A 69,357-nucleotide genomic window follows, 5' to 3' on the forward strand; every position below is an offset into this window, starting at 1 on the left:
GTACGCCCAAAATCAGACATTGTATCAAGCACAAGCGCCACAAATGCAACAGGCCTTGCAGCCACAGCAAGCACCATTGAACCCCCCCTGCTACAAGGGCATTCGCAGCACGCATCTATGCAGATACAGCAGAATGCAAACGCGGGACAGTTATTGACACCTACAGTAGGGGGTGTCACTGTGGTGGGAGAAAGTCCTTTCACAGGTACAGGGATATGCATGTATCCACAATAGGACAGCTCACAGTGCGACTTGATGTGTTCAGTACTATCAGTGACACCAGACCCCCAAGAGGAACCAAGGGTTGATGTGACGATAGGAGGCAAATCCTTTTCTTTTTTAGTAGACACAGGGGCTACTCGTTCATGTACACGAGATGGAAAATAACCAATGTCGGGAAATGCCATAAATGCTCAAGAATTCTCTGGAGCTATGAGTAGAGTTCCTTTCACTGACGAATTACAAGTCTCTACAGGAGAGTGTGACAAGTCTGTTACATTATTGTATTCACGGCAGACACCAGTTAAAATTCTAGGACGAAATTTAATGACAAAGCTTAATATGACGATTTCTTTTACTGATGAAGACATAGTGTGCTCTATTCCAGAGATACATTATATGAATGTGAGCAAATTTATATTGGCGTTTACACGGCAAATGGCTCTGCGAGGAATGCCATTGGAACCAGAAGTCTTTATGGGGTATGCATTTTGTTGACATGGCTACCCGCTTAGTGGGAAAGATTATGAGAATACCTGATGAATTCTTGTTCAGGCCACAGATACCTATGGACGAAGAGGGGGGACAGACTATTCCCCTAGAGTTAAATGCAGCCATAGTGCGAGGGGAAATGGCCATGCTCGAAGGAACAGATGATGAGGGCAGGCCATGTAGAAAAGTCATTGCCATTGGGGAAGGGTATAGACTGATTGACGTCACTGACAAAGACAAGTTTAGAGATCATCCATCAGATGATGAAGTAATATTAGAGAAGAGTATTACATATTGGATAGGATAGAGAAATTCAAGATCCCACTGCGAATGGTAATAGTCAGGCAGCGTCCAGTATTTTTTTATGGGGACTTGGAAAAAGTACCAAACTCTTTATGTACTACAGGCCCTTATGACATAGGTCTATTGAAGGGGGTAGGGAAGGTCAAGATAAAGTTGAAGCCAGAAGCAATGTTACCTCGAGCAAGACAGTATCCAATGTCTGGTGAGGCAGATGAGGGTATTTTTAAGACTATTTCAGCCCTGATGGAACAAGGTATTTTAGTGACGTCAGACTCACTGTGCAATATTGCGGTGTATCCTATCAAAAAATCAAAAGGAGGGTCTTGGAAATTCATACAAGGCATGAGACCGATTAACCAGATTGTAGAGGCAGAGTTTCCTTTAGTTCCTAATCTGGCGACAATATTATGCAGTATCCCAGCAGAAGCACGATATTTTACGGTGATTGACTTGAAAAATGCTTTTTTCTCAGTCCCGCTGCATAAGGACTCCCAAGACCTTACATCATTTACGTTTTGCCAAACTAGATGGAAAAGAACTTGTTTGCCCCAAGGGTACTGCAAGCCTCAATCGATCTTTAATAGGGACCTCCAGATGGACCCAGGCAATACTGATTTGAAAAGCGTTGTGATACAGTACGTAGATATTTTGGTTTGTAGCACGACAGAAGATGAGTGTAGACAAGACTCGATTCAGTTAATGACTATCCTGGCAGACAGGGGATATACGGTAGACAAAGAGAAGCTGCAATATTGTCAAGAAGTGCTGTATATAAGCCAGTTGATCGCACATGAAGGAAAGAGGGTCACGCCTGAGAGAGATGAGGTGATCAGGAAAACAGCTAAATCGCACATGGTAAAACACATGCAACAGTACTTGGGATTATACAACTGCGTTAGAGCCTGGTTGTTTGAAAATAGTTTGTACACAAGACCCCTTTTGCAGGCTCTAAAGAAAGCACAAGTGGATAAGGAAAAAATAGAATGGACTGACGAAATGGAGGAAGGGTTTGAAATTTACAATTATGACGAGGAGCTCTTTCTATTTTTGCACACAAATGGGCCAGTCATGACAGCAGTGCTTACACAGAGAACTACACTGCCCATGGGATATTAAAGTGGGATTCTGGATCCAGTTATGAAAGATCACTTTCCTTGTGAACAGTCGCTAAAGCAGCAACAATCGCAATTGAGAAGTCTACCAGTATTGTGATGGGATAGCATGCTTTGTTTGCTATTTTGAAAAAACCTAAGGGTACATTGACATCTAAGAGAGCTTCTGCGTATGAGGTGGTTATATCGAATCCAGCAATTAACATAGTCAGGTGTAAAATAGTGAACCCTGCCACATTTGTGGCTTAGCCTGTGGCAGAGGGTGAGCATGTGAATGATTTTGCAAACTACAAAGAATTCTACGATGACATCCTGCGCATAAAGGAAAATGCGTTAGCAGGGGGAGGGGGGGAGATTGTCTTTATTGATGGTTCTTCGAAAATCGATCAAACTAGTGGGGAAAGGCATTCTGGCTCAGCTATGGGGAGACACAGAGCAAATGGTGAATTTGAGGTTGTAGCAAGTGCAAGACTACTGTCTCACTTTTCAGCTAAAGCAGCAGAATTGGTGGCACTTATTGTCACGCTTGAGAAACACGCAGGGCAGGAAGTGACAGTGTACAGTGACTCTGCCTATGTGGTGTCAACCGCGCACGCAAGGCTAGCACATTGGAAAAGGAGGGGCTACCTCCGAGCGGATGGCACTCCAGTGCAACACGCAGCATTATTGTCCAGGTTTATTAAGGGACTACAACTCCCCTACAACTCCCAGTAGCCATTGCAATAGTTAAATGTGCAATACATACTAAGCGAACTGAATTTATCTCTCACAGGAACAAAGCCGCAGACATAGAAGTCAAAAGGGTTGCATATTCACCAAATCCTACAAGTTTTGATACTCCAGATGTAAAGGAGAAGGTAGTCACAATCATTATAATAAATTAAGGGTTTAATCATTTATCAAGAACACAGTTGATGGAAGTTCAGGGCAGTGCACTGCAGGAAGAGCAAGAGCTATGGAAATGAAGGGGGTGTTCTTTATCCCCCTCCGAAGCATTATGGTGGCAAAACAGCACTGGAAAGCCGGTGAAGCCAGTAACATTGTAGAAGGTAGCGCTTGAACGGCTGCACTACCCTGCGCATGTAACTAGAGAAAGCCTCACAGCAGCTATTGCGGAGGACTGGTTCGTACCAAACCTGTTAGAACACATTTCATTTTATGAAGTAAATTGCATCATATGTCAAAAGTTTACCACTGGGCATACACTGCGAACGATCAGAGGAGTGATTCTTTGACCAAACAGTCCTTTTCAGCATTTACATATCGATTATGTTGACATGCTGCAAGTATGTAGTGGATACAGGTATATGATAATGGTGGTGTGTCCCTTTTCCAGGTAGATCAAAGCCGATCGTTGTACGCACCCTGATGCCACTTGCACAGCAAAGTTTTTAGTCTGAGAAGTTTTTCCCAGATGGGGAGTGTGTGAGGTGCTGAGATCTGACAATGGGCACCATTTTGTTAATGAGGTATTTGAACAGATTAGCCTATTATTGAACATTAAGCTCAAGTTTTCTTCTGCTTATCACCCGCAAGCGAACCTCATTACGACCCTGGCGGAAAACCATGGTGCTATTAGCACCATGGTCCATGCCGGTAACTTACCGACTCCGCCATGGAGAAAGGGGGAATTACCACCCCATTACAAGGTTGGCGGGACGGTAATTCCCCCTTCCTCCATGGCCCTTCCCCATTCCCATTTTTGCCCCATAGGGCTCAATAGGAATGGGGAAGGTGGTAAGTACGGTGCCGCAAATTGCGGCACCATACTTAGCACCAAGGTCCCTTTGCGGGTCCCTACTTTAATGGCTGGTAAAACCAGCCGTTAAGGTCGGGTCCCGCATAGGGACCTCGTAATTAGGCGATAATGGGTTAACGGCGCTGCAGCCTTTTACGGCGCCGTTAACCCATTAGCGCCAGGGTCGTAATGAGGCCTAATATGTGAGAGACTGAACGGTCTCCTTAAAGAGAGAATTGCAAAACTCAAAATAACTCTGAAGAAGGGATGGCTGTATTGCCTGCCCCTTGCATTATATCCATTAAGCAATTAGCCTGGGTCGGACCAGCACCTCACACCCCATGAGCTAGTGACCGGGCGGCGAATGAGAACCCCTTTGTCTCCTCCATCGAGGAGCAGAAGTGATGCTCAAAAGACTGCAGAAATGTTAGGAAATTAGTTACGCGCTTATTTGACATGTATGACCGCTAGTATCTCTGTCATTTCAGATCAACTCAAACACCAGGGGGCCGGTCTCCGGACACAGATGACCACAGAAGACCATTCAGCAACCAGAGCTTCAGAACTACTACCTGTACCTAGAGTTTTTTTTATTGGAGATCCAGTCCTAATACGAAATTTCATGAGGAAGTGGCACGAGTCACACTTTAGTGGTCCCTACTTGGTGGAAAACATCACACCCTCATCATTAAATGTCCAAGGGAGACATGCTTGGATCCTTTTGAGCGACGTAAAGCCATACGCTGGTGAGACTGATGCACCCCCGACTATCGATCCAGAAGCAAGACAAGGAGTAGAAGTTCAGCATGTGCAGACCCGATCGATGACAAAGAAGAAGGACGCTAAGGTTGCTGATTAAATAAATGCAAGTGTGCATTTAGACTGTGGCTCACCCCGGACACTCTTTATAGATGTTATAGTAGGAGTGCAAACTCAGTTCTTGAGTCACAGGAATCTTTTGAATTGGACTTTAGAAAGTGTTGACGTACTATAAATACGCCAAACCTAGAGTTCGAATTTGATGACTAGAAACATGAGCAGTTTCCAGACTCGTTCCTCAGTGAGTTTCTGTTTGGTTAATTCAATGGTCCCGACATATTTCGATGTCCATAGGCTACTTCTTGCTGTTTTTGTTTTCATTCTTCGGGCTTATCCTGCTCTTGTTGGGCGCAGTGTTAATATATGCACTTTTCTGTATGATCCTAAAAATGGCCTTGCAATCAGGAGGCTGCTTGTGGCAATGGTTGAACAGATCCTGCAGTTACCTGACCATTTAACAGAGTTGCCTGATTAAAAAGGTTTTTTCCTTCCTTAAAGCAGTATACAGGCACAATGAGAAACGTCAAACATGGTATAGTTTTGGAAAGTGAGCAAACCCAAAGTCGTGTGAAGAATCGTAAATGATGGGGATTAATGTATTGGTGAATAATATATGCATGTTCAGCATTCATCATTGTTTTCCTGATTCTTTTAATCCATACTGTTTACTTCATTGGTCCAAGCAAGGTAGAAGTCCCTTTGATTCTTCCCACTCCAGTGACTCTCACAGAATTGTCTATTACTGAAAGACCAAGACCATTTGTGATTTTCCCCACACCCGTAGCTCGTGTGAGGTTGCCTATTTCTATGACAAGTGTACCGATTATCTCCACTGTAGGAAGGACCATAACTGATATACGTCTTGAGTATTATGCAAGCACTCACTTTGCGAGAGGGAGACACAGGAGAAGCATAAGGGAAGATGATCATGAATTAAATAATGATCTAGTCAGCACAGCGCACTTGGGTAATAACATGTGGAATTGAACCATGAAAAAGGTGGGGGAGAGAGCATCTAATGACAGTTGGTATGTTTGTGCTCTCATACCTTATCCTATGGGGACTTCTAAGATATTCATAGCTATAGAAGTAGCAGTCCAAAAAGCTCATTGCCTGACACCCATTGCACTCTGCCTTACAAGAGGTCAGTTCCAGGGCTGAACAGCATCCTTGGTATGGGTGACTGAGAAGACGGCTGCAAGAGAAGATGATGATGTGCACGATTTAAAGGAAAAGGGAAATCAGAAACAGAAATCAACGGATAAAATATGAACAGCCTGGAATAAATGGAGCAGGAATCAGAAGAGAAGAAAAAAAATGCTCAAATGTCAAGGAAAGAACCATGAAGAAATATGAAGATTCAAGGAGAGAGGTCAGCTGCAAATTCAGGGAAATGGTGCTGACTCCAGAAGGATGGGCAGAAGACCTGATTGTATGTAACGCATTAGCACTAACAGGATACTATGAACCAGTCATAGATACTGCCGAGAATGAATGCAAGCATCATTGGTAGAATATTGTGAAATTGCTGACTTGGGTCGATGATAAAGGAGGACCTTTACAGATAGTACCTTTAGCAAATGCAGAGCTTTTCTTCAGAAACAATGGCACAAGAAAGGTTGGAATGAATCGGCAGTGCGGATGAATTTTCGATGTACCAGGCACGAAGGATGGAACACTAGTGATAATGGATCACTACTGGGCCTGTGGATCCAGTGCATATATGAAGTTGCCCTAAGACTGGGGAGGGCTGTGTTCTATAGTTCTCATTCACGTTTCAGCATTGCTGATTCCAAAGAGTGACCTGAACATTGGAGAGTTCCCAAAAGCAGATGCTCACATGAGGAAGAGGGGATCAGTTGGATTTCTCAATTGAACAAAAAGGGAGAATTACTTTTCAGCTAAATCCATAGAAGACTTTGATTCTATTCCCTACGAACACAGGTTGTTCAGTCAAACTGCTGCAGTATTCACAACTATCTTTATGTCCGGGATCCAGATGTTGGCAAATATGAAGTGGTTGCAAATCAGCTGCTGGGAGATCCTGCAGATGATCAACACTAGCATAAAGGGATTCAACGCTATCAAGTAAGAATTGAGAGCCATAAGAATGATGACCCTCCAGAACAGATATGTCCTGGACATGATCGCAGCAATAAATGGAGGTGTTTGTGCCAAAATCAGGGAATCATGTTGCACATTCAAACCTTCTCACAATGGCGAGAATGGGACCTGGACAGAGGCCATAATGTTGCTAACAAACTTACAAACCAAGATGCAAGAGGAGACAGAAGATATTGCAGATGACAGCTGGTTGGTATCGATCATCTCATGGGTTCCACAATGGATGGCAAATATTTTCTAATTTCTTGGAGCACTGTTGGTAATGATCATGTTTGGATTCTGTGTGAACAGAATAATAATCATACAGTGCAAGAAGACAGCAAAGAAAGCAGTAGGAATGAAGATCATGATCAATGTCGAGTCTGGGTTTGGACCCAAGGAGCTGACAGATGAAGAAATCCAAAAATATACATAAGCAAGCATTCCAGCACCTGAGGGAACGAAGTTCCTGTATCCAAGGAATGAGAAGAAGTATGTGGAACGATGGATCTATTGCAGCCCGAATGGACAATGTAGCCACATGACTTAGAGTATTGATGAACATGTAAAATCAGCAGAATCTCTGAAAAGAGTAGTGTAGGTATGGACTCCAAAGAAGCACTTTTTCAGGAGAGGATGTCTAAATGTGGAAACAGGTGAAAGAGTGGTTGATGAATCAACCAGAGGGTGGAGTGTAGAGGAGGAACCAAATGCCTCTGCAGGAAATCGCTCCCCTATTTTGCCTATATGTTGGAAGCCGGAAATTGCCACATGCACAACGCCAGTAATGGTACCTATCACACGAAGAATCCTCGAAACAAGGTATTAATTGAGAAAGCCCCATATGATGTACCCGCAGAGAAATGATAGTCTCTTAAAGGAGGTCCCTGAAGAAGTGTAAAGATGAATGAAACTGGAGATTGGTGACATTACATGAAACAAAGATGACGCGCCAAGAAGAGATGCCAAGAGAAAAGGTGAATGGACTTTATAGAATCTGATGATGAAATAAAGAGTAGAGTAACATTTCATGTGCGGAATGAAGATTGCATGTGCAAAGAACACTGAAGAAAATATAAGTCGCTTTACAACTGTACAGATGCTGCAACGCAAGTAGACTAAGTAGCCATGAAGGCTGGCTATACGTAGTGAATAGATTTCAGGCAGTGCCACCAATATATATATATATGTGTATAGAATCTGGATGTTCTACTTCGCATGTTAGCAAACCAGAACCTCAGAAGTAAAAGGGCAGAAAGTGTGGCGCAGCAGAGAAAAGCAGCTGAAGGCTTGTCTGGCCCAGTGTCAAGGGTTGAGACAGCCAAGAAACAGTTTATCTATTCGAGAAGATACAGTGATTGTGAGTAGCGAGGCAAGCTCCTGTTGAGGTGCAATGGAAAAAAACTATGAGTGCCAAGTTTTATTCATTTAATAGTATTAAATGCAAAGAACGAGCTAACACACATTCCGTCACATGGGGTAGATGGAAATCGACTTTGGGCAAGCTACATCGAGACTGAAGATAAGCACCTGCTCACACTCCCTTCTATTCTCAGACGCAGTGATACTTTGCAAGGCCGAGTTTAAAGACAATTCGAATGGCAGACAGCAGGAGTGATGATGGATGATGGGCTAATTTGGTGGGGATGCATGGTCAAGTCCACCCACAAGTACCTGGGGTACAAGCTTGCGTGCTGCTAGCGAGTGGAATATTCCAGAAGGGTACAAGCATGCCAACCAATTATAGAGGGCCACGTGGTAAAGAGCCCTATAGTTTGAGAGCCAATGAATCATTGTGTATTTGATGACAATGAAGAATGCTTGCACTAATGGTGGACATAGTTGTCTACCTGACTATAGAGACCCAATCATAATCCTATCCCCCATAGAAAGTATACCTAGATGTTCCCCATAGACCAACCACAATCCCAGATATGTTTTCTTAGTTTGACACGTATTATGACATCAATGATGATGGGTTTTTGCTATAAAAGTGTATTTTTTCATGTAAAACATAGAGATATGCTCTGAGACGTCCGTTGGTGTCTGTTGTACTACCTGTTTTAGACAGTTGATATTAAAACAGCTATGTTTTGCCAACTTCCTGCGTCAGTCTTATTATTGGTGTAAGAGTAAATTCTGCATCCCTATCCATCCACTAAAGCGTTACCTCATTAAATGGGCCTAGAGGTACAGTAATTTGACCCATCTAAGGAACCCGTACCCCAGCCCATCAAGCTTCAGGGTGGCATATAGCCAATCCCACCGCACTGAATAAACCCCCTTTATCCCATCTAGTGATACCACAGCACAACAGTCCTTCCATAGTCATGTCCTATCTATCACTGCATGCAACTTTCTCAAGTTCCCAGCAGTAGATCTACCGGGGACATAACCTGTCTGGTCTGGATATTTGAATTTCCCAATCACTATTTTAAGCCTGTCCACAAGGATGGCTGTGAGGATCTTGCATTTCTGATTAATCATAGATATGGGCCAATATGGCTCACAATTTTTCATCGGTTTGCCTAGTTTTAGTATCAGGACAATTATGTATTACTTGGAGGTAACCTCCCAACTCATATGCATCTACAAAGGTTTATGATAACCTCCGGGCCATCTCCTCTATGAATTCCTTATAGAAATTGGCCAGTAGGCCATCTTCTCCTGGCATTTTCCCCATCAGTAATGCGCAAATCACCACTTGTATCTCTTCCACCGTAAGTGGCACACCCAAAGCCTGTGCCTGGGCCTGCTCCAAAGTGGGCAAATCTATCTGGGACAGCATCTCCTCTACTTCCTGTAGCTTATCTACCCCGTCTCTATACAAGAGGGGATACCTGCAACATAAACCCTAGTCCTTCAGGTAGAATACTTGACAAAAAGGGGGGAGTTGGACCAGTGGATCGGAGTGACACAATACACTATCTACGTTAATACAAATTTTATTAGATCAATCACAAATAACATCTATCTGTATGTTTCCATTGAAACAACATATTCATTTTTACAGGAAAAAAAGAACACAAATCCTTCACAACTCAGGCATCTAAACTCTCAATCCCTCATTCAATCTCAAGATTGTGGAAATTCAAAAAGAAAAAACCACCGTCCGGATCACCTGAATATTAAATGAAAATAGGTGTAGCCGAAAAAAGAAAAAAAGACAAAAGGGATTATTGATAGTGAGGATTCATGGTGCGCTGAGGAAGCTTCTCTACAAGAACAACCCACCCATTTGCCATCCATTAGGTGGGAGCCAGAGAAAAAGGGTGCATGACTGTTAAGAGAGGTGAATTGATCACACATGAACCTAAGTAAAATCGACAGAGTTGTTGAAATTGACCCAGTCTAATAGGTTATTGGGTTTCTTCATAAGGATTGATTCCACCACATCTATCTACATCCCCGGAGTTGGTACACAGTGATTTGATATGGCTTACTCCAGTCCATGAGAGAGGCAAGACACCCTGATTTAGCCTTACATCCTGAGGAAGGTCCTAGGAAGAAAAGGACGGTCATTGTTTGTCCAAAGTGACCGAAACACGTGTCGACGACCAAACGAACTGTTTGAAAATTATAAAACAAACAGTATATGATACTATGAATAAGGACAGGGTCAGAGAAAATAAATACTGAATAGTGATCTGTGAATCTTGGTGTATGATGAAATTTTTGTTACACCACATATAGTAGGCCATTTTTTAATTTTTTTTTATTTGATATGGATAATAAAATCATCCTTTCAAATATAACCAAAGTAAAACATTTAACAATTTTTCATTACAGGTTAGCATCATTTACATAAAGAAACAAAACATTTCATTTCACATAAAAGCACCAGTCAAAACAACTACAAACAAGGAGCAAAATACAAATATAAAATCTAATTAAGTTGGAGCTTCTCCAAAAAGCAACTCCCTTGTACTAGGAAAAATCGCCTCAAGAAAGCTAATGATTGATACTCGTGTAGCTAAATCCAGGAAATTACATATATTAGACCAAATTTCACTTGTAGACATAAATGCAAACTTAGACAGATTACATTTTTTAAAGTGAGCTGACCTTTGACCTGCTAGCATAGGACAGAATAAAATGCAATGTTCCAGGGTTTCATGCTGAGATTTGTCCATACAAAAATGACAGAAATCTGCACCTTTAGGAACAAGTTTGCGTCTGGCAAACATTTGTGTTGTCGGCCAGAGATTAAAGCGAAACCTTAAAAATTGATGGCGTATGTGTCAATTTGGGCACTTTAATAGATAGGGTTCAGGTATATTCAGAGCTTTTATATAGTAGGCCATTATGGTTTTATGTATGAAAGTTTGAATGAGGGATTGAGAGTTTAGATTCCTGAGTTGTGAAAGATTTGTGTTCTTTTTTTCCTGTAAAAATGAATATGTTGTTTTAAAGGAAACATACAGATAGATGTTATTTGTGATTGATCTAATAAAATTTGTATTAACGTAGATAGTGTAATGTGTCACTCCGATCCACTGGTCCAACCCCCCCCCCTTTTGTCAGGTTATCTACCCCATCCACGCGGGATAGATCTCGATAAAATCTATGTAATATGTTATTGATTTCTCTTTGCGACCTCCACAACACGCCACATTCATCCACTATCTCATTATCACCTTGTCCATGAAGCCGCTAGGAGTACCTTGCAAAACTGTATCCGCCTAACCTCTCCCATTGTTCTGTGCATTCCAGTTAGAGTGTGAGAAAGTTGCTCTCAACTGCGGCATTCAGTGGTTGTGTCTTTTCTAATTGCGTGATCCTCAACTCTATGTTCAATAAATCCTTTGTCAACTCCTGCTGTATCCCTCCCAGCTTGACGAGAGCCACTCCCTGCATCACGATCTTGAACGCATCCCACAGGACAGCCCTACTCCAAATGTTAATACAAAAGTACTCCTCTATGTGTTCGAACATATAGTCCCTAAAGGGTCCATCTTGAAGGGCTTCCACTCTGAGTTTCCTATGTTGGTACTGGGTAGGGGCCAAGATTCTCTATCCAATCGGCAAATAGTGCGGAGTGATCCGAAAGCGTCCTGCCATCATATGTGGTGCCCACAAATTCCTCACCCCTTTCAATGTTAGTAAAGAGATAGCCAATGCGTGTAGGAGTCCTGTGTAGGCCGCAGTAATATAAAAATTCCCTATCCTTACTGTGCAGCCACCTCCAAATATCTATTAACTCCAAGTTATCTAACAATCTCCCTAGAATTCTAGCTGGTAGAGCCAGCCTAATATATCTATCATCCCATCTATCCAGGGTTGGATTCAGTGTACAGTTAAAGTTACCTCCCCAGATCCACATGACCCCCCAAAAAGGAGCCTCTCTAGTATATAGGGAGAGAAAGAAGGAAGGCGCATCATGGTTAGGAGCATAAGTGTTGACGAGGCACACCTCTCTGTTGTCCATGTGACAGTGTGCCAGGACCATCTCCCCCTCCCTATCTGTTCGGGCTTCCACCATCCTAAAAGATACCGAGGGTGCCACCCAAATAAGAACTCCCCTTGCATAGGTGGAAAAGGTTGACCCGAAACCCCACTCCACCCCACCGACAAATGATGGTGGCCTGTTTCTCTGTTGTCAGGTGCATTTCCTGCAGCATAGCTGTTCCCACCTTGTTCCTACGCAAATATGTCACCACCCTATTATGCTTGGCATAGCTATTCAGCCCCCTCACATTGCAAGAGGCCACTCTCAACATTTTCACTATTTGGTTTTGCCCGTCCCTGTTTCACCTTTGGCAACCCCTTCTCTCTGTGAGCCTGTCCACCTCCCTATCTTGTAGCCCCCTTGAGAGGCCCCCCTCCATCCCGCCCCTCCGCTGCCTGGACTTCTGTAGTCATACCCCCTCCTGTGATACCTTAACAAGCTGTTTTGTAACCTAACATTCCACACAAAAACATAAATTAGTGGCTCACCAGTACCAAAACTGTTCAGGCCTAGCTGTCATTCACCCCACCCACCCAAGTGGGACGTGACAGATACTGGCCGCAGTAACTTAAAGTTACAAGAAAGACCCTATGGGACCTGCCAGTCAGGGTTTGGTCTGTCCGTTAAAATAGTAAATCCAGTGATTTGTGCTTTTCGATACAAGCTCCCAGTCCAAAAGCAAGAAAACAACCATGGATTCGTGCAAGGCAGTCAATGTATCTACATATCCAGCGGCGCTTCCTTCGGTTCCGGACGCAGCATCCTATATTTCATTATTGTTCCTTTTCTCCGTCATACGCACCATTGTGTTTAAGTCCATCCAGAGGTTCACCTCCTCTGGGGTACCAAAGAACAGGGCTTTGTATGGTGTAGTCCGGGTTGATCTCCAGTACTGCTGACACCTGCTGTATCTCTCCCCCTTCTCTGGAGAAAGGCAGAATCTTTTCCCTATCTTTAAAATTCAGGATCTTCGCTATGATCAGTCTTGGTGGTGCCCCTGGGGGAGGTTGCTTGGTCATTGATCTATAAGTTCTCTCCACCGTGAGTCCCTGTGTCAGGTCCCTGGGGGCGATCTCCTGGAGCAGCATGTTTTCCACATATGTGGTGGGGTCTCTGCCTTCTTCCCCTTCAGGCAGTCCCAGAATCCTGATCCCGCATCTTTGGCATGCTCTTCCAGCATACGCACTTTTTGCCGTGAGATCCTGTACCCTTGATTTTCACTCTTTTGTATCCATCGTCACTACTTCCACCTTTTTCTCTGTCTCACTCACCATGGCAGCCAAGGATCATACATCTTGTCTTAAGAGGCCAACATCGCACTTGACCTCATTGATCCGCGACTCTATTGAGGCCCCCAGAGATGCTATTGCTTCAAGAATCTGCTTGTCAGCTCCCTTCTGTTCCTGCATATCCCCATCCATAGGTTGCTCGTCAGTGTCCACTGGATCATTCTTCACCTCTTTCTTCCATAGTAATAGTTTTTGTCTGCTTCGGTTTTGTTGGAGTTCTCTCAATGTCCAACATGTATCTTAATAGGGACAGGCGTAAGGCTGCAAGTGGCTTCAAGTGTCCTCCAAGGTTGGGTACTCTCTGTAAAAAGAGACCTATACGAGCTTGCTCCTTGGATACTTGGATACTGCCTGTGGTCTCTTCAGAGCCTATTCAGGGAGCTATCCAATGTACTGCCATGCAACAGGGCTCTTCTCCTCCAGTGAATGGCACAGATGTTTCCGGGCCCTGTCCCGTGGCCACTAGCCACTCCGTACCCTGCCATAAGCAGCAGAGGAACGATCTGTCTGCCCGAGGCTTATGGGATCCTATGCAGAATCACTCCGTTAGCCCTGCTTCACCTCCATCAGCTGCCAGCTCTGCGTTGTACCCCATGACGGGCGCGGCAACGAGCCTTCGGGCCTTGATTTCTCAACCACCACCCTGGTTCTCAGTCCGAGTATTCCCATCTCTCCAAGCACTACCGCTGTCCTACTGCAGCGTCCTGGACACTTTGAGACTCTCACAGCACTACCTTATGCAGCCAATGGGGGCGGCCTCACCTCTTATCCAGTGCCAGTCACGCTGGCCACGGACTGCCGTGTACACTGTCTCCTCTCTTCTCTGCTGTCTTGGGCGCAGCAGGTATCTCTGGTGTTCCCGGGCAATACGAGCCTCTGCTTCCTCGGCTTTGGTATAGCTCACACACAAGTATTAGGATAAGAAAGAGGGACTTAGAGGCAATTAAAGTATTACTTACTGATAATCTTCGTACTCCACGCCCTACTCTTCCGCGGCACAGTACTTATGCCCCCCACACCCTTCTCTAGATGGAGGTTTTTTTATACTACTCTTGGTTATGTAACTAAGGGATTGTGGGATACTCAAGGTATTATACCTCCATGGAGGAGAGGGTGGGGTGAAAAGAACATAATAACAACTGGTCCCTGCCATGAGGAAGTACCTCAAAGTAAGCACTGTGACGAGAAAGGGTAAGGTTGGGGTCAATGGAGATTACAGGTAAGTGATCTGATCATTTGACCCACTGCTAGAAAGGGGAACGAGAGACATTTCACACAGCATTATGAGAAACGAGTGATATTTCACTCACTATTAGAAGGGGGAAGTATGGACATTTCGCCCACCATTTGGGGAAAAGAGGGACATTTCACACACTACTTAAAAGGTAAAAGAGCGCCCTTTCACCCACCCTTAGGAGACAAGAGGGGCATTTCTCCCACCGTTAAAAAAGGTGAAAAGAGTGGCATTTCATTCACCATTATAAAATGTAAACTAACCTGCTGCATTACCCACTTGCAGCCAGTCATTACACTTCTATTTACTGGAAAAACCAAAAAGAATGCAACAGGAAACCGCCCCCAGAGGCACGTAAACTCACGCACCTGTCTCCATTCTCACCATGCTGAATTCAGACAGATCTGCAACCCGGAAATGGTGAGTGCAGGCGCAGGACGCTTCCCTTATAATAAAGGAAGAGGCAGGGGCGGCGTCAGGGCCTTTCAATACTTTCAGTCGAAAGGGGCCTCGAGCCTCAAGGGGTGAGGGGCAGAAATTGCCCCCATGTTGCCAGTCAGCAGTCTGATAACACTGCAATACATTTCTATATTACTTTCGTTCTAGGGCATTACATGTGCACTTTGGAACGCTTGCCTTACAAGCTGCTTTTCCTGGAGTCCTTCTGGTCTCCACATCCCTCGGGGTATACAGAAGTGTCTTCACCTCGTTGCCTTATAAGACCGGTTTCTCCACATCAGTCACTTGCTGACAAAAAAGGATGTATAGCTTTTCAGAGGGCAGTTAGTGTCCCAGCTCGGCGACTATTAGCCCCTGGCTGTATTTCTTGTCTCCATTATAATGTATGAGCCCCACAGTGTCTCAGACTGTTTTTCGCTCTAAGCAAGGGGATGGGGGAGCATCAACCAGTATGTTGAAATGGGCTCCACCACATCTTCAGCCGGGCCTGAGAAGAGGCTAGCATGTGCCTTCTACTACTGTGTCCTCAAAACGAGCAGGAATTCAGAAAGTATTTCAAAATGTGTATGTATGTATGTATTTTTGAATTTATAGAGTGCATATCCACAAGGCAACCGGGCAAAAAAGATTGCATCTGGGCACAGATGTTAGAACAGCACGGAAACAGAAAGCCAGCATTGTCTACTATTTTAAGATGAAAAGGGGAGTTTTCAAATTTTTCTTAAAGTCCAGAGTCTACTCCATATACTTCTTGGTAAAGAAGACGACCGGGGGCTGGAGGCTTATTCTAGACCTGCAGCACCTCAACAAATAACTTAAGTCACAAAAATTCAAGATGGTCACTTTGCAGCATGTGGTCGGCCAACTAGAGGCAGTTGACTTCTTGTCGCTGGATCTGGAGGACGCATATTTTCACATCCCCATTCACGAGAAGCATCTGAAGTTCCTGCGCTTTGTGCTACAGGGAAGGCATTACCAGTTCAAGGCCCTTCCTTTCAGACTGAAGTCGGCGCCCAGGGTGTTCACGAAGTGCCTGGCACCAGTGGCAGCCCATCTGCGTCTATAAGGGATACATGTGCACCTGTACCTCAATGACTGGCTCATCCGCACCAAGTCCAGGGAAGTAGCCGTTGAACACACGGACAGGACCATCCGGCTGCTCGCGGATCTGGGGTTCTCCATGAACTATCCAAAGTACTGCTTTATTGCATCGCAGAACGCGCTGCTCCTGGGGGCCAGGCTCAACAGGGTTGCCTGCCTGGTGGTCACCTCAGAGGAAAGGGTAGCAGCCGTACTGGGCAAGGTGCAACGGCTGTTGATACTGAAGACCGCCATGGGGCGGACCATCAAGTCGCTGCTCAGCAAGATGTCTTCGTGCATTTACCTGATCCGACTCTGATCCGAATCTGCAGGTTGCGGGTGTGATCCCTTCAGGAATTCCTGGGCGCTAGTTGGATCCAGGTGTCCAGAAGCTTTGCAGGCAAGATGGTTCTTGATGAGGAGTTCCGTCGAGCGATAATGTGGTGGGGCGTATGCTCCAACATCGGTCAGGGGGAAGGGGCACAGACTTCAGAGCCCCACGCACCAGGAGACGGTCACCACAGACACTTCCCTGGAGGGCTGGGGAGCCTACACCAGATGTGGAAGGATGATGCATGGAGAAAGGTAACGTAGGTAGAACGAATGAAAGGAGCAGTGCATAAAATGGCTTGGAGTGCATAAGATGGCTTGGAGTGCATAAGATCGCTTGGAGTGCGTACAATGGCGTGACTTGTATGGAACGGTTTGGAGTGCATGGAACGTTTGAAAGAGCATTGAAAGGAATGGTTCTGAGTGCTTGAAACGGTCGTAATACATGGAACAGTTCGGAGTACATGGAACGGATGGAGTACATGGAACCATTGGAGTGGGGTCGATCTCAAGCACCTAAGGTAAACCACCATATCACATCTCCACGCTTACTCTCTTCTTAACACCACCACTCAACTAGAACACAGCGATACTATGACACCATTCGAGATAGCTGTTCTCATACCATCAATTGCCTCATACTCCCCATCACCCTAACTAAACACTGCTGGTTACACACCATCCAGCATAGGCGTTCTCCTCAGGCCTAAAGCAGCCAGAATCGGTCTGGATAACAACCTGCCAGAATGAACACATACTCATGATCTCTCAACCACCACACCTACCGCTAAGAAGCAGCTATCACACGAATGCCACACCAGCTGCACACATATCTGGTGCTCACACGCACCTTATGACTCTCTCTATTCTCTCTACTGACTTGAACTTCGGTTCCTGAGGGCGTTCAACCTACCAGCGCCTTCAGAACATTCCAATGGTACATAAGGCGCTATATAAATGCAAAGTAACATAACATAAGTAACATAACATAACTAAAAGTCCAACAAGGACTTGGTGTTGCAAAGTTCATGGGGTAGAGCATTCCACGCTCTTGGCCCTGCATAAGAGAAGCGCCTGTCGCCCCATGTCACAGAGTTTGAGTGGGGGACCACCAAAAGCTGTTGTTGTGATGATCGCAAACAGCGTTCTGAGTGATAAGCCGAGATCTTTGACACCAAATATCTCGGGGCGGTCCCTCGAATACACCTAAATACCAGGCAAAGGGTCTTAAACAACACCCTCTGTTGTACGGGCAACCAATGGAGGTCCCTCCAAGGTTGCGAAATGTGTGAACAGCGTGGCAATGAAAAGATCAACCTAACGGCTGAATTCTGTGCAACCTGCAAACGCTGGATTTGCTTCTTTTGAACTCCCTTTAAAAGAGTGGTTAGATTTGGGGGTGGTAAGAGGTGGAATGTGGCGGTCTATTGTCCAGGTGGTGCACAGAGTCGGATGGGTATGGAGTCATAAGAATGCTGATTTGGTCAGGAAAGTAGGTGGACCTTGTGATAGTGCAAGTGTGATCAGCGAAGCGTTCAATGTTTTGTGTAAACAGGAAGGAGCTTTAGTTAGTGTGAAGGTTAATTGTGGTTATTCAGACACACCGAGTGACACTTTTAGTAACCCTTGTGATCCAGCAGAGACAGCTTGTACCATTGGAGTTTGTGACTGTGTGCCAGTGACCATAAAGACTGAGGTCATCGACTGCTAGCAACCAACTATGCATTACAGTAGGCTGTTAGCGACCACAAAATGCATTAGGCCTGCAGTGATATAGGACAGCATTTACCCTCAGGCTCCAATGCTGTAGGAAGCATGATGCGGCATGGGGCAGTGGGTGCAATAATATGTGTGTTGAGTAAGGGTATCTCTGGCAGGCGGAGGATGGGTGTTTCGGGCACTAGGAGTAGTAGTGTCCCAGTCTTTGGCAATCTCCATCACGCTTCTGCCTGCCTCATGCTGCAATGCTGTCAGGGCCTTCTGCTCACCTTTCTCCCTGTGCACCTGCCACACATTGCCTACATCATCGCCATATTCGTAGTGGAGCCCTTAGCAGCACCCCCTAATTAGTGGTCTCTTCTGCCCCTTCTTGTAGTTTTCCTGAATATGATAAAGAGGAGCAGCATAGGGACCTTTCAGAAGTAGATCCCCAGGGCAGGCGTATCCCTAGGGAAGTGTTGGCCATAGCATTCCAGTATCTTCACCAGAATATGAATCTGCCTGTAGAAGAGATTGAGTCTATGGTTTTCTCCACTGTAGTGGTTTAGTTACTCCGTTTATAACTCACTTGTCCCTAACCTCTGCTATCCCAGTAGTTAAAGATGTAATACTTAAATAATGGAGACACCTAGATACGCCGCTGACACCTTGATCTGACTTCTATATGCCCTTTAGCCAGGGGAGAGGAAGATATTCCCCAGTCTGTCCAGCTAGGCGCTGTGTTAGCCAGTGCTTCCTTCTAGTAAGGCTGCTGTGTCTAAGCAGGGGGTTTCTTCCTTAGATGCCACAGACATGCGAGCTGATGGTGCTCTAAAGAGACCCTCCACATAAGGGGATTTCAAATTCAGAGCAGGCATGTATTCTTTCTAGACTGCCCACTCCATAGAGAAGGCTTTTAGGATTTCTGGGATGAAGGATGGTTTGGGCTGTTCCGAGCTTTCATGAAAGATGGAGATGTACGCTAATGTTCTGTGTAACTCATCCTCTGATGTGGCTCAGCCCTCTGCTTTGGTTTTTTGTACAGCAGCGAAAGGCAGGAGACACTGCTATGCAAAGGATTGGAAGATCTAGGGTTCTCAGGAAGCGAGTGTCCTTAAAGTATATTTATTTGGTCAATCGTCATTTGGTCCTCATTTAGAATCATGGTGCATTGCTCCTTTAAAATAACAAGCATGCTTAAGTCCTGATCACTAAGTCCAAGAGGACAACTCACCCAGGTTCCATCCCACTTACAGACAAGAAGACCTCTGTGTCAGGGTTTGTCTTTTCAATCGCCTCTTAGAGGCGGCTCCATCAGATTGTTCTCGAGGCCTGCTGGGAAGGATGAACCAGTGTCCTTGACTGTCTAGAGGTGTGTTCAGTTGGGGCACCCGCTGGACGAAGTATCCGGTTTATTTGGCCAGTAGACCCTTTCCATTTTAGATTTGTGGGTATTGAAGATTGTGGCTCAATGCTATGCTCTAGATCTGTCATCCCTTCCTCGAGACTCGGATGTTGCACTCGTCACTTTGCAAAAAGACCAAGTGAAGAAGATGGCCCTGCACAGGAGCCTTTACATTCTGCTGCACTGGAGCTCTATTGTTCCTGTTCCCCAAAAAGAACAAGGTCAGAAAGTTGATGTCCATGTCTTCCTAGCAGCCACCATGTCAGGAGCGATCAGACTAATCATCAATCTACAACAGGTCAACCATTTCATTGAGACTGTTCACTTCAGGGTGGCTATCCCCCAAAAGAAGACCCCTTTAACACTAACACCAGCTTTCCTGATTTCCATATGTTTGAAGGCTGTCATTGGATGTTTCACAGAGTTCTAGTTCCAGGATCTGCATTTGGGACTGACATCTACCCTAAGAGTTTTCACAAAATATTATCTCCTTAATGGTGGTTCTTCACATGTCCTTCGGTACTTAAAGTGAATTACCTGATTCCTCTGTCTGCTTCGATAAAAGAAGAGAGAACATGAGAATAGACTGCAAATTGTTGGGAGATGAGAATGTCCTCATGAATTGGTAGACATCGGCCCACCCCTCTCCTGTATCTAAGGTTCATAAGAGAATTGAGAGGCAGCAATTTTACTCTGAGTAATAAGGGCAAAAACATTGAGATGCCAGACATGGTTCGCCTAATCTAATGTTGTTTACTGGCAATATGGTTACAGGCAGTCTTATCCTAATCAGCACTCAATCCTTTTCAGGTGCCTACAGCTTCATTGTTCCCTAGGCAGGGATCCATCTGGGTCCCCTGTGATGCCATCTTCTAAGGTTCTGGCACCTGAGTTTGCAGCAGTATGGGGATCGTATCCCATTGTCTACCAAGATCAGTAAGGTGGCTGGATCTTTCAATCATACAGGATGCGACTCTTCTCTTTATACCCACCTCTCTGGTACTAAATACAGATCAAAACATTTTTGGTTGGGGAGCCATGATGGGTCATCAGATGTGCTAGAGCATGTCAAAGTATTTGGCCTCCCCGATTATCAACTGAGTTTTGAGCTGAGGCAGGTCCTTTGTCCTCGTCTGCTGTCCATATCAACTATAAGGACAGCTCAGTGGCAGAACAACTAAGCAAGGTGCTTCCTACTTCCCAAACACACTGTCTAGTTCGGGAAGTGTTTGCAGAGGTATGCAACAGATGTGCTGTGCCCACCATGGGCTTTTTTTTACAGGCCAGTTTGAGGAAGAGGAGATATGAGCGGTGTATGCCTTTCCTCTAACCTCAGAGATCTAACCAGAGCGAGGCAGCAGGGCTTCCCTGTGGTGGTTAGAGGATATCCTGGTTCCCTCTCCTCAGGTTGATGGTAATTTGTCAGAAATTGTTGCTCTCAATTTCACTGAGCTTCCACCAAACACCACTGCTCTCATTATACCTGCCAATGCCTAGGAATATCAGTGTGAATGCTGCGAGGGCAGGTCTACAGAGGTTGGCATTGTTAAAGGGATGGGCGAATTCTATCCAGACTTCTCATCACCCATCCACCCAAAGGGCTCATTTTCACCACCTGGCTTTAGTCCTGGCCTGCAGCATTAAGAGAGTTTTTTTTATTTTATTGGGACTGTATGTCTGCTTAGGCCCTTCAGTGTTTGCAAGTGGGCTTTGATTTGTTCATTCCTCCCGCCACATTCATGGCACAGGGCCAGCCTGTCTTTCATGGGGAGGACCTCCTACCAGGGATATCTCTGTGGAACCTCTTACTCCTCAGAAGTTCCTCTTTAACCCTTTTTTTCTGGCACCCTAAATGCAGTGCCAGCTCGTGATTGTTTTACTTGTATGGGAGTAACATTTTCCAAAGAGTTTTATGATGCCTGTGCCCACAATATTACAAATGTACAACACATGGCATTGTGTCTGTCAGTATTGCCACAGTAGGAAGACATTGGTCTGCTCAGCGTTTCAATATGTTCCAGCATTATCTGCAAGAACACACTCATGTTGGCTGTGCTTAATAATGCCAATGTTGCCACCCAGGAATATTTTCATTCAATATATGCAAGTATTGCCATTGCAAGGACATACTCATGTTGGCTGTGCCCAGAAATGTAGATATTGCTACGCTGATATTTTCAAGCATGCTGTACCAATATATGTTAGTATTTCAACTGTAAGAACAAAGTCCTGATGGTTGTGCCTAATAAGGGAAATATGTCTACCCTTAGAAGATGTTTTTTTGCTGGCTGTGCTAATATATGTCATTATTGTTACAGTGAGAACACACTCATGTAGGCTCTGTCCAATAATGCCAATATTGGCATTGTAAGGAGACATTGCCATGCTGACAGTCACAATTTGCCAATGTTGCCGCTTTAAGAACACACGTGTTGGCTGTGCCTATGTCCACTCTAATAAGATGTGTTCATGCTGGCCAGGCATCCATACATCAGTATTGCCACTGTAGGAACACACTCCTGTTGGCTGTGCAAAATAATGCAAAAACTGCCAGTTTAACAAGACATGTTCATGCTGGCAGTGCTAACATGTGTCATTTAACACTGTAGGCACACTCATGTTTGGTGATGCCTAATAATGCCAATATTACTACTGCAAGAAGACATTATGTTATCTTTGCCATTATATGCCAGTATTGCCACTCATGATGAAGTCCCCAATAATGCCATATTGCCACTGTCAGAACACACTCATGTTGCAGAGTGCAATAATGCCATACTGCCATGATAAGAAGACTTTTCATGTTGGCTATGCCTGCATGTGCCATCATGACCACGTGTCACATTGTCCTGCAGGAAGTACCCATAATACGCTAGGATTCCCAACACCTACCAGGCCCAACTCCCCTCCCCATTCACCCTCATTTCCTCTCTCCTCCCTCACCCATGCAAGCATCAGCACCCTCCTCAGTCTGCACACACATCACAAAAACATTGTATTCACGCATGTGCATTCACACATTCACATGTGCACATAAGCACACAGTAACATTCACACACAGTAACACTCACACACATTTTCACAAATACATATCGATACCAGGGAACTACAACCACAGAAGAGGCAGGGTCCCCATTATCCGCTAGGCTTCCATTATTTTGCAGGAGAGAGGTTGTGTGCACTGTGAAAACGCTAAGTCCAATGTTGGTGAGAAAAGAGGAAAACCAGGCGAGAGACCAGCTGCCATTTTTCCTCCACACCCAGGCCAGACCAGAAATACTCCTCTGAGATTGCCTGGAGCATGGGATGGCTGACACGGACATGGCAGAGTTGAGAGAAGGCAAGAAAACGATATCTGCCAAACGTAAAACACAGCTGACGAGTGAGCAAGGAAAAGGAAGGAGGAATGTTAACCACTACCTCCAGATGATACACCTGAAAAGTGAGCCAGAAAACTCCAAAGAGTAAAAATGCAGCCGACGGGAGAGAGAGAGGCCTGAACCGCCTTGTAGAGAAGCTGAACAGAGTGTCAATGATGGAGAAACAGCTACACACTGGAAAATTATGTTTAAAGTCCCAGTGGAAAGTTAAGGAAGCACACATTGAGAAACTGCTGCATAGTGGCATGTAGATTCAAAATGCCCAGAATGAACTGTCAGGGGCACCCGTTGAGAAAATGCTGCTTACTAGACATTGAGTCAAAGTTCCCAGAGTAAACTAAAGGTGGCACTCATTAAGAATCAACTACATATTTGTACAGACTCAAAACTCCCAAAACGAACTGTGAGATGCACACTTTGCATAGCAAGACACTGAATAAAGTTTCCAGACCAAAGAAACTATATGCTGAAAAATTATGGCGATCCAGGACAGTAATTCTGTGTTTTGAAGAATGCACTGAAGAAGGTACATGCTGAGAAACCACAGCATCTTGGGACCCGTAGCAAACTGAAAGAATCATTGGTGGAGAATCCATTGCCGGTTGAGATAGCAACGGCAAACCCCCCACCCCAGCGGATTAGGAGAAACAGTGTTTGGGAATCTCATGTCTGCTGGGATATTGGAGGAAGGAGACTTAACAATCTAAGTGGACTTCGCCACTGCGCCACTGCTCATTGCAAAGACCTGCTGATGAAACAGGCTTTTGAGAAGCGTACCACCTATGCAGATGGTCTCAAGAAGAAATATGTATTCCTTACAGCCAGGAAGGAGGACTCCTCTAGAGGGTTACAATCAATACTGAAGGAGATGGGCAACCTGAGAAACAGTTTCACCAAACTGTGATAGATGTGGACCACGCACTTCTGAGAGTGGCATACTTGAGAATAGTAAAATCCCAAGGTCATACCCATGGTCTGTTACACTAGTCTGTGGTATATGACATGATGACTGCTCAGGCAGCAGGCTCGGGGCTGTATCCTCAACGGGGACCCTTCATAATGAAAGCCACCCTAACCTAGAAGTGTCTTCAGGTCCACCAACGTATCCTTAATGTAGAATTGTCCACTCATGACCCTTTGCCTTCAGTACTGCTCTTTTGTCTCACTGCTCACTGGCACTAACATGTTGGCTGAAAGAGCCCCTGCCCGCTCTTCAGTGCTGTGTGGTGACCTTACTGTGGTATGAAGTGCTGTACAAGCAAAGAGCGGACCACAGTCTTATGTGGTACAATTGTGTAAGACAGCCGCTGGTGCAGGAACCCTGAGCTGCACAGCAACTTCACTAACTAAGTATCACACCTCCTGCCCGTCTTCTGAGTGTCACGATTGTAACATAATCTAGAACGTGTCCACAGAGTCACAGCGGCCCGTTCTACTCTATTGTTTTTTAACTACGTTCACTTTCCACAGTTTATTCTAGACCAGGCCTCATTTTAGCTCCCAGATTGGCAGTCCAGAAGTACTTTTCTAAAGTTTGTCCCATGAAAAATGTAAAAAGTAATCCCAGGTCAAAAAGACACCATGATTTTACTTGGTGGCAGGCGCATACCTCGTTCATATAGACCATCGGTTTGATGCCAAACACACTTAGGACATGCCATCCTTTCTACAGTATAGATGCAACCAAACTAAGACAAAACATTCCTTTTCTCCCTTCTACGTCACCCACCTCTGTATCCGTGGCATGTCACCCGCTTTCCCGCCATCTTATATTCGTCCTACTCCTTTTCCTTCACAGACCAAGGCCTGGATGCAAGGTAGGGGCACAACACGCCTGCTACCAACCAGGTACTCTGAGTCCGCTACGCGCCCTTTGGTGGAGGTTGCAGAGAAGTGGGGTCTGCAGTGCAAACTATACGCAGACGACACCCAGATCGTGACAGATCACCATAGGGAAGTAAATGAGGGTGAATTGGTAAAAGAGTGCTTAGGTGCAGTTCAGCGCTGGATGCAAGGTGGCTGTTTATGTCTGAACGGAGGAAAGACTGAAGTTCTCCCCCTAGCCTGCTCTGCTGAATACCCACTTCCATTTTCTTGGCCTTCTAGCTTTGGGTCTCCCCCAGTCCCGGTGACAGTAACCAGGGATCTTGTTGTACTTTTCGATAATAAACTCTATTTTGTGCCAACAATTAATGCAGTTGTAAACAACACACATTTTCGCCTTTATAATATCACTCGATGCAATAAAATATTAGACAAAGGTCAATTTAAGATCATGATTCAGGCAATGGTAATTTCTAGATTATATTTCTGCCGCTCAATCTATCTAGGAATTTCAAAAATATAATTTTGGACTTACTGCACAAAAACACCCAGACTCGCCTGTAGTGGAAAAGGTTGCTTTAATGTGACAGGCCAAAGCTCACAAATAACCGCTAACCTGGCTCCCTGGCCTTACAAACTAGCGCAAAATGTTTTAACAACCAAACAAATGTAATAATTAAACACTTTCAATTCCCCCCAACAATTAAATAATTTAATTATTTCCACTTCCTCCCTACCTATCGCTTGGTCTCTACCGTCTACCCGGGGCCATGCCCCTCCATTTTCAATACCTGTTCCCCCGGGGTAGCCCGTTTGTGCAAACAGCACCACCCCCATCTTTTCCAGCGCTATTCCCCCATTGTGCTTCACTCCCCCCTCATCTAACGGGGCAATGCCCCCGGCACCAGAAAATCCCTCCCCTGAGGTGTTCTTTCTGTCCCACCCATCCTTACTTACCTCTACGTCAAATTTGTATGATGTCTTGGACCGCCCACGACACCCCCTAATTCACTAACTATTCCCATAAACCGATAGATGCTCCCTCCTATTAAACGCAATCCTCACACAGCTGTGTCCTTGAGCACCAGCGCTCGTCCCCCCCACTGCCCCAACAACATACCCAGCTACCTGTAAAACTTCCTCTTAGACCTACCCTCTGCCCCTTCAAATACCGTCCCCCTGGAACCATCCTTGGTGACAACTTTGTCCAACCACCTTCCCTTGAGCCCCCACTCCTAAAAATCAGCTATTTCCCCTGTTATTTCTATCGCAAGCTACTCCTCATTAATTTACTTGGCCATACCTCCTGCGTGTCCTATACATTTCTCCTAAACCCCATGACACTCCCTTCCCCCCGCCAACATGGGCAGCAAATAGACCCCTCTAATCCCCTTATCTAATAAAACACTGTCATGCCTGCATCCTCAGTTGCGTCCACACAATCCGATCTCTCTCCCCACCTACCCCGCCCCAATAACCATTCGCTGGCCGCAATTCCACGTCTACGGCAACTCACCTCTCCTTCAAGCCCCCATCTGCAAAAGAAAATAGATATGAGTCTCTCTTCTCCATTGCCAAACCACCCCCCTTGTTCCTGCCCTCGTTCCCCATCTGCCCCCAATTCCAGGAATTCCCTGAACTTCCCTTATCCCAGAGCCCCCTCCCTGTTCCCCCTTTTTCTGCTAGTCCCCCTCCAACTACCTCCCATTCCTTGCGCCAACCTCCTTCAGGCAACATTCCCCCCGCTGCTCGCTCCCCCACTTTCCTCCAAACCCTCCTCCTGACCCCCAATACATTTGCTGCCAGCGCTGCAGACCCCAACTTATCTCCTAAAAAAAAACCTTCCTTTACCCCCATCTGTCTCCCCCAAGACAACCCCTCCTCACCTGACCAACTCCTTACTCCCACTACGGAAACACCCCCCAGCCCTTTCCTTCCTAGCCTGTCTATAATTCTCCCCTTTAACACCCTTCTTCTAACCAATGCACCTACCCCCACTTAGACCTCCTTCCTCCTCTAACCTCTTACCCTCCTGTTCACACTTGCCCCTCACCCTCCATCCCTTACTACTGTTGCACCGTGTCACCCGCCCTGCACCAGGGGCCCACGTGCACCCCTGTCCATGCAGGCCCATCTCCTCCTTACTCCTCTCTGCCACTGCACCAAGGGCCAACTGCGCCCCCGTCCATGCAGTCAAATCCACATAACTTGCTCTTCCAGCACCTTGCGTCCATTACACCATGTTTCCCACCTCCACCAGGGGCCCTCGTGCACCCCCGTCCATGCAGTCCTCTCCTCATTCCCCCCACTGCACCAAGGGGCAAATGAGCCAAGTTCCTACAGTGCTGTGCGTACTCCATTCCCACCATAGCGCGTGCACTGTCTCCTGCCCCCCATGCAAACCGGCGCTACTACCGTATGCTCGAAGTTGCGATATCTGCTTAATCTCTGTGCTCCGTGAGTCTCTCCGTATTTATTCTGGGGTCCTATAACCCTCACACGTCCCCCCAAAGCTTGCTCACCTTGTCATGCGGCAAGCGTGAGGGCTTTGCCACCGTCTTCCACGCCCTACCAATGACAGCTTTCCCCTAACAGTTTTCCCAGTTACATCCCCCCCGCAGCCCTCCCCCGCCCTACCTAACGTCTTCCTCCTCACCCCTCTCCTACTCCCTTGGGATCACCCCAAAACCTCTCCCCAACCTTTGTGCCCCCCCACCCTTTCCGATAAACTGATGCCCCACCTCCAGGAACCCCCCAATTTAACCGGCATACGGTCCTTCCCCCCCACCTCCTTGCCCCGCTCCTCGCCCTTTCCCTCCGTCCCCTGCCTGAAAACAATGTGTAATCGGATGCCGACCCGCGCACCTGCTGCACTCGTGTTTATATTTGCATATCATCCTTGTGCAGCCTTCTTTATTGAAATCCCAACATGCTCCTGAGGGCTGACCTCTGCCTCCTCCCCCCGCCCCTTGTGGGGTGGGGCGACCAAAAAAGGGCCGATAAGGTCCGTGCCTTTCCCGTGTAAGCCACTTGCTGTGTGTACCTTTGTAGCTGGCCTCGTCTGCACCATCCATTGCAACCAGAGATCCATGTCGATCTCCCCCTAGACCGCCTGGCTGTCCTCCGCCAACCTTGCTCTAAACTCCTCGTCATAACTTACCCATGTGAAACCTCAAAAATGTGTGAAAGCCTTCCTAATCACATCTATATAGTTCAATAGAGCCACACATCTCTTCGGAAATTTCTCACAATAGACACTTGCATAGATCATAAAAGCTGACGTCCAATTCTCGATCGTCACTGGCACCCTTGGACAAAAGGCCAACTCCCTCTCATCCTCCTTAGAACCCTCCTTGGCTCTGACCTCCCTATGTAATAGCTTGAACACATCCACAAATTCCCCTGCCCATATCTTATCCTTTGTTGAAGTCATCAAGTGCGCTCCCAATGGTTTCGTAATGCCCATGTATGGCAACTTCTCCTTTCCTTTTCCCTCTGCATCTTTCTCCTTTGGCACCTGTACCTCGTGTGCCCCGGGCTCAATCACCCTGTCTGTCTGCACCTCCACTGAGGAAACCTTCCTTTCCGTCTCCAAGGCCACCATAGCCTGTAAACCAATTTCCCTCCTTGCCCCTTGCCCCCCTACCGCTTCCCTTCTTTCCCCCAACCTCTCCAACCAACGTGTCTCCCCTATGCCATGCCGCTGACCATTCCCCTTCGCGCTCACCTCTTTATGCCCTGCCGTCGCCTGACCTCCACTCCAACGCTCCTCATCTCCTACCTCAATGGGCTCCTGCTGCGGGGACAAAACATGTCAACAGTCCCACCCAACCAGTCTCCCCCCAGCCCCTTTGCTCCTGGCTTCCCCTTTCCCACCTGGAACCCCTTCTCGCCCTATCCCTTCTCCTTATAACACTGTACCCTTCATCCTCCCACTGCCCCACGTATTCTTCCAACCCTTCATCATCCCCCACGTAATACCAAGGCTGTTGCGAGCTCCTGCTCAGGCCGGGCAGATCCTCCTCTTGTGAACCCGGGGTGTCCACTAAATTGTTCCAATTGGGTTAAATACCTATATACCCTCTTGTGACGCCCCCACAGGTGCTGCTCATCCCCTGTCCTCTTGTACAACAATGTCGCCTTGATGAGCTGCTGCACCGCCCCTGGTGGTGCGCGGGCCACACTGCACTGCTGACCGCGCGAGCCCGCTTATTGCAGGAGGAGGGAGTGGAGGGGCTAACTGCAGCCTCCTTCCCCCAACGTTAGGGCTGCGCGGTCGGGCCCCCAGATGCCTGCACAGGGACTCCCCAAATACTTTGGAGGAGCGCACTGGCCCCTTAAGGCCGCCGCGCCGCCGCACCGCCCCCTTGATACGAGGGGCGGACCGCCGTCTTAACACGGAGCTGCAACAAGAAAATGCAGCCCGAGAGTCCCTGAAGCAAGAGGGACAAGCTCCTGAGCTCACCAACACTCCCCTAAGCCCCCCCTTAGCACCCGCCAACCCCCCCACCAACACGGACCGCATGGAGGACCTCCCGAACCAACGAACGGGACCCGTGGCACCTAGGCGTACCGATAAACCCACCGGCCCCCAGAACTCGCTGCACCCCTGACAGCCCCATGCCCACACGCTGGCGCACCCACAGGTGGCAACTAGACCAAGGTAAGATGGGGTACCTTATTTACAGTACCCCCACTATATTAAACTTAACAGGCAAAGATCTCGTACTTCAACCTCCGCCCACTAAATAACAACTCCCACCTATCTTCTACCTCACCCTCCTCCACCAACCAGGCCTCACACAGGGAAGCCTCGGGAGCAGCGACCAAGGACAAATGCTTGTCCTAACCGTCGCCTGCTCCTGAACCTTTCCTGCCCCCTTAAATACCCCTGGAGGCGCGCTATGTGCAGGCCAGCTCGTTGGCCTGTGCAGCGCCCAAAATAACCCCGGGGGGAAACGCTTTGCGTTCCCCCCGGTTTCCCCCCTATTACAACTTCAAGCTGTACACAACCGTGCTGTAAGAATAATATCTGGTGTAAGGAAATCGTAGCACAGCCCTCAATATCTCATGGAACTAGGGCGGCTTTGGATGGGAGACTTGATTCATTGTAGAGTTCGTACACAATTTTGGGAATGTTTCCATTCCAACACGCTGGCTTAGATCAAGTTCGCAAGACCTACTTACTATAGGAACATTTTACAAAATTCCTATGGAAAGAGACTCGTGCACGTTGTGGGTTGTCGATTGTGGAATAAACTGCCCACCTCCATCAGAAAGAGTGCTTCTCTACAGACTTTCAATATTCGATTAAAGCAGCACTTTCCTCCCTTGTATGCTCCACAATGAATGAGCCAAGCTAGATTTGTTGTTTCATTTAGCTGGTTATGTATTATTTGGTACTGTTATCCATTGTCTTTGCATTGTATGTATTTTGTACAGTGCATTGAAACAGGTTTTTCTGGTAAGGAGTTGCGCTCAATAATACTACTCTGGTTGTGGTTTGGCACAGTATAAAATCCTTGTAACATAACATAACATGAGAAGCCATTGCAGCTGGTTCAAAGTGGAATGCTGATCGGAAAGAGGGAACGATAGAAAGCTTGGGTTACCTAGACTTTTCCCAGTGAATTCAATCTTTAGCACTTCTTGGCTAGTACTTGAATGAATCGGTGCATGGTTGTGTGATGGGCGCATTGTGTGCTTAAGCATTCACTTGAAGAGTGTAGGTTTATTGGCTGGGTAACATTTCACTGTCCCTAGACAAGCCCCAGGGAAATGAATCTGGAACTGTCGAGCTATCAGTCAGGCAGGGACATCACTTGGGGGTTACCAGGGGTCGCAGTTGCTACTTCTATGGTCTCCCTTGCTACCCCTTAACAATTATTTTTATTTTTCTTTTTTTAATGGAAGCTCCTGGGCTGTGGCCAGCGCCATGTGGCTCTTTGTTTCTGGAGCGGCTGGCATTCTTGTTCAGGCCTCTCAACAAAAAAAACAGGGGGTTCCACAAGTGTAAACTTTGAGCAGTAACTCTAAATAAGAAAGAATAGGAATAACAAATCATTTGTCTTTCTGGAATTCTATACAATAATTGCTAGACTCATTAAAGGTTTTATTCAGGGGGCGAATCCCTGATTTAGTCTGTTCTTAAACACCTCAAATTCACAATTAAGACAAAAACGTACAAAAAGCATTTAGAGTAGAATAAGCATCCATTTCAGACTATGTATGTTGCTTTTCAAAAGTTGCAGTTAGAGCATGTTTTTTACTGCCGTCTCTGTTACGATCATCACAAGACATTCCATATCGATGTCCTCCGTTACTTGACAAAATCCTTGCGCCTAAAAGCTTGTGTACAGTGTAAACATGTTTGACCATAGCACATCAAGTGGCCCTTGATTTAATTGTGACACAATTAATGCTTTGTTGTAATGTGTCTATCTTTCCCATCTCCATGGCATGCTGTTCAGGATGTTTGTTTGCATGTATGAGGTAACAAGTCCCCAGAGTATGGGATGTCGTCTGAGTGCACTGCTTTCCCTATATAGCCAACCTCTGAAGCCTGAAATGTTGATCGTCTCAAGCATGATATGTGGCCAACTTTGCACCAGACCTGCAGATGAACTGGCCTGCTGTTAAATCTCAGTTACCAGTTTAATGGTATCGACCACAGAGTGTAATTTTCTTTCTGACTTTGAGAACAATGAGACATGTAATTGCTAATTTTACTATAGCCGGTAAGATCGCTATAGCCGGTAAGATAGATCAGTGGGTTGAGCGCGATCTGCAGGTTTGAATCCTGGTAAGGCAAACTCGGCCTTTCATCCTTCTGAGGTCAATAAATGAGTACCAACACAGGGAGTGTGATATTGTATGGATATTTGTTCTATTTAAAGCTCTTAAACATAAGTGCTATATAATAACGCATCATTATCATTTGGCCTTGGACATCTGCTTGCATTCACAGTAATTTTAACGATAATATGGTGATCCATTCTTGTATGAAATGTATATCACATTAGTTATATCGTAATCATATTTTTCGTAGTGTACTTAGGAACAATGCTATGTGATGCCACTTCCTGTTTTGTCAATGGGTGAAAGTTTATGTTTCATCGCTTCCCGGGATGGCACTTTGATGTGAGGTCAAATGACATCACCTCCTGTGAGGTCATCAGAGGTCCTGGGTCATGTGATGTCACTGCCGCTGCCCCTGGCATTTTGGTGAAATGACATCGAATGAAGGCGGCAAATAGTGAAAGAGAGGGAATGGGGGCCCTTCTACCAGAGGGGCAACCCGGCTGGCCACAAAGTGAGCGGCATAGTGTAGACACTTCCCTCCTGACACATCATGGCTGAGTGAAAGGGGGTGTGATTGGAGTGTGCTTGTGTTTTGAAGTAATGATGATGTTCTCTGTGTTCTTCTTTGGACTTATTTTACATATTAGGTTTTCCCTAGGCACCCATCCAGTTGAGCCCAAATGCCTTTAACCAAATCCGGCTTCTGTCTGAAAGATAATGTCAACCTTTGCAACAAGCGCCGATTTGGGAGTCTGTTAAGCGCTTTCTAAGAGGGCGAGCAAGAACTGGCAGGGAGATTGGAGAGGCTAGCAGCTTCCTTCTGGCTTCGTAGAGTGCCACAGACTAGAGCTGTGCAGCATCCTCAAGCAAAGGGCATCCACTGTCTGCATCGCATACATGGTATCTGGGTGAGTTTGGGCACTACAGAGAGGCAGGTCTCCGCACTGCACCCACTTCTCAATCCCTCGATGTCCTGTGGCTGCCCGGCGTAGTGTGGCCTTTTGTATTTCCATTTGTCCTCCCTCCTTCTTGAGAAGGACTTGGTTTGCCATGGACTGGGCGAAAGGAAGTGGATGGAATGCTTTCATCCACTTGGCAAGGCCAATTGTGTTTTGATGTGCATTTGTGTAAGCGCCTCCTGCACATCTTATCTTCCTTTTCTCCTTCTTACCCAGGATGACGTTACATGTTACATTTCTGATTCTGCACTTTCTTTTGGTTTCTTTGAGATTCATCGGATACGAATGGACTTGCCTAAGAACTGGCCTAACAACTGAACAGCCATGGAAGCGATGTCGCAGAGCACAGCTGAGCTGTGGAATGCTGTGAGGCCTTAGAGTGCCAGGCATGATAACAGCCCCGCCTGAGAAGTATACAGCTATGATGCTGCTGGCTCACGTCCCAAGGCTGCTAGAGGATGCCTCACAGAAACAGCCTGCCAGTTAGGAAATGTACTTTCTTTCCCCCCCGTGAGGCGAAATGACCTGTTTGCTATGATATGTGTTATGATACATGGGTGGAGAATAAGATTTAGCTGCTCCATTGTACATAAGGATGAACCAGGCTTGGTAGGGGGAGAACCGAATGCAGCACTCCCAAGCACTGGTGTGTGTTAGCATTATAGCGCTTTTCACCCCACTTCTGGTCTCTGTGTATTATTTGTGTACGAGTGCCGAGTGACTGAAATGCCTGCGAGGCGTGGGGGTGCTGCATGAGCACTGGTATTGTGGGGAGCAGGACGAGCCTGTAACAGATGTATCCTCAATGTCTGTATTGGTGTTTTTGCTGAGGAGAGTGCTACCAAGGTGTCCTCTCTCTGGCTAGCAACCCCCTAGTACTCTTGTGTATCTTGCCATCTCTCAGCTCCATGTTGTGATGTGGGTGTGGGAACAGACCTCGCCCACTTCTCTGCATCCATGTGGGATATAGGTTCCAAAGAAATTGCCTCTAGGGTCTCCTTTGGAGGGTTTAGATGCTGGCTTTTCCGGTCAGTGTTTCAGCACAAAACGTATGGACTGTTTGCCCCACTTCAGGTTTCAGGGACTTGGGCCCTGGAATGTATTTGGATGCTGGGGTCCTTATGGAGCCAGTCCTCTGTACCCCATGCTGTCTCATCTCCTTTTTGAGGGTCCTTTCTGTGATGCGGCTTTAAAGGAGCATTATTTACTTCCAGACCAGGACGCATTATTTACTTCCTGACCAGGACCAGTGTGCTTCAAGCCTGAAGGACTTTGTTCTATTTCTCCCTGCTGGTGCAGCCGGCAGAGAGGGGGATGAGCAGGGCCTGCACTGGTGGCCCAGCTGGGGAGCAGACAAAGGACACAACACGCTTGCTTTCGCTCATGCCCGGAACTGCCGGTAGGGCGGGCCCTTTATTTCTCGTGCGCCTCACATGACCGTGCATGCGGGACGTGAGGCGGATACAACAGCCATCACGGTTTTGGGAGTCCCTTTGACTCGGTCTCTTTGGGGCCCTCTCCTTCCTCCAGTGATTAACCCTCTACGATTTCAGGTTCCTCCTCCTCCTGAGGTGCTACAGAAGTCCCCACCTTATCGGCTTTCCTGGCGTTTGCCACCAAGTTCTTTTATTTTCCAAGTCTTGTGTTTCAACTTCCTACAAACCTGACTAGTCTCTTCCACTTGGTAGGCAGTGACTAAACATTGTTCGTCTAACCTCGAAATGCACCGTGGACAGAATTTAAAGGCATTTTTTTCATGAGGCGTGCTCGGACAAGAGTTTGAGACAATAAATCGGTAAAAACACTGTTTTAAAAAAAATGATTGGTGACTTGGTTCAGAAATTAAACCTTACACAACATTGAAAATACTGTTTAGCATTCTCATACGACCTGTCCCTACTCGCCAGGCCTGAGACTCCACAGGTTGCCAGCGTCTCACCACATCTGTTGCTGCAGTTTTTTCTTCAATGCGTCTGCTCGGTGACCAAAACAATGGCAGAAAAAAGCTATCTGAGCGAGTACGTTTAGAGGAGCACTGTGGTTAGGTAGGCTGAACACGTAATACAAGGATAATATTACAGAAACGCCCCAGTCCAGGCCTATCTTTTAATTTCACTAAACAAGTTGTAATACTCTGTACAAACCAGTAGGTGTGCTTTGCATAGCATATCATTCGAAAACAGAGTCACGAGTTCCAGCAGTATTGTTCATGGATAACTGTTATCATGTTGGTGCACCTTATCCAATCACATTGCTCGGCTTCCAGACTGCTACCTGCACCACATCATGGCTCTGCAGCAAACCCTATTAAACTTGCATTTCCTCCATTTTCTTTGCCGCTTTAGGCCAGTCATGGAAACAGAAAGGGGGCTTGAAAGAAAGAACACCTTTTCTATTTCCCCTCAGTGACCATCAATTATTCTGACAGTTAGCTGTTAACATCAACTAGCAGCCTAAGCTATATTCATTGTTAAATCAACACCAAAGCAGAACATTGGGTGCATCGTCCCCAATCAGCAGGCAATAATTGTTGGAATGTGGGCAATAATTACAGTGTGACCATCGCTGCACTATAAAAGTGAGGGGGGCGTTCCATAGGAAATCAAAAAAATGTATTGATAATAACTTTTGACTTGTACGATGAATTTGCTGAAATTTTGCAGACAATTTTGTATGCATACCCACATCACCATAGACTGGACATTTTGGAAAAGGGTCATTAATAATATCAAAGTTATTAAGAAAACCAAAAAAGCACTTTCGGCCTAATCTCCATTCATTTTGCCATAGACAAAAAAGGTAGATTTTTGCAGGACCACACAGTGAAAACCGCTGGACGGAATTGGACTGGGTCTGAAACAACTTGGGCACGAAGCATTGACTCGCAATCCTTTTGGGGTCCGGGGTTTTGGCATCCAGTGATTTTTTAAATATTTGGCGAAGAATGGGATACACCCTTCTCCCAAAAAAATAGAGATATCTCCAATGGTGCATTGTAGCAGACAGGCTTTTCTTAAATGAAAAACGGGCCTCTTTTTTTCCGATGAGAGAACCGTTGTTATACCCACAGCTACCCGAAAATACAAAGGCACAAATATGCCATTTCAAGGAGGAAAAACAGTGAAATAGTATCAGGCTAGAGGTGCAGGGGTAGAGGTGGTTTAAGAGTCACCATGTGAAATGTGGGAGTTGGAGGTGGGCTAGGAGCCAAGTTAAGAGTATGAACGATTTCCCATAGCCGCAGTTATACCGAAGGATAACCGCAGCTTCATAAGAAAACGTGAGCGGAAATGAAAGTGCATAACACAGAAACAAGTGTTGGGGGGAATGGGAGAGGGCTGGGAGAGGCCTTGGGGGGAGTGGGGCACAGATGGGGATGCGGGGGTGGGGCACTTGGTGAGTGCCAGGGAGGGCAGGGAAGCATTTTTTGTTGTTTTTCCCGATACACCTGTATAGTGGCCACGGCCCAAGGTAGGTTGTGGCCGGTGGCCAGGTAGTGTTGTAAAATATACAGAAGGCATGGCCAAAGGCCATGGCTAGTGGCCTGGTAAAGTTGTAAAATATACAGTTAACACAGCCAAAGGTAGTGGCCAAAGGCCATGGCTAGTGGCTTCGTAGTGTTGTAAAATGCCACGGCCTTCTGCCATGGCCAGTGGTGTGGAAAACATGATGGTATTACAAAACCCTTGAAATTCACTGAAAAAACCTAAGTTAAAGTTTAGTTAAGGTGCCCACAATTATCACAATTATCGCAATAAAACCCTTGAAATTCAGTGCTATTGGGAATCCATGACCGGCTTAACTCAGCACGTTCCCGTTGCAAAGCCCATGAACATATATATATATATATATATTATAAGAGAAGGGATTCACAATGACATACAAAATGGCATTATTGGGAACATCAACGGTATAACTGCAGGTATCTAACAACTACAAATAACTGTAGCTATCTGTAATGCATTGTGATTATACCCGTGATTATGGGGAAGACGTTTTAAAAAAAATATATATATATATTTGTACAGCTACAGTCAGGTAGCAGTGAAAAAAATCAATAGTCATGGACTTGATAGCATTTTGACATGTATAGTAACCACGGCCCAAGATAGTTCGTGGCCACTGGCCATGGCGGGTGGCGCGGTAGTGTTGTAAAATATACAGTGGGCACGGCCAAAGGCCGTGGTCATTGACCATGGTGAAAGGCCATCACAGTGGCACAGAAAAAAACTATGCTATAACAAAACCGCTGAAATTCAGTGCATTTGGGAAGTCTTGACCAGCTTAACTCGACACGTCCACATTGCAAAGCCCATGAACAAACATATATATATTATAAAAGAAGGGATTCACAATGACATACAAAATTGCATTACGTGGAAATGGCATTATAGGGGACATCAAAGGCAGCGCGCCGAGTTAAACCGGTCATGACCAGGGGTTTTGTTGCGATACATTTGGACACCTTAACTAAACTTTAACAAAAGTTTTTTCAGTGAATATAGCAATAGGCTGGGCCCCGGCGTTGGTATCACCCTGTGAAGCCCCCAGTAACTGCTGCTTATAGCTATTAGCACCCCGAGAATAACCATCGGGGTGCGAACAGCAATACATTTAGGTTAATCAACGGGTTGTAGCAAGCGCGTGACCAGTTCAATCATGCAAAACCATGCTGATCTAACACAGCCACCATGGCACTGGAGGCCATGGCTCCGTGCAGATCCCCTCTTCCATTTCCATGGCAGCCATGGGTGGAGGGGGTGAGGTGCAGTGCCTAAGCAGGAGAGTGGGGGTTGGTGGGGAATTGGGTATGCTCTGTCGTTTGATAGAAAGAGCGGAGAGTAGGAAGGAAGATGTCCAACGGGTGTCTTCACTGCTCGGGTTACTGAGAACCAGGGCTTGGGTCGTTGATTGGTTGACGCACCTACCAAGGGTGGTAATTGCAGCATTTGTTCACACCACCAATTAAGCTGTTTGGTATGGCATGCAGAGTGATATAGACCCACCCTCCCTTTCTTTGCTCTTCTGATGATGTCCGAGCTATTTAAATACCTTTAATACATATCAGGGGGAACCAAAAGAGGCCCCGGAAATAATTTTCAAAGGGGCCCCATATTACACATGCTCAGTTAGCCCAACTCCTTTGCTGTGAAAACATTTGAAAATACTGAGCGCAGATGCTGACTGGGAAATCTCCAGAGTTCCCTATAGGCCAGCCCAGCACTGGTAAATCTACAGAACAATCAAAATCAAAGTTACCATTCACTTTCTCCAATACAGACTATACAGGGTGCAGCTCAGGGTGTGTGGACCTGAGGCCAGCTCTCCATTGGCACACTGCATGATCTCGGGCGATATCTGTACCTACCTGTGCCTTAGAAAATCAAATGAGTGACGTTCACCTTGAATACCCATGCTATGCAAGTACCATATCTCAGAAACCCCTGTGCAGTTCTAAGATAACAACAGCATGCTACACATTTCTTTTAAGTGGGAAAAACAAATGTACCCAATTTCTAACAATGTGCCTTCAAATTTTATTTGTTTCGTCGACACAGTACAAGAAGTGCAATGCACACGTTTAGGACATACAATACCAGTTATGTACACGATGCAACAGAGGTTTTCTTAGGCCTAGCACACAGAATGCAGTAATGGCCTCCACATATATACGAAAACGGTGCAATAAGCGGCCCACAGGCCCATTGAGCGGACTTGTATCCTGCGCATGGGTGGCTCTGGTCAAGAGCAGTGCCGTTTGCTGCTTTTAGTGCTGCAGGTTCAAGTTTAGGGGCGGCTCTAGCCAAGGCAATGGGCTCCTCTGACACTTGCTGTGCCCAGGCTGCACACTTTCGACGACTGTTCAGAATGCAGCCCTCCTCCTTACTTTGTAATCTGCACGTTTAACCCTTTGGACGGTTGTGTTCAGAGTACTACATGGCTCGTTAGAATGCCTATTCCCTGGCACACTCTATAGATTACTCTGATCGAGACGCTGCGCTGTTGGTCACTTTTCAAGTTCACGGTTTGACGTACTGCTTGACAGCTTTCATGCTCTCTAGTTACAGCGATAGGGGAAGGCGCCTGGTCTTCCCCTAAAGATGACCCTTATCAGAGCTCTATATAGTTTCACTATTCTTGTCTCTTGATAACTTCGGTTCCATGTGTTAAAATCGCGGCAAAAATGGCCGTGAACACAAAATATCGTGGCAAAAAGGCAGTGGTTTTGCCGCCACAATCCATGTAAAGGATATGGGGTACACCCCCACAACCCCTGGACACATTATACCATTTAAGGGGCGCGGGGTACACCCCTGCAACCTCCGCTCTCCTCAAATGATGTAATGGGGTATACCTTTAACGGGTCAAACCACAGCATTATTGCCGTAATTTTTTGTTCAGGCAACATTTTTGCCGCGATTTTATCGCTGCATACCATAACTTCCATGCCAGTGCTTAATTTGCAGGGGTGTTTGCCAGGGCTCAGCCCTGGCACTTATTTTTGAGCCCTGGCACTTATTGTCTCAGACTCACTCTAATAATGAAGAGTTGATAGTCAGTGCATCCATCAACCACAGTGAGCAGGTGCAAGATGTAGTGTAACCCCAAATATGCCAGCACTGTGGGGAGCATCTATGGGTGAGGGCAGCAGTGGTGGGGAACTGCCCACCCACATGGTCACAGGAGTTCTAGAAATTATTTGGGCCCTGGCACTTATTTATTTACAAATGTAGCACTGTGGACAGCTCTGATCAGTGCCCGGTGCTGCTTGCCAATTTTCTGCTCTGGTTTTTAATGGACAACTCTAATAAGGATGCTGTCATTTGTTAGCATGTGGGTTGCTGGTTTTCCTACATGGGTGGTCCTGATCCGGGTTGTGTGCTGTGTTTCACTTTTAGCACTACTGCATTTCAGTGGACGGCTCTACGAGAGTGCTATGATTAGTCAGCTTCTGTGCTAATGGTTGTCATGCGTGGTCAACTCTGATAAAGGCGGTGTGCTGTTTGTCATTTGTTTGTCGTGCTTCTGGTTTTCAATGGATGCTATGGCCAGGGCTGCTGTGCCGTTGGTCACTTTCACGCTGGTTATTGATGATCGAGAGGAAGTCGATGCTTTGTTAGTAAAGTCCAGGCCAAGGGCTCAGTGGACTCGGTGGCAGCACAGCGATGGGGAGATTTCCTGACGGCCAGTGGCTACCTAAAATCAGAAGGCAATCCTCCAGGGCAGAACAAAAATATATACATCAAGTAGGGACCTTTCCGTTTGTGTGGCCGTCCTGACACACACGCAGTGCTTAATTTGTAGGGGTGTTTGCCAGGGTCTCAGCAGCAGCACTTATTTCTAAGCCCCGGCACTTATTGTCTCAGACTCAGATTGATTATGAAGCAGTGATAGCCAGAGCATCCATCAACCCCAATGAGCAGGTGCAAGATGTAGTTTAACCCCAAATGTGACGACACTGTGGGGAGCAGCAGTGGGTGGTGGCAGCAATGGTGGAGAACTAGTCCGCACAAGTGTGCTAGAAAATATTTGAGCCTTGGCACTTATTTTCTTAGAAATTAAGCACTGCACACACCCTTCCAAAACGCATCTGTTACTATTGAACCCTAGTCAGGATACATCTGAAGTAGGCCCCTGACCCACGGATACAAATATCCTCTCAGTTTAGTGAGAAGTGTTCATCTTTGGAACAGGAGTGTGGAATTGTAGGATAAATATTGCTGTCACCTTAAGAAAAAAATGCCAGTCGTGTTAAGAACATGGGCCAGGCGTGATAGCGGGAGCGGGAGCCATCGCCAGTAGGAAGCCTTCCACCTCCTCAAGGTAGGCAGGGGGTTGTGTGTCATCACAGATGTGCAAGTCTTTCAGCTCTGCCTTGAAGAAAGGGATTGCTGCGGGGAAAAAGAGCAGTGAGACATATTAGACGGTTTGCTGAAGACGGGGGCCATACATGGGCAGCACCTCGGCCCAGTTGCTGGACTTAGTGTCGGCCCACTCTAGAAGGTCATCGGCCTTGTAGAGGAAGACAAGTAGCATGGCAAGAACGTCCCCCTCAGCGAAGTGCGAGTCCTTCGGATCCTCCAAGAAGAAACGCTTGTAAAGAGCTGATAGTGTATAGGAGCCCCTGCTTTCCGCAGGTGTTGTACTGTGACGCTGGTCTAAACTCTTCAGGGCCTGCATGGTGTCCAGGCAATAGACGGGGCCAGAAAGGTCTTGCCCCTGCAACTGCAGCTCGGTCTTCAGCAGCGGGAAGTCATAGCCATTGCCGTTGTGGGCCACCAGGCAGACGGGCTGGGCCTGGCGCTGAAGGAACTCCTTGATGAGGGCCACGGTGCGGGAGTCGAAGGTCTGCTTCTCGCATTGTGCCAGATTGCCATTGCTGAGCCCTGTGATCTCGGTAGCCTTGGGTGTGAGTGATTTGCCTGGGTCGATGAAAAGGCAAAGCTTGTCCAGGATGCGCGGCAGCTGCAAGTTGCCTGTGGCGGCATCCCGTGTAGGGTTCTCCAGCGAAGCACGATGGACCGCCACCAGGCAGATCTCCGTCACTTTGGGGTTGTCCTTGGGCAAGCCAGTGGTCTCCAGGTCAAAGAAGATAAAGCTTTTGATTAAAGTGGGCATGGCAGCTTTTAGAAAAAGGGATGGCTGCAAAAAAAGCAAAGGGTTGTGTTAGGTACTGAAGCAGAAACAGAAAGTGGCATACTTGACATCTATGGCCAGACCTGACATATTTACTTTATTAATTCTGCCCACTACACACATTGCCTCTTAATACCAACATCATTCAGGTGTCATGTGTGCTACGCTTTGAGTAGGGTGACTTCCACATTAGTTTAGTAGCTGCAGAATTACTATTCAGGAATGTACCTGCAGTACCATAAATAGACCGAGCAGGGGTTTTAAGCCTACATTTCTACCAGGACTGCCTGAGCACTCTCTTGAGCCTCTCACACGGCCAACAAAAATCGTTCTCTATGCAAATGTGACTGAGAATCCCAGTGCTCATCACATACTCTTCTGGTCATCTATCTTTAGGAGATAGTGCCTATGTAATGGACAACCATGCATCATATGAATACTAGCATTTAGTCCTGCCTAACTCATCGCAAATCTATGTGATCACTGCGCCGCCCGTAACTACGCCGATGAAAGTGTCAACGCCAATTATGGCGCGGCACAGTGATCAGATAGATAACTTTGCCTGCATTCCCCAGCCCGCATTTCCCTTCCCGACCAACCCACGCCACTTACCTTTACGGCAGCACACTTCTGTGCGTGCCGCCTACACCAGGTTACCCCTGCAGCGTCAGTTCCTCCCACTAACGTGGGTCAGAGCTGATGCCGCAGGGTGCTTTTCTTTTTTTCTTTTTATTTTCTTGTCCCCCGCAACCCCCGACTCCCATTACTGCACCCAAGGAGAGCGGGGGACACCCCTGCAACCCACGCTCTGCTTGGGCACAGTAATGGGAGTCAGTATTTTGTGCGCCCCCAAAGTCGCAGTGACTGCGGGTGCGCAGTCGCATAGGCGACATTTTAGTACGATTCCACTCACCGCCTCTGTCTACAAAAACGGTTCCCGCTTTCCCTTCATCTTGCATCACCCTTGCTCATGCTATTCTTCTAGCAGGCCAAGGTCTGGTGACCCCAGGAGGGGTCCAATATGCCTCAGACAATGATTCTGCACTTAAAAACGACTATGGTGGTGATTTGAAGCAGGACGAAAGCTTAGTAAGATAACATAAACATGGCATAACATACGCTACCACAAAACGACATAGGCAGAAATGAACAAGTTCCTAAGAACACTGTAAAACATGTGACCCTTTATGTGGCATTGCGAGGCATTTGATTACATTTTTAAAAAATATGTAAGGGTAAAGCAAGGGATCCCCCGGGCTGCACCTTGGAATGAAGGGTCCCTCTGCGGGTGTGTCACGTGGGTGACCCTTTAAGCGCTGTTAATTCAGTTTATGTAAAACCTTACTTGTGGGGATCCGGCGAGTGCACCGCTCAATGCCAATCAAAACAAATACCTGGTTGATCCTGCCTTAAACGCGGTGCCCCGTAGCTAGGAGGGACACGCTCAAGAAACTTCACAGCCGAGGACTGATTCATCAATGAGGCACCCCGTGAGGAGGAGTGGAACCACACTTTATATTGCCACCACAGGCCTGAACTTCCTAGTTAGGTGCTTCTTGTATGAAGGGGAAGCGTTGCATGAGCACCGTCAGCACCCAGGCTGCTACTAACTACCAGTGAGTAAGGGGAGCGCCTTGTGATTGCCGCTGGACCCGCCCCTTCCTAGGCGGTCATATACGTGACAAGACCGGCCTCGATTACGTAGATCTATGTGTGCCCTCTACTGCCGGACGCAGCCCCGGAAGGATTGCACCTCTGCCTCCTGTCATGATCACTGGACACGGGGAACACAAGTACAAGTGAGCCTGACTTATGAATTATAGACACGGACACAATCAACTATCCTTATTCAACTTCATTCTCGGACTGAGGATCCTACCCTCTTCCCCGCCACTTCCTGTTCCTCCCACCATATCTAAACTCCACCTCACATAACGAGGCTGAAAAACACAACATTGTATCTCCCCCTTTCTTAAACAATAGGTCCACATTACACCGTTTCTTCTATGAGTCTTGTGGGGGGTTTTCAGGTCCTCACAGGATGCCCGCCATTGGCGATGTTCTGGACTTCCACAGGCACTGCTTTGCATCTTGACCTTCCATTATTCATCAGATGCTTCACCATCCCCTAGATACTAGTCTTCGGAATCATATCCACTCCCTTCACTTCTAGGGTTAATCCTTTGTTGGTCTTCTCTGCTCTGGCATCTCTTGAAGAGTGATATGTTCGGAGTGATTGTTCTTGGTGTCCCGTCTCCCGCTGTAATCATCATTCCATTTTTGTCTCTCAATGTTAGAAGCTCTGGTCTGAATGTTGAGTCGTCTTTTCGATGTTGAGGTTGTCATACTATCACCTGATCGACAATTTGTATGTCTGCTACCCTAGCACCTCTTCGGACGACAATCTCTTCATTTTTTGATTTTCTTCCCTGTCTTTGTTCCTGGACTGTTGTTCTACCTCACAAAGATTAGTTATCTCTGGTCTTTGAGGCAGCCAGTGTCGTATGACTCGGCCAAACATCAGGTTGGCTGGACACACCCCTGTTGTACTATGTGGTGTGTGTCGATAGTCCCTTAACAACTGGTAGAGGACTTGTTCAAATGGGCGAGTGATGACGTTGACAATCTGTAACGCCCTGTTGATGTTCGCCATTAATCGCTCTACTATGGCTTTGACTTGTGGCCATAGTGGCGTGATATTCCTGTGTTTGAAACCCATATACTGGGCAAAATTAGCAAAGTCCTGGCTAGTGACAGGTGGGCTATTGACCGACTTGATGACCTTTGGTATCCCATATGCTGTCAGTACGCGGTCCAGAACAGGGATAATGCACGTGGCAGCTGTGGATGGTACCAGCTGTTATTTCCAGAAATCTGGAATGTTCATCTGTCACCACTAGCACATAGGTCCAGTCCCAAATCGGTCCAAAGAAATCAATAGCTAGTTCTTCCCATACCCCTTCAGATAGCGTTGACATTTGCAAACGGCTGGGGTGAAACGGCGGTGCTACTACTGCATGGAGCACATTTTTTGTAGGGTCTCCTCTACTCGGGTGTCAAATTTTGAGAACCATAGTTTTTGTCTCAATAATCTTTTGGTCGAGACCAACCTCCCCCTCCATCCCCCCCGATGACCTTCATGGGTCAAATCAATGACTTGTTGCCTTAACAACCCGGGTCGTACAATTTTGTAGACCTTCATGACGGTGTGGTCATCTGTGATGGTCAGTTCATCTCGTACTGGGTGAGGCTGTGCACATCCTCCGGAACAGCCCTTTCTTTGTACCTTGCCATTCCCTTGGCATTTCTAATCCTTCTTGTCGCTACGCATCAGGCGATGATGTTCAATGCCGGATCTTGTTCGGATTCCTTTTGCAGCGTGGTCCAGTCGATCGGGAAAGGTTTCATCTACTGGATGTACAACCGAGGGTTCCACTCTTGGTGATACCGTGGGGCAATATTATAAGTACTCAGCTGGATTCTCGTCCTTGCACAGTCGATGTCTGATTGTGAATTTGTAGTCTTGTACTCGCAAGCCCCATCTTGCGATACTTGGTGTCATCCTGGCTTTTGGATTGATTTCCGTAGATGTTGAGGAGTGCTTAATGGTCTGTGGCAATGGTGAATTCCTTTCCATAGAGGAAGAGGTGGAAATATTTAAAAATGCTGGCACGGCCTGGAGTATGCTTGTTTCGTGGTGGATCGAGTGTGAAGTGTCTCTGGGTCCTGTTGGGTCAGAATAGCTCTGGGTCCCACTGGGCTGGCATCAGCCGTCCTCGTTCTCCATGTGAGCATCAAAATAGGCCATAGCCTCCGCTGCCATGATGCTCTGGCAATTCTTCTGAAATGCTGCCTGGCAGTCGGGCGTCCATCTGAACTCCTGTTTGTTCTTGGTGAGCTCTCGTAATGGCACGCTTATCGTGGCCTAGTCTTTCAGATATCTCGAGCAGTAGCTTGCCAGTCCCAGAAGCAACCGTAGGTCGGAGATGTTTTCTGATCTCAGAGTTAAATTTGCCACTGCCACCTTGTCAGGGTACAGTTGCATGCCATGTTGTGAAAATATCTGCCCAAAGAACTTGAGAGTCCTCTTGGAGAACTTGCACTTGTCCTTATTGAGTGTCAAAAGAGCCGCTTCTAGAGCTAGGCAGACACGACTGAGGGTGGTGTCATGTTCTTCCATGGACTTGCCAAAAACCAGGATGTCATCACTGTAGTTAAGACAGTTCGGTACATGTGTTATGACTTTATGAATGTCCTCCTGGAAGATTTCTGCTGCGGATGACACTCTGAAACTCAAACGTTAATATCTGTATAACCCTAGGTGGGTTACAAATGTGGTGATATAGTGGGATTTTGTGCCAGCTCCAACTGGTGGTATCATTTCTTACGGTCTAATTTGGAAAAAGTGGTTTCACCTTGTAGCAGCTGAATCATGTCTGTGATTCTCAGTGCCTGATGCCTCTCTCTCTGTATAGCCTCATTCTACGCAAATTGATCCTTCGGCAGCCTTCTTCGGGAATGGTACTATGGGGGATATCCACAGGGTAGGTCCTGTCGCTGGCTCAATGATATATTGGTGTAATCATTACTGGATTTCTTCTTCCACTTGTTTTTGAATATTGAATGGTATGCCCCAATAGTGCTGGGCCAACGGTTTGATGGATGGGTTGATGTGTAATTTTACTTTGCTGTTTTGTAGTTTGCCTAGCCCTTTCAATAATGCTGGAAAGGCTTTTTCGACATTTCCGTCCTTCACCATGTATTTATGGGCCATGAGATTATATAGGATGTGCACCAAACCCAAGTCTGCCGCCGTTCTGAAACCAAGAATGCACCCACTTTCCGTTTCCGTCTTCAATACATGTAGTTGTATCCAGGTCGAGTGAGACTTATGGGAGCATATTGCAAAGAATGTACCTTTACATGGTAGTGTTTTCCCCGTGTCGTTTCCTAGTGCCTACATGTATCCTTTCTTTCTCTGATGTCGATGTGGATGTGGATTCGCTCCCTGACAGAGATCTCACTTCGATATATCGCACATTTCTCCTTGGGCGCCAGTGTTCATGTCTCTCTGGGGAATGACGTTCTCTCCTGGGGTGGTATCTGTTAATTTCCCCTCCAGAATATCGGTGTTACTTGTGTTTTCCACCTGACCTGGCAACACTACTTCTCTGGTGATTGGATCGCCGCCCCCCTCACCGTGACACATTGGCATGGACTGTCATTGGCGCGTTCCTGCATTCTGCCCGAAAATGCTTGTCTTCCCACAGGTGGCACAATTCTGACCCATCACTGGGCTAGGCCCATCATGGGGAAACTCACATCCACATTTGAAACGGGTTAGGTCGTTTCAACTGGTGGTGTCACTCCTCGATGGCATTAGTCTGCTGATGCTTTCCAGTTCTTTTGGTTGGGGCTGTATTGTTATTTTGTTCATGTTCTCCATTTGCCGGTCTATCACATACTCTGTGTGGGCCATCACTAAGATTTCCTCTAATGATCTCTGTTTTTGCAACAGTTTATTCCTGAATTCCGGGAACTCGCACCCTGCTATGACCTGGGATCTGAGTGCCTCCTCATTGGGATATATGTGGAATTTGCAACGTTTTATTCTGATGCGTAGTCTCATTACGAAGTTGTCTAGGGTTTCCCTTTTTTCCTGTGTCGCCGTGTGAAATATATGTCTTTCATAGTCTACATTTGTATGAGACACAAAGTATGTTGAAAGCGCCCCTTGTAGGATCGTTAAAGGATGCTGTCTCGTTGTCCAGCAATTCGTATAGCATGTCTCGTACTGGTGGTACCACTGCCACGGTCAGTATGTTCTTCTTCCTCTCATTGTCTATTTGCCCCATTGCTCCGAGGTATACCTTAAAATCACGGACCCAACGTGCCCATCGTGGTCATAGATTGCTAGTGCCTTTTAAGTCGAATGCCATGGGCAGCTGTAAAGAGAGCGGGTCGCCCTGGGCTGGCGGAAACATCCCTGAGGAGCGTGCGGACACTGTTGCCGGCATGTCTTACTCCGAGATGATGGGGAGCTCTCTTCCTGCTGCTTCTGATGGGGTATTAGTGTGTGGAAATACCTGCACTCGTCGCGTTAAGTTTCTGTATGGGCAACTTGCCCATACCTCTCCTGATACATGGCTCACAGTGTCCTTGTTGTTCTGCTGCTGGAATTTTCACTCCTTTGTGTATCTGATGTTTGTGGTGCATTCCTTAGTCCTATATAAACCTCACTGCTGTCTGCACCCACCCTGAGTCGGTGCGCATGGTGTTTATGTTGAGGAGCTGGGTGAGTGGCCTTCTGTGCCTCTCTGGGTGCTGTTTGGCCTCTCTTTGTAAAATGTGAGGCTCTGTGCCTGCACACCTTCCCTGGCACCATGAGGGTTATGCCCACTGTGTGTCCTTCTTTGGAAAATGGAAGCGCTGTGCCTCTGTCCAACGCTGTTATGGCTATGCACTGTAGCCCAGCCATTGACGTACCTCTGGTAGGCGATCTGCCGCCTCTTTCCGCCATCTATGTCGACCGGGAGGGGGTGTAGCAAGCCCTCAGATGGCCTGGTGGTGGTACTCACTGCAGTACGTTCAGTGCCCTGTCAATGCTGCTACCACCTCCTGCCGTTATGCTGTCGAGTGGGTGTGGGCTATGCCCTTTAGTGTCCTTGGGCGGGTGTGGGTCAAGCCTTTTAGAGTTCTGATGATGGCATGCGCCACAGTCCATGCGGGGCCCTGCCTCCACTATGCAGGCTCCAGCCACGCGTCAGTGGGACTTTATCTGTTCTGCTTTGTGCGGCTGAGTCACCCGTTTGTCGCCAGTGTGATGATCAGTGCACATGGGGGTACAAGTGCACGGACACAATCAACTATCCTTACTCAACTTTATTCTCGGATTGAGGATCCTACCATATTCCCCATTACTTCCTGTTCCTCCCATTTTATCTAAACCCCACCACACATAACGAGGCTGAAAGGCACAACATTACACCCCCTGCGCCGCCGTTTGTGACGGTCCGCCCTTGGCATATGCAGCATAACTAGGGAAACCGTCAAAAGACCCCAGTCGCCTCCAGGACAACCCTAAGTTGCACGTGGCAGATGCAGATCAGGTAAGGACACTGAGGACCCCCTCAAGGCTGCTGCTTCACAGGTACAAGTTATAACCAAGAAAGTGATGGGTGGAAGGTTTTGAATTAATCTGAACCACTGGCATTCCTCTGGGAAACCTTCCACACAACCGTATTTTAGCCCGTCTTTGCAATTGCAAAAGGGGTCCAGCCATATGCAAATCAGTCAGGTACTGCCACCAATGGGAGCAGCCGAGCCCAAACGGTTAGGCCAGGTCCCCTCTGCACAGAAACACAAGCAACCCAGACATGTTTCGACCTTGTTGGGCCTCATCAGTGAGGTGCAGCGAGCAATGGACCCACATCTTGGAATACCCTCTCTCACATAAGGAGACAAACTAAACCCAAATAATTGATGGGTGGAAGGTTTTGAATTAGTTTGAACTGCCTTGATCACCACATTTGTTTTGCTGTAGTCACCCCAAGTGGGAAGGGTATGCCCAGACGTGTGTACCGTGCCTGCTGGGCATTGAGATCCAAGCTACTCCTCACTGGTGAAGCCCAACAAGGCTGAAACATGTGTGGGGATGCCTGTGGTTTCGTGCAGAAGGGATGTGACCAAGCATTTAGCAGTTCGGGCTGGACTGCCCCTTTTGTGGTGCAACTAGTCTAAGCATGATTTGCATACGGTCTTTCCCCTTTTGGAAAGGCTTGGCAGGCGAAGAACGATGGTCTGGAGGGTTTCCAAGAACAATGCCAGAGGTTAGGATTAATTCAAAACCTTCTAGCCATCGCCTCTTTTGTTTTTTTATCCGAGGGACAAGTGACACACCCAGTACAGGAGCAACTTCACCCGCTCTGCTGCGAAGTGGATGCTTGGGCACACCAGGCCAGGCTGCCTGCCAAGTAAGAACCCCCTGCAAATATTTTTGAAAGACTAATTTTTGCTTTTTCACTATTTATATGCAGCTGTTTAGTAATAGAATTTTGGAATAGGAGTAAGCGAATTGCTGCCATTTAGAGAGAGCGAGTGCAGAGTCATATAGTGCCATCAAGAGAGCAACCATTCACGAATGGGAAGGCGGGTGAAGCCCTTAACATCAGTGGCAGAAAGAGAAGAGCTAGAGGGGAGGTCCAGCTACCAAACCTGAGGAGGTGGGGGCAGAAGAAGTACCCCTGGAGAGAAGGATCTGGGAGGGTCTGTCAGATAAGGTCAGTCCAGGACAGAATCCAGGGCCATAGGAGGAGTTATGCGGTGGTGCAATCTCACCCGGGGTTAGGGAGCGTACCCCGGGCAGGGACCGAGAGAGGGTGCCCAGGGGACCAAGACCCTAGAACATGGAGATGCCCAGGGCATAGGGAACTCCCTGCGCACAACTCGGAGACCGGCGACAACCAAGCCCAAGAGGTGCCACTACCAGCTCAACCTCCTGGAGGAGTTCTTCCAGCTGGTCAACCAGTGAGTTGAGAAAACAATAATTAAACTTTATATTATGCCTGGAAAATGGCTCTGAATAGGAAAAAAAAAAGCAAAGGTGTCCTCAATTGCTATATTCCTCACCGCCAAGAAACATTGGTTATCACCTTTGATAGTAATAAATATTTTAAGGGTGGGAGAAAGTCTGATGGGACTACAATGACTGTGAAACGAGTTTAGAAAAAACAACAAAAACGGTAAAGGTCCTTTTTCATCTTACCTGTTTTCAAATAAAGGAGCACTGCTGTTTTAGTATTTTTTCGAACACCACCCTAAAAAAACAGAAGGAAACGGTGTAAGGGTTCAACTGATACAATCAAATGACGACACGAGTGGTGGCGCAGAGCCTCTGGGGAGTTAGACATGCGTAACGAAAGGGCAGAGGGGTACAAGGGACCACGGTGACGCTGGGCAGGAAGTCATCCCTTACCGAGAGTGCAGGGGAATGCCTAAGCATCAGGCATAGCCGGTATCCCAGGGCAACAGATGAGTAACGCGACAGAAAGCACGGGGCGAGTAACCTGGACATCCTGCGTGCATATGCAGGTCGGGTGTTATACAGCTGGAGAAAGATCACAACCTTCCACTGACCATCCAGGCCGGATCTTCCTACCCACCAGTGCCAGCACAGCACCTCACACTGTCAACACCTCAGACCGTCTGCTGCTGCAGGTTTCTCACACTGCCCACCAGTGCCAACACCTCACACTGTCTGCTGCTGCAAGTGTCTCACCCTGCCCACCAGTGCCAGCGCCTCACACTGTATGCTGCTGCAAGTTTCTCACCCTGCCTGGCAGCTACTGCAAGTGTATTGCCCTGCCCACCAGTGCCAACACCTCACACTGTCTGCTACTGCAAGTGTCTCACCCTGCCCACCAGTGCCAGCGCCTCACACTGTATGCTGCACGTTTCTCACCCTGCCCACCAGTGCCAGCGCCTCACACTGTATGCTGCTGCAAGTTTCTCACCCTGCCTGGCAGCTACTGCAAGTGTATTGCCGTGCCCACCAGTGCCAACACCTCACACTGTCTGCTGCTGCAAGTGTCTCACCCTGCCCACCAGTGCCAGCGCCTCACACTGTATGCTGCACGTTTCTCACCCTGCCCACCAGTGCCAGCGATCACACTGTATGCTGCTGCAAGTTTCTCACCCTGCCTGGCAGCTACTGCAAGTGTATTGCCCTGCCCACCAGTGCCAGCGCCTCACACTGTATGCTGCACGTTTCTCACCCTGCCCACCAGTGCCAGCGCCTCACACTGTATGCTGCTGCAAGTTTCTCAACCTGCCTGGCAGCTACTGCAAGTGTATTGCCCTGCCCACCAGTGCCAACACCTTACAGTGTCTGCTGCCCGTTTCTCACCCTGCCCACCAGTGCCAGCGCCTCACACTGTATGCTGCTACAAGTTTCTCACCCTGCCTGGCAGCTACTGCAAGTGTATTGCCCTGCCCACCAGTGCCAACACCTTACACTGACTGCTGCTGCGTTCCACCTGCCCACCAGTGCCAGCGCCTCACACTGTATGCTGCACGTTTCTCACCCTGCCCACCAGTGCCAACACCTTACACTGTCTGCTGCACGTTTCTCACCCTGCCCACCAGTGCCAACACCTTACACTGTCTGCTGCTACAAGTTTCTCACCCTGCCCACCAGTGCCAGCTTTTTACCTTGCCTTACCTGCAAGCTCACTATATTAGACACCGGTACCATCTTCTCATCTTGCCTACTAGTAGTTGGTCTTAACTAGCTATCAATGTGATCACTTTCCACTGCTCAGAAGCGGAAGCTTCTCACACTGCCTCCCCCGGCATGCATCTCAGGCAGCTAGCTCACTGCTGCCAGACTACCCATGCGTAGAGGGTGGGTTGCCAAAAAAGCACACGGCTGGACCTTTTCGGGCCGGCAACCAAGCTCCGTGCAGAGCGAGGTTGCGTATTTCCTAATGTGCAGCACCCGCATTTCTGCCCGCTATTCATTGGGCTAATCCTGCCCGAAGCGGTCGCCTGTCCAACATTGAGACAGCTCAGCAGGTTAAGCATTTGTTGCGGATCAAAGTGTATAATTCGCAGGCCAAAGGATTGAAGCAGGACACATGCCCTGCCTGGTGTGCACACACTGATAGCAGGCATGGGGAGTTTCCCCTATATCCGCCAGCCGGCACCGGTAGAAGCAGGCTGTGCTCTCATGTCCTGATGGTAGGGCGTAGGGGCAAACGCTCCCCAAGAGCTATGTGTCCCCACCACCACCCCACTCACAAACTGGGTGGCAGGTGGAAAACCCGTAGCCACGGGCCCTGGATCAGGGGGAGAGACGGTAGATACATAGTACTATAGGCAGCCAAGACCCAGGCACGCCACCTCAACCAAGAAGCATTGCATTCAAATAATGGGTTTCACTTTTATGTAAGGAGAGAATAATGGCTCACATATGATGGTCAAAAAATAAAGGGTACCTGGCACGCTGTCGGTCCCCCAGGGAGGCAATGGGTATACACAGATAAAATGGACCGGGAGCCAGAGAATGGAAAGCAACAATTTCAGCCAATTTCACAAAAATGTCAATTTATTTTCACACACGCCAAATATTTTGTGGTACTAAACAAACAGAGGCACTCAAAACCAAATTGTACAAATGTCCATAATAACTCCTACTCCATTCAATCTACTCCATCTCCATCACTCATACATGCATCGTACTCCTCCATTGTACGTTTCATATATCGCCTTGTAACACACACGACCTTTTAACAGTTATGACATCTGTGCAGAACAGGCTGACGCAGGTTCGAATCCCGGCGGGGCCAAACTCAGCCTTTCAGCCTTCCGAGGTCGAGGAAGGAGCACCACACACTGTGGGTAATAATAAGCAGCGCTCAGATGCCTGAGGGTTCGTAGCGCTATATAAATGCTAAATTATTATTATTATTAAACGATGTCCCTACACTCCATGTGTATACTATTGCTCTGATTACTTACCGGTAATCTTCATTACTCCTAGTCCTACTCTTCCTCGTCACAGTACTTACTTCATGAGGCACCCGCCTCCGACACAGGACCTTCTTCTATTTCTTTAAATCCCTATAACTCCTCCCCCACATCCATGTCACTCAGTTTCATATTACCAAGCCGGAGCATGGGACCTTCCCCGCAGGGAGGGTGAGGAGGGTCGTCAGTACTGTGACGAGGAAGAGTAGGACTAGGAGTAATGAAGATTACCGGTAAGTAATCAGAGCATTACCTCCACGTCCACTCTTCCTCGTCCCAGTACTTACTTCATGAGGTATACCAAAGCATCAACGGGGAAAAGGTCCCAATGAGACAGAGCCAAAAACAGTGCAGCAAAACACACCCACAATAACTCTTAAATCACATCCCCACAGACAAAAACTCCAACCACGAAGGAACCAACCCCCGAGTGGGAGAAACTCAACCCATAGCGGTTGATGAAAATGCCTAGACCAGCCAAGGCGGCAGCCATACAAATCTCTTGCAGAGAAAAACCCTCCTTACATCGGGCCAGGAAGCCGCGAAACCCCTGGTAGATCGCCCCTGATTGTGCGCAGGCGCAGGCAGGCCAGAAGCCACATAGGCCCTAGAGATCACAACCCGGAACCACCGGAAAATGGAAACCACAGATGCGTTATGCCCAGCCCCAGCCAGACCACAAGCAATCAGAAGACTATCAGATTGGTGGAAAAGGCAAACCAAGCCAAATACTCCAACGCGTCCCGCCGGACATCAATGTTAAGCCGAGCCACCTCCTCAGGCGTTCTTGGATCATGAAAGAAGTCAGGGAGAACCAGACCCTGAGAGGTGTGAAACCCGAGAGACAACTGAAGGGAGAAACTTCGGACCACACCCCGGCACCACCGAGTCTGGCAGCACCCTCAGGAAAGGAGCTAGACATAAGAGAGCCCCAATCTCCCCAAGTCTACGGGCAGAAGTGAGGGCAATAAGAAAAGCAGATTTCAGTGTAAGATGTTTGATATCAATCTCGGAAATGGGCTCAAAAGGAGGCCCGTGAAGGAACCGTAATACAAGAGGGAGATCCCAAAAGGAAAACCCTTTATCAGCACAAGGAAGGGAAGAAGAAAAACCCTGGATCAACTTCCCCACCAACACCTCCCCATCCAAGTGACCGTCAGAGTCCCCCAAAAGGAATTTCATGGAGGCCTGCTGAGAGCGAAGCCTGGAAAAACTGCCAGGCCCCTGTCAAAACCCCTCCTGGAGGAACCGAAGGATAGCAGAGGCCAGAACGCAGGGGAGGGATCTCAGACTGCCCATACCAGTCTCGGAAATGGCCCCAATGTCTGCCTAACACCTTCAGAGTGGAGGGTCTAAGAGCATCCATTTGGACTCAACTACAGGATCTGAGAACCCCTGAGATATCAACCTAGACTGAGCAATAGCCACACCGCCCATTGCATCCGGTGGAATTCTAACCGCAGATCCCCTTGAAGGGGACACGGCCACCTCGGAACCAGCCAAGGTTCCTAGGAACGAAGCTCCAACAGAGAGGGGAGCCAACTCCAGCGGCACCAGAACAGAGCTAACAACAACACAGTCACCCTGGACACTCAGATGCGCCAAACCACCCGGGGCAGAAGGGGAATAGGCGGAAAGGCATAAAGGAAAACCCCAAGGCCACTGTACAGAGAGGGCGTCCATCCCCCAATCCCCTCAACCTGAAACCAAGAGCAGAAGAGGGGAACTTCTGCTGAGGCCGGGGATGCAAACAGGTCTAGAACCAAGGACCCTAAACTGACACAGGTCACCGCAAAGACCTGGGCCAACAGGACCAGTTCTGCAGAGGAGTGAAAACCGGCGTCTGAGAAGATCCGCTTGAACATTGTCCACCCTTCTGATACGTGAGGCCAGCAGATACACCAGATGAGATTCCTCCCAGGTGCCTATCAGCGCTGCCAGAGCATTCAAGGAACAGCCGGAACCCCTTTTGCAGTTCACATATGCCAAGGCTGTCGTATTGTCCGATCGGACCAAAAACCGCCGACCGTCCAGCAACTCCTCGAAGTACACCAGACCTTGCACAATGGCACAACTCTTGCCAATTGGATGATCACCGGCTCTCCCCAGATCTCACAACCCTTGAGCTGAGAGGACCCCCAATGTATACCCTTTCTGCTGGTGTTGGTAGTAGGAGAGGTCACAGGAGGAAGGACCATGCACACCTCAGCCTGTAGACCTGAACCCCCCCGCCACCATAGCAGGGACACTCGCAGCGCTGGGGACACTGAAAACAAAACTACGAAAGCCGAGATGTCGGGAGCCAGTGGGAGAGAGTATAAGACACCAGGAGACGTAACCGAAGACAGGCTCAAGGAACTGGAAAACATGCAAGACGCCACGTGCCCCGTAACTTCAGCAACAGGTGAGTCGAGACATACTGCCTTCTGAGAACCCAGCCCAGAACAGCCAGCAAGCGCCCCCCCTGCACAACATCCAGAGTACGCTCTCCCCAGACGTCCGGACAAGCAGTGCAGGGCCTTGAGACCCATAAGCAGGTGACACATCCTAGAAGGCATAGGGACCAGGAACACCCGCAAGTAGAAAACTTGACCCTGAACAGGGAGAGGAACGGGCAAGACGGTAACCCACAACAACCGTTCGGAGAGAACGGATCCCATGGCCAACTACTTGGACCGTGAGCTGGGTACCAAAGTCCTAACCATGCAAACCTGGACAGGAGGAGACAGGAACGGCAACTGATATCCCCTCCAGAAGGAGCCCATTACCCAGGAAGCCGAACCCCACCGGTCCCATACACCTCCGAGAAGATAGAGACGAGGAGCCAGGGAAAACCGCCAGTCACTGCACTTGCACCAGAGGGAAATCACAGGACGTTGAAACAGGCCTGCGCCACAATATAACAGCATGCTTGTCAGCCCACAAAAAGATTTGACCTATCAAAAGGAAGATACTGGACAGGCCAGAAGTCCAGCAGACTATGGCCCCCTCAGCCGACAGAGGAGCCACCAGGCTGGCGTCAAAAGGGCAGAGTACTGTCACAAAGCGGGGCAAAGCAATCCATCCCGGATAGCCGACATCAAAGGCAACCCCTTACCTGAGGTATGCCTATACTGGAAAACCCACTGAAGTGACATCCCCCTCCACCGGCACCAGGGGCTCTGAGAACCCCTCTAAGCACAGACATGTGCCACCATGTGCCCTATCACTTCCCACAAGTCTGAGAGGAGGCATGAAAGCAACACGTCAGCACCGGAGGACCTAGGGCCTAAAAGAAGAGACACTGGGAACCCCCTGCATGGCCGTTACTTCCATGATCATTTTCCATAATCCCATGCCGGACAAGGGAAAAGCAAATCAACTCCTTTGACTTTCCCTTGCGCAGTTTAGAGGAAGAGGACAGGACAAGGAGTCTGCGTCCATAGCTAGCACAGACCCAAACACACCACTAACACACCACATGACTGAGAGGTGGTTTGAGCCCTGTATCCAGTAGCCCCATGCTCTAAATCGTTCCAATGCATCGGTCTAGGAAGGATGAAGGACCGAGTCAGCACCGCTGAGACTCGAACCCGAAGTGTAGACTATGCCAGGCCGGTACCCTTCCGGCCGCTTGCAGATGTGTCCAAAATCTGCGCCGTATTCACAGGCAGCACGCAAGGAATGCAGCCAACATCCGGTGCATACTGGGCTGTGTGTGTCTGAGGAGCTGGTGGTATGTGACATGTCTGTGACAGAACAGAGCCCCGCACTTTCAAATACTCTGTCACAGTCACCCCACGACAAGAAGCAGAGAGTCCTCACAACAAAAAAGGAAGGCTAGCCCATACTGCCAAGTGCTTGCCATCATTTCCAATAAAGATGTGTACACAGAGCACGAGGTAACGGCCTTTCAAAGGAGTCAAGATGGCCATACCAGCAAGAGAGGGGAAAACATCAAGCACAGTCCTCCCCTCTCCTTACCTTCCCCCAGAGAATGCAGCTGACATCCGGTGCATCCTGGGCCGTGTGTCTCTGAGGAGCGGGTGCTATGTGGCATGCCTGCGACAGAACAGAGCCCCCGCACTTTCAAATACTCTGTCATAGTCACCCCACGACAAGAAGCAGAGAGGCCTCACAACAAAAGGGAAGGCTTAGCCCATACTGCCAAGTGCTTGCCATCATTTCCAATAAAGATGTGCACACAAAGCACGAGGAAAACGGCATGTTGAAGGAGTCAAAATGGCCATACCAGCAAGAGAGGGGAAAACATCAAGCACAGTCCTCCCCTCTCCTTACCTTCCCCCAGATAATGCAGCCAACATCCGGTGCATCCTGTGCTGTGTGTGTCTGAGGAGCGGGTGGTATGTGACATGCCCGCGACAGAACAGAGCCCCCGCACTCCCAAAGACTCTCTGCCACTGTCACCCCACGACAAGAAGCAGAGAGGCCTCACAACAAAAGGGAAGGCTAGCCCACACTGCCAAGTCGAATCAAGATGGCCAAAACAGGAGGAGAGGGGAAAAACACCAAGCCCAGTCCTCCCCTCTCCTTACCTTCCCCCGGGCCGTGCAGGACCCGGGACACAATGCTCACGCTGCGGTCCGGAGCCCAGCAAAGAACCGAGCGAGGCAATCCAGCTCAACTGTGACCCCAAGCCCCGCAGGGGGCCCAGGAGCAGTGCCGCACCTGAGGGAGCCGAGGGCCCCGCCACACAGCCCCCCCCAGGGGGCCAGCAATCGGTGCTCCCTGGTGCCCCGCACCGGGAAGAAAAAGTCCAACCTGCCGGAGGCAGGAAAAATTTAAACTGAGTGACATGGATGTGGGGGAGGAGTTATAGGGATTTAAAGAAATAGAAGAAGGTCCTGTGTCGGAGGCGGGTGCCTCATGAAGTAAGCACTGTGACGAGGAAGAGTGGACGTGGAGGTAATGTGTCTATCTATTCTGCAACAGATGTATGTTACAGGGCCGATATATGAGACGTACAGTGGAGGAGTACGATGCATGCATGAGTGAGTATGTGTGATGGAGTAGATTGAATGGAGAAGGAGTTATGGACGTTTGTAAAATGTGGGTTTTAATGCCTATGTTTGTTTAGTACCACTAAATATTTGGCGTGTATGAAAATAAATGGACATTTTTGTGAAATTGGCCGGATTGTTGCTTTCCATCCTCTGGCTCCCGGTCCATTTGTTCTGTGTTGACACATGACGGTGCCATGAGCGATGCTGCGCTAAAGGGCAAGTCTGTGAAATGGTCTGGGCTATGTCAACGATCATTATTTGCATTATACACGCAGAATGCACTGCAGTCTTTTAAAGCATGTCTGATGTAGGCGATGTGTGCAGTGCACTATTAACAGCCCATTCTGGGAGATGCCTCTTCTAGCAGCTGGAGACACTGAGGCGCTTGAAGGCAGGCGATCAGGCCAGGGCCACTTGGTTCGGTCATGTAGGGGAGCGTGGCTGGGAACCCATGTTTCCTGGTTGCACAGTTTGCCTTGTTTCAGCACATTCCCCGGTGCATCTTTAGTTTTGCCACTGCATGCAGCGGCATCTGCGATAGCATGGTGGCCAGAGATAAGCTAGGACTCACTGCGTGGAGGCCAGCGTCTAGATTGTCCATGTCGCTGGCTCCCCCGTAAGGCACAACCTTTCAGTAAGCCGTAAGGGACCTGGCAGGAAAGGGTGATCTATCCCAGAAAAGTAAGAATACACAAGGGAGGGTGGGCACCCAGTTTAAAAGGCACCTGTCCCTTTAATATGCTCTCTGGACCTGAACCCAGCCAATCCCAAATATCCCAGTTCTCTGATGGGAGGGAAACTAAGGACAACAAATTGGCCCCTAGCCTAGATAATCAACACAATCCACAAAGGTCTATTACACTGTATACAACTGTTCTTTTACTATTCTGTTGACAAGGTTAACTTATGTTACTTGATCTGTAACACAAGACGGTAACCCTCCATGTTCTGCATTGCACTTCATCTCAAGTTGTGTTCACCTGTCCTGGTATTAGTTCTACCGGTTTGTATTATCTGTTGTACATTTAAGTAACCGCTGTTGTACATTGAAGCGAACGTGCCCAGATACCTACGGGTTCAGTGCGCTATATGAGCAAATAAACGGAACTAAACTAAACCCCAGAGAAGGTGCTGCATTTATTTCCACTAATTTTACCAGAAATGTGCAGGAAAAAATTTTTCACACTGAAATGTAGGACTCCAAGTAACCCAGGTCAATGTAATGGGAGCCTAAAAGCTAGGACTGACTGAGCACCTTGCACTTGACATGGTTAATTTGAGATTTCTTGTATCGCTATGGGATATCAGCTGCTCTTAGCCACTTTTGATACAGACATGCCGCTAATGGCTCTACACAGGATATGACTACAAACAGGAATGCCACAAACAAGAATAATCACACAGTACATTATGGAAATCAACTGGTGATTTTCAGTTTAAGACAATAATGTCACTTTGCAACTGAGTGTATGTTTAAGAGGTTGGCGTACTAAAGCTGCACCACGAACACAGGTTGTGCATAGATGATGCGCGTTATACTCTTCCAAGTCTCGAAGCCATACACGCCCTGCGCCGACTTTTAACATTGAAATAGACTAAAAATCATTGTTTTTAGGCAATCGACGTCGTTTGAAATAAAAAAGAGCACGTGCTTACCGGGTTAGGCTAGCCAATGTCTGATTATTCTGCCGTTGCGTGCGTATCCTTCAATACAGTTGCTTGACGGGTGAGGCGGCTGCTTCTCCCAGGACTGACAAGACAAGGTGCTTCCCCCGCGACAACTGAGGCATGTTGGGGCAGAGACTCTGTCTTGTAGGGAAACAGCACCACACGCCACTCCCCGTGGCATCACCACGCCCCCTGGCAGCGCCACCCCTTCTGACATCACGGCTCTGTCTCCCAGCGCCCCTCCCCCTTTGGCAGCAACGCTCCAAGTTCTGGCAACACTGGTCTGGCTGAGATCAGCTGAGCCGCATTTCCAGGCGGCAACAACTCAAGACAGCAGCGCCAGCACTCAGCTGAGCAGTGAGTGGTTCCCTGGCAGCAGCATCGCCCACTCTGACGTCACCAGCCTCGCTGCCAACAACACACTCTCTGGCAGCACGACTGCGAATGACAAAGGACTTATTTATTGGCGGGAAAAGTCATAACGGGATCGCCGAAATAAATAACACGCAGTGTCGGAGTGAAAGATTAATAACGGCGCTGGGCGTTGCTTAAAGGCTGTTTCCTAGAGAGTGTTTTTTTATGTTTGCCTGACAAACGACGAGGTAGCTCTGTGAAGCTAGGTGTTGTGTGAGCGAGTTACATGGTCAGCGTATGGATCGCCGCCACTAGTGGAGAATTTAGTCACCCGGTCGACGTACGCAGTGTTTAATTTGTGAGAAAATAAGTGCAAGGGCGTAGATATTTTCGAACACACACAGGTAGCTTCCCGCTCACTGTTACCCCCGCTCACTGTTACCCCCACCCACGGCTACTCCCCACAGTGTCAATATGTATGGGGTTGAAGCTGCAACTCTCACTGGCTCATTGGGGTTGATGGCACGGGCGGAGCCAGCCTCAACATTTTGGGGGTGCTGGATAGCAGTTTTCAAAACTTAGTGAATCAGGACATTAAACATTTTGACTATTGACCCCCTCCTATCCTGCCCTACCCAAGTCCAGGAGGCTGAGTAGATGTTACGCCTTCCTTTGACACATGTTTTATTTTATTTATTGGTTATTTATAAAGCGCTGTCGGGGGGAAATTCTGCCGGGGTCGGCCGGGCCGTCCGCAGACCTCCGGGCAGGGAGGCCCCAACTCCTCCCGTATATCCCAAAAGAGATAGAGTATGAGACACACACAAGAAGCAAGGTGACTCTGCTGTTTATTAAACACAAACGGCAGGGATGGGTCAAGGATCATACGCGTCTGACCTGACACACACACAATCGTGGGGCTCGCAGGCCCTTTTTACTGTAGTATGACGCGCTACTTGCGTCACTTTAGAAAGTTAACAAAAAACCTATCGCCACTCTTAATTGGTTGCTCGAGTGGTAGGGTTAGTATAGCATACGTATAGAGAATAATATGAGTGGACGAGGGTTAGTCAGGTGATATATCTGGGTTGTCCCTACAATTAGATACATGAGAATTGTTACATGAAGACTCCTAATGATTGGTTAATGTTACTGGCGTCAGTGATAAGAGCCCCATGTTCTGATTGGTGCGCCCGTGAGCTCCCCAGCCTGGGACCATCGCTGTTCCCAGCTCGCGGTGTACCTGCAATTTGCAACAATGTTTCACTATGGGTACATGCAGACAATGTGAAGACTTATTCATGAGCTGGATGGCCGACTACTCCTACTGTCACAGATGTCCATTGATCCTTTCAAGTGTATCTGCCTGTGTCTCGTAACAAGGGATCCAGACGCCTCTTTCCTCCTGGGCTTGGCATCTCGTCAGGTTCGGCTTGGTCACGTGAGGTGGGACCGTGTTTGAGGCAGAATTCTGCACAATTAATATTGTTTTTTCCACTGTGTGCCTAATTTAATTGCAGGTGCGACTTTGATGTTGGTGCACGGCGTGCGAGGTTGCAACATCGTGCCCTTGATGGTCTGCTTTTGGAATGTGGGTTTGCAACATTACGACCTTGGCTGTCTGCTTTCGCCAGGCTCATTCTGCAGGATCAGCAACCTGACTCTTGTTTTGTTAACGTCCACGGGAGCTTTTGCTTGCGGCCTACTTAGGCCTGGTGTATAGGTGGAACCGTTTGGTGCACAGGCGCTTTAGGTTATAGTCTCATACTGTCTTATGACCAGTATCGTGTCTTCGTTATAATTCTCATTATGGCACCTAGGTTTAGAGGAAGCGTAAGCAAGCTCTTTAGAGGAGTTCATGGTGCGTCTTGCATTTCTGCATTTTGAGAGCCTATGTGGAAAATAATAAAGATGCACGTCCGTGAGTATGTCTGTCGCCTACGTCATAGCACTGAGTATATTCTTCGTGTAGATTGGTGCGGGAGTATCCAGTGTGTATGTTGGCACAGGTGTACTATCCGTTGGCTAGGTCGTCATGGCATCTCTAACGAGGTATAGCTTTAGTCCAGTTGATCCATGCCGCAGGCATCGGCATGGGCAGGGCGGGCTGCCGGGCAGGCAGATGGACACATCCTTATGTTCCTGTACCAGGGTATCTGGTCGTCTGGTAGATGGGCAAACTCTTCTCGTGGCAGGTGCTTGGGCCGTGTACCTTTAGGCCAGGCGCGAGAGGGGGAAGATGGGAGCCTGTTTTTCCATTTTCCCACTTCAGTCCCCCCTCTGGTCGACTTGTCGACCACAAACATATCCTTTTCGTTATCTCCTCTTACTCTCCACACTTTAGTTATTCCTCCTAAATGTCCATAATGGTTAACATGATCTTCAAATGACCAATACATATATTCACAGGTTCCTCCAGGAGTACAGTATACCCATTTCCCTATGTAACTCCTGGGGTTTCTTGGGTTCCCGACCTTCACCGATGGTGGGTCCAGGTGGTTGGTGATGATCTGGTTGCGCAATTTCTCTCTCTCTTGTATTATTATGCCTGTGTGTTGGCCGTCATCTGCTGGCATCAGTGGGTGCATACCGACCATTTCAAGCAACTCGTCAGTGGTGCGTGCCTTCCGGGCTTTCCAAAATCTTATTATGATCAGTGTAGCTCCAGCCAAAATAATACAACCAACTATAATTTTCAGTCCATCTGACAGCCAGGATGGCATCCATGACCATAATAGCGAAAACCAGCTCTCATCCTTTTTCACACCTTTACTTTCATCTACCATTTTGGAGTGCAACTGGGCCAATTGTGAAACTGCTTCTGTCAGTGTACCGTTGTCAGCATTGTTGGCAGGAATGAATGTGCAGCATGATTGTCCTATCTTTGCGCAAACTCCTCCTTCCATGGCAGTGAGGAGGTCCAATACATATCTGTTCTGCAGTGCTACCATCCTTATTGCTCGCAGCTCCTCTTTTATCGCGTTGAATCCGTTTACTGTAGAATTGATGGTCATCATAAGTTCCCATCTAGTTATCTGGAGCCATTTTGCGTTTGCGTAAGCCTGTAGTCCTGGATGGATTATTGAGGAGAAGAACATTGCTGCTCTGCTGAATAGTCTGTGTTCTGGCGGGATTGAAGTCAGTGCCGTTTCCGACCTTCCCCATAGGTAATTTCCTGTCAGAGGTTCTCCTTGTCTTTTCCGTCTATTTAGGACAGTATCATTGCCGCTGGTCCTGTTCCCTGGCTTCTCCTGAGGTGGTGCAGATCTCTTATTTCTCTTGTCCCCTTCATCCATCTTGGGAAAGTTCGCCACATTCACATGCTTCTGGGGTACCACTAGTGATGGTACATTGACATGCACCATCGTACATACACCATTCCACAAAGGGGGCAGTGTGTGATATGCCTTTTCTCCACAGGCCCAGTAATGGTCCATTATCACTGCTGTTCCTGCTCCCCCCTCAGGTAACTCCATCACACTTCCACAATTGGTGTTGTATCCTACGTCCACCTCTCCTTTATGTTGGTAGCATACTTTAGGCGCAGTCAGCGGCAGTATTGTTATCGGGTCTTCATCCGTTTCTATCCATGTGAGCATAGGCACGTATTTGATCCAAGTCGTCCAACATCTGTGGTTGTGTGCATCGATAGTTGAAATAGTTTCTTTTGTTACCATGTTGCTGCCAACCACTCCTATCTCCCATTTGTTGTCCAAGTACACTTTCCCCGTTATCGTCACCAGTGGCCTCTCCCAGCATCCTAGTTTACCAGGAACTTCAGTGGCGTACCAATCACATGATAAATACTGCAGTGTTACTTTCTTTGTTTCTCCTTTTGCAGGACCACTTGTTATGTATCTGAATGCTTCAGCATGTAAACTGCTCTTGTGGTAACTCAAATAAGTCTTGAGGAAGTTGTTTTCGTATGGGTATGAGTCTCGTGTTTTCCACGTCATATGCACCACTGTCCCTTGAAATCTTCCTTTCGTTTGGAACAGTGCCAAGTATATTATGCATCGTGCTGTTTTTTCATCTATTTCTGTGGCAACAAATGTTCGAGAAGCGCTCATGGCGTATGGTATTAATGAGCAAACGTAGCAGCTGTCTTCTGTTGTCTGCTTACCAATGCGGGTCATGTGTTGATACCATATGTTATTTGAGACGTGTGCTGAATCTTGTATATAATTGTCAATACCTTTATTATCTGAGTATGTGCTGCGTTGGACTCTATTTTGCTTGTGCGCAATTTTACTAATATCACCTGACGTAACACCTGTTGCAGCTGGGGATGGGGGTGTGTTAGGTTTGGGTACAGCAACAATATTGATAGCACAGCTCTACTGCCATACAGAGGCAGCTACGAACCCGGTGATTACCAAAATCCCTATTATTTTTATTACATATGCTAATTTCACCGGCATTTTGCTCTTACCTTGCTGCAGTCCGGCAGCGTATTCTTGCGACGTTACAGTTGCCCGCCTGAAAATTCTCAATATGCTGGTTATTAAAGGTTAGTTGTTGTTTTTTAAGCTCTCCCTATCAAGTAATCATTCAGTGCCCAGGCGAAGAGCTGTTCCCACGCTACTCTAAGCGATCTATCTCTTAGGGCGGGCAAGTATGGGTGGAGGTGGGACATCGAATATTCTATGGCCAAAAGGAACGCTGTGTAGTAGACACGTACCCTTTTCCTTTTCAGGTACGTTGGCCTTTTTATTTCATATACAAATTGGTGTGACAATTCTTCTGGGTAATTATCGTCTGAGGGTACCATCTACTCCTGGGCAGTGAATTTGTTAGTTATCTACTTTCTTAGAAATACAATAATACGCGGTTCCTGCATGTGCGAGAGAAAAGAAAAGAGAGCATTCACGTGTTTACATGTGTATTTGTGCAAGACAATGTCCTTCAGTTCAGTTACTACTGTAATGGGGACGGGTCAGTGGATGGTGGGCAGGGGGTTTTTGGGTTCAACTGGTGGGCGTGGCTTTTACTCTTGAGCGTGTGATCATGGGGTGGGCTGTATGGGGATCACCCCTTTCTTCTTCAGTTATTGTCTCTGGGGAGTCTGGGGAGTGACAAGGTATGGGAATACTTGGGCCGCTGGCTGTGGTAGAACTTTCTTCTTCCGTTGTCGATGTTGTTGTTGTTCTCTCAATGGACCTGTCGATGGCGCTGGGGCGGGTCTGTTGTCTGTAGATCTTTACGTCGTGTAGGTGGTTCCAGGCACGCTTATCCTGTAACTTTACTGCTCTTGTTGATACCTCCTCTACCAGATGGGGACCAGTAAAGCGTGGGCTATTCCATTTCCTATTGAAGTTGCGAAGTAGTACGTGGTCACCTTTAGCAATCTTACACAGTCCTTTCTTTTCCAGTTCTTTATCCGCGTCTTCTTGTTGGCTTCTATCAGACCCGCCCCGTGTGCGCTCGAGCTGTTGAGACACAAACACTACACTAGTAATCAAAGAAGACACATATTGGTACATTTCATCACCCAGAACACTTGCAGTGCTTTCGTGGTCGGTAAATGCTCTTGACGTTGGCGTTAGGGGAAGGCGCATTTGACGTCCGGTAACCACCTCATGGGGAGTGAGGTGGTGGTCGGACCCTGGCCTATTCCTTAGCTCAAATAAGGCTAATGGAAGACAATATAACCAACTCCTCTTTGTTGTTTGCTGTATCTTTGCAATTGCCTCCTTTAATAGGCCATTCAGGCGTTCACATACACCGTTGGCCTGTGGGTGGTATGCACATGCAAATTTATGTTGAATGTTCAGCAGTGATGTAATGTGCTGAAACATCTCGTTTGCGAAATGTGGGCCATTGTCTGACCTTAACACCTCGCACACTCCCCACCTGGGGAAGACCTCCCTCACTAGGAACTTAGCTGCTCTAAATGCATCTGGGTGTGAACAGGGCCCTGCCTCAATCCACTTAGAGAATGGGCATACTACTACAATCATATACCTATTTCCTTGACATATATTGATCATATCAACATAGTCAATATGGAGATGCCGGAAAGGTCCCTCTGGCCGGGGTATAGTACCTCTTATCACCTTTAGAGTGTGGCCGGCCGTAAACTGTTGACATGTGAGACAATTACTGATAAAATTTGACACATGCGAATTTAACTCGGGGCAGAACCAGTCTTCCCTAATTCGTGCTGCAATTACTTCCTTGCCTGTGTGGGCTGGATAATGTAGTTGGTTCAGGGCGGTGTTCAAAAGTGCCAATGGTATTACAACCTTTCCAGTGCCACCCTGGCGCCATAGTGCGTCGGTTGGTGACATTGTACACCCTCTTTTTACCCATATTTCTTTTTCGGCCATTGGTGCAGCCGCTTGTAACTCCATAATCTGTGTGGCTGGGAGATGGGTGTACCCTTCTCTTATCAACATCTCCTTAGCCATTCCCCTTCCTCTCCCTCTCTGTGACTCTGGGGGGTTCCATATCTCACCAAAGTATGCAGCATACTTCGCATGTGCATCCACTGCTGCGTTTCCCTTCGAGACCTGGTCCTCACCATTGGTGTGTGCGGTGCATTTCACTAAAGCTAATTCTTGGGGGTCATTAATTACTTCAATTAGTTCAGCCAATAAGAGGGCATGTTGCACTGGAGTGCCATCAGCTCTCCTAAACCCTCTTCTTCTCCATTTCGACAACCCTGAGTGGACAGTGGATGTAACATATGCGCTGTCGGAATATATGGTCACCCGTTTGTCAAAGCTTTCCTTCAACGCCAAGATCAGTGCGACCAGTTCAGCTGCTTGAGCGGAGTAATGCTGTGGTAATTGTACACATTTCACTGCCACACACACCGGTACCTCCATCATTTTCACCACTGCAGCCCCAGTTCTCCTCACACCATCCCTCTGATCGATAGTTGATGACCCATCAATAAATAAGAGCTCACCCCCCTCTAGTGCGTTTTCCTCAACTTTTCTAGTACATGAGTACATTTCAGTTATTTGTGTACAGTCATGGGCATAATCTCCCTCCTCAATTACTTCTGCTAGGAACCGTGCAGGGTTGGCCGTGCTACATCTAACAATTGATAGTTCGGCTCTGGATAGAATGATCTCATAACCTGATGCTCTTTGCGTGGTTAGGGTGGATTTAGGTTTATTTAATATCGCAAAAAGTGCATGTTCCGCAAATAGTGTAGTTGGGCACCCCATGGTGATTGCTGATGCTTTTTCCACCGCAAAAGCAGCTGCGGCGAGACCTTGTTCGCAGGGGAAGTGGCCTAACATTACAGGATCTAAGTGGCCACTGTAAAATGCTACGGGTTTGTAGCCCATGCTTGTTTTTTGAGCCAACACTGCTTTCATTACTGCTGAGTCGCAATGTGAAAATATAAAAAATTGCCGCTCATAGTCTGGGGATGCCAGTACCGGAGCAGTTGATATCGCATCTTTTAATTCATCAAAAGCTTCTTTCATTTCCATCGTCCACCCCAGTTTTTTCTCCCCTTTATTAGCTTCCCGTAACGCCTCAAGCAGGGGTCCTATGTATGAACTGTAATCAAATACCCAAGCTCTACAGTAGTTGCAGAGCCCCAGGAACTGCTGCAGTTCCCTTACAGATTGTGGCATTGGAGTGGTCGAAATAGCTTGTGCTCTTTGTGGTGCGATCTTTCTTCCATGTTGGGATATAAGCTGACCAATGTAAAGTACCTGTTCTTGACAGTACTGTATCTTTTCCATGTCTACCTTGTAACCTTTGTCAGCCAATATTGTCAACATTTTTAAGGAGTCCTCTCTGCATGTTTTTTCGTTTTTACTGCAAATTATTATGTCGTCCACATACTGCAACACCGTGCTTTCTACTTCAATGTTACCCAAATCCATCTGTATCACTCTGTTGAAAATTGAAGGTGATTCACAATACCCTTGTGGTAATCTGGTGTGCTTCCACTTAGCGTTTCTGTAAGTGAAGCTCGTCAGATCCTGTGAGTCTGGGTGTAATGGTATTGAGAAAAAAGCATTTTTAAGGTCGATCACTGTAAATCGTGATGCTTCTGCTGGAATGCCACACAATATTGTGGCCGGGTTTGCAGCTACGGGATATTCCGCTTCTACTATGTTGTTCAAGGGCCTGAGATCCTGTATAAAGCGCCAAGACCCCCCTTTAGCCTTGCACACTGGGTACACAGCCGTATTACATGGTGATTCTGAGGGGACCAATATACCATTATTTATAAGGGCCGTTATAGTTTCATATATGCCCTCATCTGCCTCTTTTGATAGTGGGTACTGTTTTACTCTGGGGAGTATTGCACCTTTTTTCAATTTTATTTTTACTCCCCCTATACTTTCTATGCAGCCCACGTCATAGGGGCCAGTAGTCCATAATGATTTGGGTACCTTTAACATATCGTCCTTAAAGAAAGGGACCGGGGTGCATGCGGGTGCCTCAAGTGCCATTGCAATTTTCTGTGCTACTTGTTTGTAGGCCACTCTTAGCCATATTTCCACACTCATCATAAACACCATTTCACCTTCCTCCTTTTCATCTGAAAACAGCTCCTCATCTGACACCTGGGTGAGCCTACATCCCTCTGCTAATGCTATCACTGCCCTCCATGCTCTTCCTTCTCTGTCTTGGGCATGTACAGCAATATAATCAGCTGTTGCAATAATGCTCTCAATATCCATTGAAACCACCTTTCCTTCTGGTTCATTAACAGGTGTTTCTGGTCTGAACAGATAGGCTGCTGGCCTTCTCCATATTTTCCCTTCTATCCCTGGCATCCATGCAATTGCCATGTCCGTTCCATACTGGAAGAGTTCACCATCTACTGGCTCCGCCCTAATCGCTGTCTGTCCACAGTATGCCTGCATAATTTGTCGTGCTGTGAGCATGTTAATCCCCGGAGTAGAGCAAATTATGCCGTCCTCAGTAAAGGAGATCGTCATATTCAACCTGTTCATTATATCTCTCCCCAGTATATTTACTGGTGAGGCACTATAATATAAAAGTGGAACTGACAGATCGTAATCTCCAATAGATAAGGGAATGTTATCAGTAAAGGGAACCAACCCTCTAGCCCCAGAGAATCCTTGGGTGTTCATGGTCTCGCCTGACATCTTAAATTTACCTTCCCTTATGCAAGACCGGGTCGCCCCGGTGTCAACAAGGAATGATAATTTTTTGTCACCTATCGTTACCTCTATGCGTGGTTCCTCCGCACTATTAGGTGTTACTGACAGGATGGGACACACCAAGGCCATCTGTGGGCTGTCCTATTGGGGGTACAACGACTGGCCATTTCCGGTATAAGGGTTGTGTCCCAAAACCGTCACCCTACCCAGTTGTGTTTGTGGTATTTGTGGTTGTTGTGTCATCGCTACCTGTTGTTGTGGCAGTGTTTGGGGCTGTTGTTGTGTTAATTGTTGTTGTTGTTCATTTCCTTGTGGCAACATTTGCTGTTGTGGTATGCCCTGCTGTACCTGTGTGGGCCGTGATTGTCCCT

The 69,357-nt window shown here is 47.5% G+C and overlaps 1 protein-coding gene across 2 annotated transcripts; it reads right to left on the reverse strand.

Annotated features, from left to right (window-relative positions):
* Nucleotides 1–38,207: 38,207 nt before the first annotated feature.
* On the reverse strand, nt 38,208–59,678 carry TREX2 (three prime repair exonuclease 2). Of its 2 annotated transcripts, XM_069645347.1 has the most exons (3): nt 59,517–59,674; nt 50,096–50,147; nt 38,208–41,337 (listed from the first exon to the last, which is right to left on the reverse strand). In XM_069645347.1, exon 3 carries the CDS (start codon nt 41,311–41,313, stop codon nt 40,615–40,617), a length of 699 nt encoding a protein of 232 aa, XP_069501448.1. In that variant the 5' UTR covers nt 41,314–41,337; nt 50,096–50,147; nt 59,517–59,674; the 3' UTR covers nt 38,208–40,614. The 2 variants fall into 2 exon arrangements, with proteins under 2 accessions (XP_069501448.1, XP_069501449.1); XM_069645348.1 differs by lacking the exon at nt 50,096–50,147 and having other exon boundaries at nt 59,517–59,678.
* Between the last annotated feature and the right edge of the window lie 9,679 nt (nt 59,679–69,357).

The sequence above is a fragment of the Ambystoma mexicanum genome, chromosome 2p (genome assembly GCF_040938575.1).
Source record: "Ambystoma mexicanum isolate Mex_15411 chromosome 2p, UKY_AmexF1_1, whole genome shotgun sequence".
Taxonomy (NCBI): Eukaryota; Metazoa; Chordata; class Amphibia; order Caudata; family Ambystomatidae; genus Ambystoma; species Ambystoma mexicanum.

Excerpts from the sequence above, each read along its gene's own strand:
- TREX2 (XM_069645348.1), bottom strand. The coding sequence starts at position 41,313 with ATGCCCACTTTAATCAAAAGCTTTATCTTCTTTGACCTGGAGACCACT.